The 72,089-nt window shown below is 30.6% G+C and overlaps 1 protein-coding gene and 2 long non-coding RNA genes across 3 annotated transcripts; 1 reads left to right on the forward strand and 2 right to left on the reverse strand.

Moving 5' to 3' along the window:
• Positions 1–18,375: 18,375 nt before the first annotated feature.
• LOC125421840 (uncharacterized) lies at positions 18,376–22,621 on the reverse strand. Its single transcript, XR_009635207.1, has 3 exons — positions 20,817–22,621; positions 19,344–19,509; positions 18,376–18,601 (listed from the first exon to the last, which is right to left on the reverse strand). It is a non-coding gene; the product is annotated as an uncharacterized LOC125421840 (long non-coding RNA).
• Positions 22,622–27,849: 5,228 nt separating this feature from the next.
• Positions 27,850–29,925, forward strand: LOC112491886 (uncharacterized). Its single transcript, XR_003056228.3, has 2 exons — positions 27,850–28,631; positions 29,582–29,925. It is a non-coding gene; the product is annotated as an uncharacterized LOC112491886 (long non-coding RNA).
• Positions 29,926–32,473: 2,548 nt separating this feature from the next.
• LOC107424954 (L-type lectin-domain containing receptor kinase VII.1) lies at positions 32,474–35,084 on the reverse strand. Its single transcript, XM_016034865.4, has one exon. It carries the CDS (start codon positions 34,896–34,898, stop codon positions 32,817–32,819), a length of 2,082 nt encoding a protein of 693 aa, XP_015890351.1. The 5' UTR covers positions 34,899–35,084; the 3' UTR covers positions 32,474–32,816.
• Positions 35,085–72,089: the final 37,005 nt, after the last annotated feature.

Below are 72,089 nucleotides of genomic sequence, written 5' to 3' on the forward strand. Positions count from 1 at the left end.
AAGCGGTCTTAGAAATATCATATTCCTTAATCCTCAACTAGTGATATCCAGACCCAAAGTCAATCTTGAAAAATACCTTGGTGCCTTGTAGCCAATTAAATAAATCATCAATATGTGGTAAGGGATATCGATTCTGCACGGTAATCTTATTTAGCTATTTATAATCAATACACAACCGTATAGTGCCATCCTTATTTTTCATAAACAGAACTAGTGCACCCTAACGAGGCACACTTAGTCTCACAAACCTCTTATCCACTGACTACTGCAACTAAGTCTTCAACTCATTCAACTCCAGTAGGGCAATCTGGTATGGTGGTAGTGAGATAGGATAAGCATTACGAATAAGATCAATAGCAAAGTCTATCTCTCTCTCCAAAGGCACAAATGAGAAGTCCCACACTACTTGAATATCCTCAAGCCTCATCTCATTGGCTCAAGTATCAATGATGTGTGCCTAAAATCTTTTACACCCTTTTCAAAGTATGAGGTGCATCGCCCACAGCCTCCGCTTGAAAAAATGGTGAGGTGGCTGGTCTTAAGGTGGGTTTTCAGGTGGGATGGGTAGTGAGGAAAGATCATAATGGGCTGGGGGTCAATTTGGCTAGGATTGAGAGACAGGGAGAGAGAAATATTGTTTAAGTCAAAACTAATCTTGTTACTATACTTTGGACAATAACATTGACTTGTAATTGTTAATAATAAGTTATGTCAAAATATATTGAGTTACCAAATTTTGTTTTGATAAAGTGTAAATATATTTACTTAACTAGACATTTTGGATATTTTCTTCCAAAAAAAAAACTTGTTATTTTGAATTAAATATATAATGTTTTAGTGTGTACAAATTTCTTTTATACTTTCTAGCAAATCAACTCCTCTAGTACAAACAAGATAAATCAACAGACGACCTTGAAATGGTCAAACCTTATTCCAACTTGGATCGGGTATAATGCTAACCAGATAAAGCCAAAAAAAAAAAAAAAATAGCGCATCTGAAAAAAATTATGAGCATCTAGGTATTCATTATCAAAAGCGTACGTACGTTGAAAAAAATATATACTGTATGGGAAAACTGTTGATCCAAGTTTTCAATTTCAAATGAATTAGCTAATTAATCAATTGGTCACGATTAATAATATATATTCCATTTGGAAGAAGGTGATTGAACTAGAAAGCTTTTTGATCGAGTACGACTTAAAGTAATTAATCATATATGAACTAATGAACATGATCATGACCTAAAGGGTTTAAAAATGTCGACACCACGTACACAAACTCCTTTTATGTAAATCTTTTCTCCTGAAGATACATCACACACGACCTTTTATCCGCATAAATTCACCAAGGTCGACCAAGATCAATGAATGAAGAAATATTGCATCTACACGTTTTGATTTTATCAATCCAACATCTATCTAGATTGGGGATTTTTTTTTTTTTTCCTAAGCACCTAGATTTAGGTTCAAAAATATTAATTTCTTAGTATTGGTCTTTGATGTGTTTTATTTTATTTTTTGGTAACCCCCTATCCTATCTTTTTCTACATGCTTTAAGTTGTAATTTTGCCTATTTTCGTGAATTAAATTTTTACTTGGTTCAATAAAACCATTGCCTCCACAAGAAAACTTTAATTGGGCCATAAACACCCTAATTTTTCTTCTCTACCTCACTTTTTTTCCTTGTCTCTCAAGCCTACAATGGCTGACAATAACATTGCTACAAGTATACAGCATGGCATGTAAAGGGGTCTTCATTATTGATTGGTTACAATCTTATGGGATATGTCATTAGCACCACCGCTTGTCCATTTAAGGATCAAGGTCGCGTTTTTTGGACATGGCAACATCACCTCCTCCTAAGTACCATCATTGGTTCTTTTTCTCCTACCTTGGTTAAAGCCTCTACTAAGTCCTTATGAGAAATATGGACAGAATTAGAAACCATGTATGCTAAACCCTCTTGAGACTGTATCATGGGCATTCATGAAACCTTGAGTAAACTCTCTAAGGACACCAAATATGTATCCGAATACATGTAGACATTTCTAAGACTTGCAGACTCTCTCATGCTTGCTAGCGAACCTCTTGATAAAAATGAATTTACATTCCATTTTTATAGTCTAGGTTCAGAATTTAACGTAATATCGGCTATCATAGTGCTCGGAACACCTCAATCGCCTTCTTGGAACTTCATGACAAGCTAGCCGATTATGAGGCCCTTTTAAAGCATGGTCATTCTTCCACCAATTCCTCCTTTCTAGTTACTACAAATTATGCAGTCAAGGGGGCAAATACTAGTGACAAGGTCTCATGCCATAAATGGTATAATCATCTTAGTCATCCTTCACTTAAAGTTTTAATCATGTTTGTAGTCATTTTAGTTCACTGAATTCATCTAAAGGCTTTATTTCTTGTAATTCATATCAATCTAATAAAATACAAGCTGCCTTTTTCTGTTTCCTCCTTTCTAAGCAATTCCCCTCTTGAACTAAGTTGCTCATGTGTAAAAGATTAATCGCTAATTTCTTTTGCTGATAATTTTAGATATGATGCAATTTTATTGACCACTTTTACCAAATATATCTAGTTTTACCCATTAAAGAAAAATATTGGCCGTTGCTATCATAGTTCTAAAATTTATGACCATTGTAGATAATATTTTCGATAATTTATAAAATCTCTCTATTTTGATAATGATGGAGAGTCTCTTAATTTAAAAGATTTTCTTTCTCAACATGGTACTTCTCATTTTCATATGCCTCCCCACTCACCTCAACATAATGGTACCTTAGAGCATATAAGCCTTCATATTGTCCAAATGAGCCTTACGTTACTGAGTCAAGCTAAACTGTCATTACATTTTGGACCTATGCTTTTGCAACTACCATGTATCTTATAAATAGACTATGCATACTGATACTTAAATTAAAATCCCCTTTTCATGTGTTATTTGGATCTTTCCTAATTATAAAAAATGAAGGGAATTTCTCATCTACACCCCCTGAGGTTTCTACTAATTTCAATTTAATCCTTCAAATTTTGAAAATTATAATTAGATTATTTTTAGGGGTTTGAATGAAATAATAGGGGAGGAAAATAATAACTATTTGAAACCTATGAGAGGTTAATGATATTTTTAAGCCAGAATGATCAAATTATATTAAGTCAAACCTTAGAGGAGATGGATGAAATTAATCCACAAATTAAAAGCACTTGGGTGTTTGTGTTACTCATGGCTTAAGCCATATGTCCAAACTTAATTAGAACCATGGTCTGTCCCTTATGTTTTCTTAGGATATTCAACCTCACAAAGTTTATGATCCATCACAAGTAGATATAGAGAATCTAAGGTTTTAAATGATTTGACAGAGTAAGACTTTTAAGAAGGTTAAAAAGTTGACTTTTTGTTAGATTTTAAATTTAATTTTGACTTTAGTGTCATCACATAAAGTGCAATGATACGAGATCAAAGATGTGTAGAATGCTGAAAGTGGAGCTATGGTTTAAGAATTATGGCTAAAATAGTGTAGTGGCATTTTCATAAATATGAAAACTTGAGACTTCTCTTAGAATTTCAACACAACTTAACAATTTTTGTATTTTTTGAAAAATTTCAAAATTCCTACTGGAACCTTTGAATTTAAGAGAAATTAACTCGAAAATTAGCCACTTTTCATACTTTCTCTACCTTCTTTTTCTCTCACAACCTCACACTTTCTCTTTCTAAGTTATTAATTTCAAACCTTTATAATTTGAGCTATAGACCTCTGCTTGCCTCATCATCGGTATCGTTCAAAGTTTGTGAAGCAAGGAACAAATTGATACCAAGATCTCGATAGTAGCCGAAGTTGGTCAAGATTTGGTCAAAAAGTTACAGTAGGATCCATTTTTCAATTACCAGAATCTGGTAAGTTTTGATGATGAAGGAGAATCCTTTTTACTAGTTTTTGATGTTATTTAAGCCTAAAAACCTCTTTATATTACCAGATGTTAAAATTTAGTTTTGAGGTCAAACTTTCCTTGATTTTACCGGTAACCCATTGATATTTTCGGCACCAGTAGAAGGTATATTTATGTCCTACATCTCTTGAGCTTTAAGGTATCTTTGTTTTGAAGCAATTAATTTGTTGTGGGATATTTTTAATAGCAATTATTGGTCAATATAAACTTCTAATGATGTATGGAAGAAAAATGCTTAAACTACTCCAAATGTGGTTATAGGCATGGTACCTATTCTTAGTGTTGATGCATATGCTCTTATTCATTGTGCTCTTATTAATGCATAATTAGGTCAAGATCCTATGCTTTAAGGGGATAGTTAGAAGTTTTAGCGCCCACACATGATTTTTTAAGGCCAACATGATGAGAATCCACCGGAACCCCGTACAACCGACTACCCGCTGAGGTGCGAATCCAATACATATGAAGACTGGGCCAATCACTAGAGCACAAGCCAAAAGATTTAAAGAAAGCCTAGCTGGATTCATACAGGGATTTATCAATTCTCAAAAGGGTTTATCCATATCCGAAGATACAAGACCCATTTTATGCATCCAAATGGTGGAGGCTGATACGGATCCGGATAGCCGTTTTAATACAATTATGGATGCTGGACAGCACAAAATCGTTTCAATACTTCTTGAATTCAATTGATATTATTAAAAGGTTATGGATCCAAGACAAGGCAAAATCAAAAGCATCCAAAATGGTGATTTGCACATGGCAGGACTTTTGGGCCAAAAATGTTGTATTTGCCGCTAACTTTACTATATTTTATTGATTTGGCATTTTCTCTTTGTTCCAATCAAGGGAAATGTATAGGAATCATAATTAATCTTATATGGTATCATACATGGCATATGGGAGCTGATTTGGAGCCTTTACAAGTTGAAAATTGGTAAAAGATAGCTTAGTGGTCAAACTAGTCAACTAGTTTCCTAATTTGAATTTGACTTTTTGTTTTAGAACATTAGTCTTTTATTTGGTTTTTATTTATTTATTTGCTGGAAAAATTAACTTAGGAAACTTATTATTTTGTTATTTCAGTTGTAAATTAATTAATTTCTAATTCAAAATAAAGGAATTAATTAATCCAAATTAGTTTAGGAAAGCATAAAAAATTAGGCCAAGCTTGTTTCCATACTCCTTTGGGTCGAATTTTACCTAGTTGTTTAGGGTTTATTGTTTTGTGACTTTAACCTATTTAAGAGCTTATTTTTCAATGAGAATACATCTTTAATATTATTCAGAAAATTATTTGTAAGAAAAGAATACTCTTTGTTCTATTTGACACCTAAAACACTATTAGAGAGTGAGTATTTTAGTTTGACTTATCAATAGGATTTCCATCACCTATTGCGGTGTCTTTAATATACCAAGATTTCTAGTCACAGGTTGATTAAAGGTTGAGGTGATCATAACAACTTGAACTTAAGTTTTTGATTCTGGGCTAATATAATATGGGTTTAGGTGCGACTCAACCTAGGTTCGTCTCGTTTGGTATCAAAGCCGAATTTTGTTCAGGTTTGATCCATCTTATTTGCTTTATTTTGTTTTGTGTTAATTTATAATTTTATCGTTAGGTTAAGATTGCATCTATTCTACACATTTAGCATATATGAAAAAAAAAAATCTCATTCTTAGTCAACTTAAGTTTTCCTTGTTTTACCGTATTTTTGTTTCCTAGTTTGTTGGTTGTTTTTCATTATAGTTCTTGTTAATTTGGTTTATTGTTGATTTTTCTTTACTGTTTTAATATTAATTAGTTGCATTCATATATTCAAAAAAAAAAAGGAAAAGAGGATTTGTGGCAACAAATTACAAATTCACAAAAAAAAAAAAAAAATCAAATTTGTATTTTGTGGTCTCGGGTTTGGGTTTTTGTTGTCATTGAAGTTGTGGGTTTTGTTTAGTTTGGTACTGCTGGAATTTTTTTTGGTATTATTCTATTTGTAATTAAAAAAAAAAAAAAAAGAGGCCGAGTTAAAAAATAAAAAAAAAAAAAACTACATAAAAGGCTGGTTTGTTGAATTTAGAGTTTGAAATTTGTTTGAGTTGGAAGATTTGAAATTGTGAAACCTGGAGTATCTGAAATTATCTATTGTTGCTAGTTATTTGAAATTTGAGTGCTAAATTTAATTGGATTAAAATTAGTTAAGGAACCGAGACAAAACTTAAATTACAAGAACAACAATCAACAACTATTCCCTATTTTGTTTGAATTGGTTCTTGCTCATTGTTTGAATCTCTTTTCTATATTTTTTTTCCTTGAATTATTGGTTTATTAATATTTTGGTCAACTTTTTATTCATTCCAAAAATTTGCTTGTGATTTACATTGTTTTTGCTAGAAAAAGCCAAAAAACTAGGTTTTATTAATTCACTCAGTATTGCTTGCTTTTTGCTAATGTTATGTTAATAAGTTTAAATTAAGGTACACTTGTGATCTAGTTGATGTTTAAGTGTGTTTTAATTAGAACTTTGAGATGATTCTTTGAGTGAAAAAAGGCAAGAGAATGTCAACTTAAAAGAGAGTAAAAGCCGAAACTAGTGTGCAAACATGAGTGTCGAGGCTTTGTTTGAGTGAAACACATGAGGGAGTGAATTTGGCAAGGACTTAATTTATTTTTGCAATATTTTTACTAACATGGCAGATTCAAGGATGAGGAGAGAAGATGGATCACTAAGGAATAACAAAGAAGAATTTGTGGGGTTCAAAAATGATTCAAGAGCAACGGGAATTGGAGGCAAACATATGGACATGATGGCGATCTTTGAACAACTCCAACGGATGAATGCTCATTTAGATCATCTAGATCAAAGATTGGACAAAGTAGAAAATTTTCAAGGTGGGCCGAATACAAGGTTTGATGCACATAATAGCCAGGGTCGAGGTCGAGGAGGCCGAGGGCGATGTAGAGAGGAAATCGGGGAAGTTAATTTTAGAGATAATCTTGAAGAAGAAATTGATGATATTTTTTTCACTCCAAGGAAGACCAACTCGTGGGAGACCACCAATGGAAGAGGATGATGATTTTGGAAATATTAAGGTTAACATACCACCTTTTATGGGAAAAAGTGATCCGGAGGCTTACCTAGAGTGGGAGGAGCGAATGGATATGATATTCGATTGTCATAACTATTCAGAAGCTTAGAAGGTAAAATTGGCAGCTTTGAAATTTGGTCATTATGCACTCCAATAGTGGACAAATTAGCAAAGTGCTCAAAGAAGAGTTGGAGATGAACCTATTACCACTTGGCGAAAAATGAAACGAGCCATGAGAAAGAGGTTTCTACCAAGTCATTACCATAGGTTGCTACATCAAAGACTCCAATCATTATCACATGGTAGTAGGACCGTGGAGGATTACTACAAGGAGATGGAGATGTTCATGATGAGATTGAGCATGAATGAAGATAGAGAAGCAACCATGGCACGGTTTCTAGGTGGGTTGAATCGAGAGGTAGCCAACAATTGGAATTACAACAATATATGGAATTGGAAAAGATGTTGCATGTGGCTATGAAACTTGAGAATCAATTCAAGAGGAGGGGTACAAGCTCATGGTTTGGAGTTGATTCAAGCAGCGAGAGGACAAATCCAAGTGCTTAGAAAAGCAACTGATACGAACGTAGGACAACCTGCTCCTAAACCCCGTATTATATTAGCCCGGATCTAATTATGTTCAAGTTCTAATGGTCTCCTTGACCCCTAACCAACCTGTGATTAGAAATCTTGATATATAATGAAGATGCCACAATAAGTGATGGAAGGCCTATTGATAAGTCAAATTAAAACACTCATCCACTAATGGTGGTTTAGGTGTTCAAAAGAACAAAGAGAATTCAATCTCACAAATAATTTTCTGTATAAATAATGTACTGATTATTATTGATAAAACAAGCCTTTTAATAGGCTGGAAAAGTCACACAATAAACCCTAGAAGACATAAGGAAAACCAGCCATACAATAATCTTTCCTAAAGTGGCCAAATTTTCTACTTTCCTAAATCTAAATTCTAATTAATTAATTCCTTTATTTTGGATTAGAAAATAATTCATTTACAATGAAAATAATAAAATAATAACTTTCCTAAACTTATTTTTCCAGCAAATAAATAAATAAAAACCAAAACGTAATGGTAATTTCCTAAAACAAAAAGTAGAATCAAATTAGGAAACTAAAATACTAACTTTTTGACTAAGTTGACTTTGACCATTCTTTGACCAATTTGAGCTCCAAATGAACTTCAATATGTTTTGTAGGATGCCAAATAGGCTTACCATGAAGTTCCACATGTTGCCCATGCTTGGAAGAGAAAGAAAAAGCCAACCAGCAAAATACAGTAAAGCCAGCACAAAATACATTAAAAAACAAGCCAAATTTGAAGCTGTCTGTACAACCCCTTTTTAAATTCCTTTGAAGCTGCCTTGACTTGATTCCATATCCTCTTAGACATATGTATTGAATCCATTAAGAGTTGGAACCATTTCATGCTGCCCGTTGTCCATATTTGCACAAAAACTGCTACCCGGGTCCGTATCGGCTTCCACCACTTGGATGCTTAGAATAGGCTTTGTATCTTCTAGTATGGACAAGCTCTGTTGAGAATTAATTACCCCCTATATAAATGCACCCAGGTTGTCCTTAAATCTCTTAATTTTAGCTCTTGTGATTGGCCTAGTCTTCATCCGTGTCGGGTCATCGATTGAGCGGGCTCGGGCGGAATCACATCAGCAACCCTACATATGACATCAAGCCAAAACTGAAATATGGTGATGAGAGCACTAATCAGTCAAAAAGAGAAGCAAAAGCCAAATCTGTCCAAGCCCTAAAGATTGAAGGTAAAACTGATCCTAAATCTTCTAGAACTCATGACATTGTGTGTTTTAAATGCCAGGGATGAGGACACATTGCTAGTTAATGTTTGAATAGGAGGATCATGGTGCTAAAATGTAATGGAGACTTGGAATCCAAAAGTGAAGAAAGTGAGGCTGATATCAAATTTGAAGAAGAAGAAGATATTGGAGGTAAGGAACATGGGGAATCCAGAACACTCAAGGCTTCAAGGGCTGAATTGAGTTTGGTGGCAAGAAGGGTTCTAACCATGTATAAAGATGAGGACCAAATTCAAAGAGAGAACATCTTCCACACTCGATGTGAAATTCAAGGTAACATATGTAGTATGATAGTTGATAATGGAAGTTGTGCTAATGTAATTAGTAATGTGGTAGTTGATAAATTAGGTTTAACAACTATTGAACATCCCAAACCATATAGATTATAATGGCTTAATGATAATGGTGAAATGAAAGTAAACAAACAAGCCAACGTAAAATTCAGCATTGATAAATATGTGGATGTTGTTTTTGGTGATGTTGTACCTATGCATGCCGGACATATTTTATTAGGTAGACCATGGCAATTTGATAAAGATATTGTACATTATGGTCAAGAGAATGCTATTGTTTTTTAGATTTAAAGGTAAAAAGGTCAAGCTGGAACATACAGGTTTAGGCACGAATCGATTTAGGTTCGTATCATTTGGTATTAGAGCCAAGATTTTGTTTTGACAATAGCTTAAGGTTGCATCTATCCTACATGTGCTACATATTAAATCAAAAAAATTCATTCATAGCAGAAACTAGGTTCTTTGTTTTACCGTAGTTTTTGCTTCCTAGTTTGTTAGTTGTTTTCATCTTTGTTCTTAGTAATTTAGTTTATTGTTGATTTTTCTTTGCTGTTTTGATCTTAATTATTTGCATTCATATATTCATAAAAAACTTTCACAAAAGGCTGGTTTATTGACAAGTTTGAGTTTGAATTTTTTAAGTTGGAAAATTTTGAAATAGAGCTATTCGGATCTGCTAGAAATTCTATATTGTTACTAGGTATTTGAATTTTGAGTGCTTAAATTGATTGGATTAAAATTGGTTAAAGGAATTGAAACAAGACTTAAATTGCAAGAACAACAACCAACAACATATTTGTTCAAATTGTTTCTTATTCATTGTTTGAATCTCTTTTCTAAATTTTATCCTTGAATTATTGGTTTATTAACATTATGGTCAGCTTTTAGTTCATTCCAAAAATTTGCTTTTGTTGATTTACCTTGTTTTTGCTTAGAAAGACCTGGACTAGGTTTTATCAATCAACTCAGTAATTCATTATTTTTGCTTGCTATTTTATTGATAAGTTTAAATTAAGATACACTTGTGATCAAGTTGCTGTTTAAGTGTGTTTTAATTAGAATGTTGAGTTAATTCTTTGAGGGGAAAAAGACAAGAGCATATGAGCTTAAAAGAGGGTTAAAAACTAAAACTAGTGTGCAAACACCAGTGTCGAAACCTTGTTTGAGTGAACCATGTGAGGTTGTGAATTTGGTGAGGATTTTTGTATTATTTTTATTAATATGGAAGATTCAAGGATAAGGAGAGGATATGAATCTTTAAGAATTAATGAAGAGGAATTCATGGCATTCAAAGGTGATTCAAAAGCAACGAGAAATGGAGGCGAACATACCGACATGATGGCAATCATGGAACAACTCCAACAGATGAATGCTCACTTTGATCACCTAGATCAAAGATTGGACAGAGTTGAGAACTTACAACGTGGACCGAATACAAGATTTGATCTACATAGAGGTCGAGGTTGAGGTTGAGGACAACCTAAAGAGGAATTTGAGGAAGTTAATTTTGAAGATAACTTTGAAGAAGAAATTCACGATATTTTTGCACTTCAAGGGAGACCCATCCGTGCGAGATGAGCAAGGAATGAGGATGATGATCTTGGAAATATTAAGGTCAACATACCATCTTTTATGGGAAAAACTGATCTGGAGGGGTACTTAGAGTGGGAGGACCATATGGAGATGATCTTTAATTGTCACAATTATTTGGAGGCTAAGAAGGCAAAATTGGCAGCTTTGGAGTTTGACCATTATGCATTCCAATGGTGGACAAATGAGCAAAGTACCCGAAGAAAAGTAGATGATGAATTGATTACTGCTTGGCGACAAATGAAGGGACCCATGAAGAAGCGATTTGTACCGACTCATTACCCTAGGTTGCTACATCAAACGTTACAATCTTTATCTCAAGGAAATAGGACTGTGAAAGATTACTACAAGGAAATGGAGATGCTCATGATGAGATTGAGCATGAATGAAGATAAAGAAGCAACCATGGCACGGTTTCTAGGTGGGTTGAATTGAGAGATAACCAATCAATTGGAATTACAACAATATATGGAATTGGCATAGATGTTGCATGTGTCTATCAAACTTAAGAATCAAATCAAAAGGAGGGGTACAAATTCAAGGTTTGGAGGTGTACAGTGGGAGGATAAATCCAAGTGATGATAGCACCAATCGGCCAAAAAAGGAAGCCAATGAAGGTAAAACTAATTCTAAACATTCTAGAACTTGTGACAGTGTGTGTTTTTAGTGCCAAAGATGAGGACACATTGCTACTCAATGCCTAAATAGCAGAATCATGATGCTGAAAGATAATAGTGAATTAGAATCCGAAAGTAAAGGAAGTGAGGGTGAAATTGAGCAAGAAAAGAAAGAATTGAAGATGAAGTAGAGACCCTAAATGCTTCCAATGCCAAATTGAGCTTAGTGACTAGGAGAGTCTTAACTGTGTACAAAGATGAGGATCAAATTCAAAGAGAGAACATCTTCCACACTCATTTTGAAATTCAAGGTAAGGTTTGTAGTATGATAATTGATAGTAGGAGTTGTGCAAATATAATTAGTAATGTTGTGGTTGAAAAATTAGGCTTAGTAACAATTAAACATCCCGAACCATATAGATTAAAATAGCTTAATGATAGTGGTGAAATGAAAATAAATAAACAAGTCAAAGTAAAATTTAGCATTAATAAATATATGGATGTTGTTTTGTGTGATGTTGTGCTTATGCATACTAGACATATTTATAAGGTAAACCATGGTAATTTGATAAAGATACTATACATTATGGTCGAGAGAAAGCTATTATTTTTAGATTTAAAGGTAAAAAGGTCAAGATGGAACCATTGACTCTCAATAAGGTATTTATAGGCCAACTTCAAATACAACAAAGAATGGAGGCCGGAAAGCTCAAAGAAAGAACTAATGTGGCACCCACAACTCCAACTCCTATCCAATGGGACAAGAACGAACAAGACCAACCAGGTAAGTGTCCTAAACTCAAACTTGAGGGGAAAGAAAGAGAGAAAGCCGAGAGGGTGAAAAAGGATGAAGAAGCCGAGAATGGAAAAAAATTGAAAAAAGCCAAGAATGAGAGGAAATGTGAGATGGCTGAGAGAGAGAAAGAAAAAGATAGGAAAGAGAAGAAAAAAATTTTCTATCTTAGTTTTGGGGATGTTAATAAGGCAATTTTGAATAAAAAACCATTGCTTGTCATGATTTATAAAGATATATATTTAAATGATCAAGCTAATCCCGAAGAACTTGAATTGCCAAATTCTATCTCTTCTCTTTTACAGGATTTTGATGATGTCTTTCCAGAGGATATTCCTAATGGCTTTACCACCTATCCGATGGATAGAACATCAAATTGATTTTGTACTGGGAGCTGCAATTCCTAATAGGCATGCATATAGGGGTAATCACGAAAAGACAAAGGAGCTACAAAAGCAGGTAAGTGAGCTACTTGACAAAGGTTATATTCATGAGAGCATGAGTCCATCTGTTATTCCTGTTTTGTTAATACCTAAGAAAGATAATATGTTAGATGAATTTCATGGTGCATCCATGTTTACTAAAATTGATCTTAAGAGTAGGTATCATCAAATTAGGATGAAAGAGGGTGATAAATGGAAAACTGCATTTAAAACTAAATATGGTTTGTATGAGTGGTTGGTAATGCATTTTGGTTTAACTAATGCACTTAGTATTTTCATGAGATTAATGAACCATGTTATGCAACCATTTATTGGAAAATTTGTGATTTTTTATTTTGATGATATTCTTGTAAATAATAATCATTTACATGAGCATGTAGAACATTTTAGGTTAGTTTTAAGAGTATCTAGGAAGGAAAGGTAATTTGCTAACATAAAAAAGTGTGATTTTTGTAAAGATGATTGTTTTCTTAGGATTTGTTGTAAGTGTTATAAGAATTAAAGTTGATCAATTTAAGGTGCAAGCAATCCAAGAAGGGCCGAAACCCACTTCCATTACCAAGTGAGGAGCTTTCATGGTTTGGCTAGTTTGTACCGAAGATTTATCCAGGATTTTAGCACCATCTCAGTACCTTTAACCGAAGTTGTCAAGAAAAATGTTGGCTTCAAATGGGGGGAAGCACAAGAAAAATCTTTTAATTTGTTGAAAGAAAAATTAACTAATGCACCTTTACTAGTTTTGCATAATTTTGATAAAAGTTTTGAAATTGAATGTGATGCTTCGGGTGTAGGTATTGAGTTGTTTTGATGCAAGAAGGAAGACCCATAGCATACTTTAGTGAGAAGCTAAATGGAGCGGCATTGAAGTAGGACCTATAACAAAGAGATGTATGCTTTGGTGAGTGCTTTAGAGAAATGGCAACATTACTTAATGCCGAAGGAGTTTGTGATTCATACGGATCATGAATCTTTAAAGCACATTAAAGGTCAAGAGAAACTCAACTGAAAGCATGCTAAGTGGATTGAATTCATTGAAACTTTTCTTTACATCATCCGCTATAAGAAAGGTAAAGAAAATGTGGTCGCCGATGCACTATCCAAAATGTATGTACTATTTTCTACCTCAAATGCTAGATTGCTTGGATTTGAACAATTGAAAGAACTTTATGGATGCTAGATTGCTTGGATTTAAACAATTGAAAGAACTTTATGAGCATGATACTGACTTTGGTAAAATATTTAGGAGTTGTACAAAACATAGATTTAATAAATTTTACATCTTTGAAGGATATTTGTTTTGAGAAAACCAACTTTGTGTGTCTAATTATAGCATTCGAGAATTGTTAGTGAGGGAAAGTAATGGTGGTGGTTTAATGGGTCATTTTGGTGTTTTAAAAACTTTATCCTTGCTGCAAGAATATTCTATTGGCCTAACATGAGGAGAGATGTGGGGAGAATATGTGAAAGATGCTTGAAATGCTAAAAAGCCAAGTCTAAATTGAAATCGCATCGTTTGTATCATCCTTTACCGATTTCAACCTTTCCTTGGATGGATTTGTTTATGGATTTTGTTCTTGATTTACCTAAGTCTAGAATAGGTAAGGATTCTATTTTTGTCCTTGTGAATAGATTTTCTAAAATGGCACATTTTATTGCATGTAATAAAACTGATGATGCATCTAATGTTGCTAACTTATTCTTTAAGGAAATTGTGAGATTGTATGGAATGCCTAGAACTATTGTTTTGAATATGGATACCAAGTTCGTAAGTCATTTTCGGAAAATTTTGTAGGCTAAGTTAGGAAATACACTTTATTTTCAACTACTTGTCATCTACAAACTGATGGACAAACTGAAGTAATAAATAGGACTTTGTCTGCATTGTTAAAGGCTTTAATGAGTAGGAATTTAAGAACATGGGAAGAATGTTTGCACATGTTGAATTTGATTATAATTGATCTTTGCATTCAACTACTAAATATACTCCATTTGAGATTGTTTATAGTTTTAATCCTTTAACTCTATTAGATTTAACAATTTTACCTTTTAGTGAACATCCTAATTTAGATGGAAAGCAAAAAGCTGATTTTGTGAAGCAGATTCTTGAAAAGACAAAGGCAAATATTGAGAGGAGGACCAAGCAATATGCAAGGAATTCTAACCAAGGCCGAATAAAGGTTGTTTTTTACCTGGAGATTAAGTTTGGTTGCATTTAAGAAAGGAGAGGTTTCCCGAGTAAAGAAAGTCCAAGCTTATGCTGCATGGAGATGGACCTTTTTAAGTTTTGGAGCGAATTAATAAGAATGCTTATAAACTTGTTCAAACATTAATGAGAATTCTAAAAAAATTTTCAAACATTAATGGCTTGAAATAATCTCTAATAAAATGGGGTTGTGATGGAGCTTCACTAACAACATTCTTTGCCATAGCTGTTTCCTCTTACAAATTCAGCTCTTGTTCTCAAATTCTTTTCTCTTTTATACATTTATGCAAAGCATGTTCAAGCTCGACATTGAAAGGTTCAGTTTCTAGATTTTGACTCATTCACATTCACCTACAAATGTAAAAAACAAAAACTAAACAAAGAACCAAAAAACAAAAAACCAAAGGCACACAATCCAAATATAAGAGGAACAAAAAGAAAAATGGTCCTAAATTTAAATCAAATGGCTTAAATTTAACATCGGCTAGAATAGACTTTCAAAAACCAAAAGTTAATTGAATCCCCAGTATGGCACTAAAAACTTGAATTGAATTGATTATCACAATCTAAAAGAACTTGTAAAATATCGTTAAACCCTTTGGCAAAACAACTAAAATTTGGTTATGATCGTGATAAATCTCACAATTACATGGATTGTTCAAGTAATTAAGTGTATATAAGTACGAGATCGTTCTCACATAGATTTATTGTTTAAAAAGTAATTTTCTTATATTTAACCAAATACTAAACATTTTCGCGGGTTAACTTTAGCTAAGAAATTGATAACAAAGCAATTAAAATCAACAATGAGCTAAATTAATAACTAGAAAATATGAAAAATATAAAACTAACACCACACAAATTTTAATTGAATTTTATGAATTAAAGTTTTTGGACCATGATGTTACTTGGGCTCAATACATGATTTCTTAATTTGGTAATTAATGACTAATTTTATATCCAACTATTAACAAAGGGTTTCTAAATTGATTCATTCTCTCTCTCAAGTTAAGCAAAATATATGGAAAATTTATTCAAATTAGAATTTATTCCTAATTATACCAATTAACCATGAGATTAATTTCCGTTCCAATTACCCAAGTCAAATTTGTTATAAAAACTCAAATCTAAAGTTGCCCAAGACCTAAGTAGGCTTTGTCAAGCTTATAACAACTCTTAGACTGTAATTTCATCCTCTCACTCTATGAAATTATGCTTACCCAAGCACCAATTCTTCAATTTAGACAACAGCTAATTAATTTCTCAATATAAAAAAGGCATGTTCTTCAATTAGACCAAAGAGAATGCAAAAAATCAAATTGAAATTATATCATTAAATAATCAAATCAATCTATTATATGCATAAACCAAGACCTATCAATGCCCTAGATCAAAGACTTAATCTCTCATAGAAACAAAAGCAATAAAATAAAACAAAAATAAAATTCCATAGATTCAATCATTATCTCAACATACAAAAATTATATCACAAAATATAAAGAAATTAAAAGTAGAGGATAAGAGATTAAGATATTCTCAATAGGTGGTGGCTCCTCCAAGCAAGCCCAAAACCTTAGAATCTTCAAGAACTCTAGATCATAACGCTTCTCTCTCTAAGAAAGCATATTTCTTACTCTAAATTCTACCAATCTCTACACAACTGTAGATGCCTCTCTTTGATCTTGCCTCTTTAGAAAAATATCTAAAAAGCTATTTGTCAAGAGTCTCTCTAATCTTTATCTTATATAGTTAAATCTCCACCTTTAATTTAGATCACAAAACTATCTCTAAATTTAGTCACGTGCAATCACATAACACTTTAATGACCTAACCTTAACTAACCAAAGTCAACATTTAGATTCCAAGAAAGCTCCTCACGTGTAAACTCAAGGATATTTCATTTAGGCATGCATTAGAAAAGGTAAGCATACCATGCACTTTTCTTTCCTCAATCAAAGTTGGCATGTGCAATCTATAAAGAAGGTGTTCATGCTAAACTTGCTGAACTTTCCACTTAATTGCTCCATATTTGGCATATTTACCTCTCCACACTACTGAAAAAATCAATTTCAGTGACCACCCTTTTGGTTGCTAAAAATTGTCTTTTTGGTCCCTAAAGTAAATTAGCAACCAAAAAACAGTGGTCACTGGTTGGTCACCTAAACATTGTAACAAATTATTTTTAGTAACTAAAAGTTTTGGTCATTAAAAACTCTAAATTTTGGCAACCAATTTTTGAATTTTTAGGGACCAAGTTTTAGCCTCTAGAAGTAAGAAAAAATCACCATTTTCATCAAAATTTGGTATCCTAAAGTCATATCAGTGACCAACATTATAGTTATTAGCGATTATTAATGCTGTCACTGACAAGTAACATTTTGGAACCAAATACTTTGGTCACTAAAAACTACTAACAGTGACCAAGATGTTGGTCACTTATAGTCTTTACATATTTTGAAATATTGCTAATCACCAGTGTTCTAAAAGGCAGAAAAAGATGCCACCTAGGTATGCCTAGACATGATACTTTTAAATAACGTCTCGCATAGTAACAAGGCTTAGAAAAAAGTGGTCAACGCTGTGTTGACCACCTAATGCGCGCCTAGATGCTAAAAGGCCCAAGCTTTTTTGTTTAAAGTTTTTTTTTTCCTAAGATTTTTTTTTTTTTAAATGTTAAAAACAATTCATAAGAAATTTAAAAAAATATATATTGTTAAAAAATGGAAACATTTTTAAAATTAAGCTTTTTTTCTTAAACAAAAAAAATGAGAATGATGAATAAGAAAAAAAATAGTAATAAATTAGAAACTCTACTAGTAAGTGATGCACAATCATAGATTGCCAAAGGTTGTAATGATGATGAAAATGATGATGAGATAGAGAATGATATGTTACTACCTAAAAAAATTTCTAGAAATGCTCAAGTTGAAATTAAGGAGCCCGAGAAAATGATTTTGTATCGGATGACATGGAAGATGAGTTGAATGAAGATATAGATATTGAATTGGAATCCGATAAAGAATCAAACAAGAGGTAGATTATGACAATAGCTAAAAATACGTATTAATCCAGGAATGATTAGGTACTTGTAGGTTTATAATATATATATTTTGAAACTTGGAAAACATAAATTTTCATAAATTTATTATAATCAATTATATGCTAATTCATGTTTATTACATATACAAAAGTAATATATACTTATATATATTTTGACATTTAAAATATGGATTATTTTGTTTATTTAATAGCCTTATAATAATTAAAATAATAATATAATTGTGAAACACCTTTTCACGCCTAGACTTATAAGGCTTAAGGCTTGACATTGCCACCTTGCAACGCCTTACGCCTTTTAGAACACTGCTAATCACTGAACACTCCATTATTTACCAACCAATATGCATACACTTTCAGCAACCAAAAGTTGATCACTAAAAGCCAATTAATTTAGTTATTTATATTTTTTAAATTAAATTTATTAATTACTATTGGTGCAAAAATACATAATATATAAAAGCAAATTAAAAATTTTTTACAATACCAAAATTTCAAATATTATTTATAAAATAATAATGTCATTACATACATATAATAGCCATTGCACAATTAAAACAATGACAATATAAGAAAATAAAATATATAAAAAAATGCAGCTAAGAGTAACGACGATGCTGGTGGGCAATGGTGTAAGTGGGAGGTGAATGTTGCATTGAACTTGTCGTTGCATTAAACATGATCTTGGTCTTTTGAAACTTAAAATCTGAAAAATAGAATAACTAATATTAAGTGAAAACCAACCTACTATAACAATTTGCTAAAATAACTTTAAGATAAAATTCCAAGTGCAACTTAACCTATATGGAATTTTAAACCACCAAATGCCAAAAATGAATAGTTACTACCAACCATACACTACATTTGAACAAAAATCTTTAATGTAAGGATGAAATAAAAAAATGTAATTTTGATATGCCTTAGGAACAATGAAAACCAATCCAAAATGGGTCTATTTCTTTCTTACGATGCTTAGTCACGACTCACAAGACTATATGGTCCACTGGGCACATAAATAGCAACATAGCAAACAAGGTGAGCGTTCCACATCCTATTATCCAGTATTCAAAGAGCTCAAGATTAAGTGCACTAGTAATTTATTTTATTCTAAAAAAGTGATGGTAGACACATGGCAATAGGTAGAGAACAATAGTTTTATGAAAAGAAAAAAAAATTGTCATGGTTTAACAATGAGACCTCCTAAAAAGACAATGACCAGTTCCAATGCTAACGAGTTAAAAATGATTTTTATCCCTAGTTCATCCATCCTTTCAATGGTTCTTTATTCTCAATAACAATTCCAGCAATGGTTTTTGTAGGACATTTTTTATTCCTGATCAGATGATAAGGCTATAACAGCAATGAAAGGTATAGGCATAATTAGAAGAAAAGAGAAAGAAAATAAATAAATAAATGAAAGAAGAAAAGAGAATACAGTTAAGATTTACCACCACTCTACTTGTGGACATGAATAGTTCTTAGGTAGCTTCTCTTTTTTGATAAGTATCTCTGATACCTCTATCAAATTTGGATTTCTATCAGGTGCTGCCTTGTCTTTGACAATTGTGCCTGCTTAAACATGTGCTCTTTTGCTTCTGCGTCTCCATAGTTACTCTATTTTGAAGAAAGAAAAGCAAATATAGAAAACAGATATACCTTCAATTTATATGCTCAAAATAAACTTGTTTATGCATAAAGAATCTTACTAAAAAATCAAACAAAAAAAAAATCATGTAAAACACTTAAACATGTTGGAGATTACAAATTCTATAATAATCGCTAGTATACATATCTTTTTGTGGAAGGTTGAAACACACTCACTGGATTGTTCAATGCATAAAGATGCTTCCAAATGATTAATTAATTTCATTTTTCATCTTCATGTTATACAATGTTTCACATAAAGCATTTGAGTTGCATCTAGATTTATGAGTTGACAACTAAGTGTGTGTATCTTCTAATCTAGTTTAAATAAGAATTCACTAAACCTTATTGTGAGTGAAGAAGAAAAGGTCTTCATACGAGTCATAAGAACTTTGATTGCTATACATTTGTCTCATTCATTTATGCATAGAACAACTAAAGGAATAATACATTAGTACTTTCACAAAACAAATCAAAAAGTGGTCAGTACTTTCTCAAAGTATCAATAGGAATTGTACATTCACTTAGAATAAATAAAGAAAAAGGCAGCAATAGAAGCATATGGGCAATCCCCAAATGCATCTTTTTCCCTCCAACCAATGGAGAAAAAAATGCATATTTTTCTCCATAGTTAAATAAAGGACATTGCTTTACTAATTAAACATGGTTAGCTATGCCAAGGTAGAATAAGGTTTCAGCTGGATAATCAAATAAATTGAACCTCATGCACAAATGCACAAATAAAAATACCCACCCACAAAATGTAGCAAATAAAATTAGAGTTTCTAATCTGATATTATAAATTGACCATAAAAAGGGTGAAGTTTCTAGCATTTTCAATTTACCTAGGTGAGTTAAATAGGGAAATTTTCCGTATTTCCCAAACAGAATAGAACATAATCTATAAATAAGTAGTATAGTAATTGGGATTAAGCAAGCAATATAATGTTCCAATGGTCATAATATAGTTAATTCCTAAGTCTCTGGCTGTGTTACCAAAGGCTTCATGGACAATAATTCAAAAGGAATTGCACCTTCACGTGATCCAGGAGTTAGGATAGAAGTTGATAGCTTTACCAATGAAGCATGACCCACCTTTAGCAAATTATCTCTGGCTGGTGACTAATTTGCTTAGTTCTTCTAATTATATACATCCACATAAAACATCCATTAAAATTAAATTATTATGGTTATTAAGGGTGAGCAATGTAAGTGATATTAGCACTTTATAAATAAATGACAAGAATAAGCAGCTGCATGATGCATAATGTGATTACCTCTGCCAAATCTTCAGAATATATAAATACATCTCCACGGCCTCTGCCAAAATCTTCAATAGCATCTGCTCTCTCTGAGTAACTGCATATAACGAGTTCAATTTTATGTCTGTTGTATGTATAATTTATGCACAAAACTATTAGCTTTAATAATTAAGAGAAAGTTATTGTACTATAAAAGAGAAACAAAATTAAAAAGAATGATACCAGACAGCATCCAATTCAAACAAGCAGAATTTAATCAAGTGATAGCAAATCATGTTGTTCCATCTTTCATAAACCAACTTAATATGTGTGGCTAAAGGCTTATCACTGTAAAGTTGAATTTTCTTGGAAAGTGGATGAGCAGCCAGAGATATTAAGAAGAAGAGTAACTGCTAATTATATACATCTACAATTCATATCTATTTACTAACCTGTGCCATATAAAAGATGTTAAATTTGATGAGACAACCATAGATAGCATATAAACCAATAAACCCAACCAGATCCTAATGCATGAAGAACTCAAAGAACAAGATGAAATACGTACCTTAGGAGAAAATCATTATTAAAAAAAAAAAAAAAAAAAAAAGCAAACAAACAAGCTAGATCATTAATATATGGAAAGGTCATTAAAGACTAATATATGGACGTCACCATTTAAAACCAAATCATGCTACAAGTGAAAACAATCTAAGAGATCCAATAAACTGTAGAGCCTTGTTAAAATAAAGAGCAATAGTGAACAATAAGCAACTCTGCATCATAAATTATTTGGATCTAGTGATAAGTTGTCTAGGCATAACCAAACTAAATGAAAGAAAAATAGAAAAATAATAAACAGTAGGAAATGTACAGACATATTTATCACCTCTTTATTTTTAGTAAATCCTTAATATGTGTATGTACCCTTTACTAGTATAGTATATATGCTATGATTAGTGGGAAGAAAAACTCCAAAGATATCTCTGACTGGTAACTAATTTGCTTAGTTTTTCTAATTATATAAATCGATAAAAAACATCCATTAACTGAAATTACTATGGTTACACACAAAACTATTAGCTTCAATAATTAAGCGGAAGTTATTGGAGTCAAATAGGGAAACAAAATTAAGCAGAATGATACCAGACAACATCAAATTCAAACATGCAGGATTTAATCAAGCTGTATTATATAACAATGAATATTACAGCAAATCATGTTTTCCCATACTTTTCATAAATCAACTTTATATGTATGATCAAAGGCCTATCACTATCAAGTCAAATTTTCTTGGAAAATTGAGGAGTAGCCAAGAATATAAAGAAGAATAGTAACTACTAATTAAATACATCTACAAACTCATATCTATTTACTAACTAGTACCATATGAAAGAGGTTAAATTTGATGAGACTCAATCATAGATAGCACATCAACCAATTAACCAAACCAGATCCTAATGAATAAAGAACTCAAAAATCAAGATGAAATATATACTTTAGGAGAAAATCATAAAAAATGAAAACTAAACCCGATCGCTAATATATGGAATATTCATTAAAAACAATTAACCTTGAAAGCTTCCTAAATGACATTTTACAAACAAATCATGCAATAATTGAAAACGATTTAAGAGATCTAATAAACTGTAACACATTGGTAAAATAAAGAGCTATAATGAGGGAAAGGCAACTCTGCATCATAAATGATTCAGACCCAGTGATTAGTTTTCTAAACATAACTAAAATAAATGAGAGAAAACTACAAAAATTACAAACAGTGCATCGAAGAAACAAATTACAAAGGTATGCACAAATGCATGATATAGGCAGAGAAAAGTACGAAATGTACAGAGATATTTATCACCTCTTTAGGTGTTATGGATTTAGCACCTCTTTAGGTGCTATGATATCTACGGATACATATAGGTGTTATGGATTTTATTTCTAAATAAATTTAAAAAGTTACGATTACTATAGAAGTGGATTGGAAAAAAAATACAATTAGCCAATCTAAAATTAATCATTTTTATTAAAAAAAGAGGGTAAAATTAATTAATATATGTAAAATTGCTAGTGTGTCGAGTTATGTTGGCTTAATTAGTCAATATTCACTTAGGAGAGATTATTGTAAATATAAAATTGTCAGTATATATCAACAAATAATTATAAATATAAAATTGTCAGTATATATCAACAAAATAATTAAGGATAAGATTTTATTTGATAATATTAGGAGCATTTTAAATTATTCTATCTATTTCTAAATTGTTTTTAATATATCAAACCAGTCAAGTTGATGTGCCAAGAAAAACTAGATATTGCTAAGTTGATTTCTACTTTTGGAGGCTTTGTCAATCATTGTAAGTTTTTTATTAAAAAAAATTTTAAAAGTCAATATTTTTCAAAAAACAAAAAACTTAATAAAATACAAGTAATTAATTAATAACTATAAATATCATTTTACACATTACTATTGAAGAATAATTTTAAAATTGACTTTACATTTATGCTCACTATCTTTAAAAGATGTCAATTTTTATACCACATAAGTAGCACTTCATATTCCCAATTGTAGATGCTCTAAATATAAAAAAATATATATTAAAAAAAAACACTATATATATATATATTTGAAAAATGTATGCACATATAGTATAATTTTATCAGTATTGCTACATATTTCAAAATGTTAACAAAAAAATATTTATCAAATGATATATTTTAATATAATAATATTATTAGTATATTTATATAACCTAAATATAAGTAATGATCCTTAAATATGTAAGTAAATTTAAAAAATAAACTAATTAAATATTGTCATATGCTAAATCATTTGGTGAACATTTTAATATCTCTAGTATTATTGATAATTTTTTTATAACCAAGTTAGGTATTTTTTTAAAACTCTTAGATTGTTTATTTGAAAAAGAAAATTTATAGATCCTTTTAAATTTTAATTTTTAAAAATAATAAATAGACTAATATAATTTTAATAACATATTAAAACAAAATTCTTTTTTTTTTTTTTTAAAAAAAATCTTGTCAAACTTCAATGAACTATATGCTTTTAAATATCAATAAATAATAGTTGTGGATAAATAAAATTTTGATATAAGTTTGCTTTCATAAAAATATACTAACTGTTATAAATACATATTGCAAAAAAATACATTATAAAACACATATACACACTAATATATATAGTTTTCCCATATATCATTAATTGTATAAAATGAGAATTTGCTGTCTGACATTACTTTGGAAGGGCCAGTTTTGTACCAGAGTAAATACTTTACCATACAACAAGTGTTTATAGTAAATCTATCCACTTTCATACAAAATTGACATTTCTGAAATAATATTTGACGTTAGCTTTTCACCATATGAAGTGAAATTAATCATATCCATAGCAAAATCACACATATATATATATATATATATATATAAATAATGATAAAAAGAAAACTAAATACGAATTAGAAAACTTTTGTCAACAATACGGTCTGTCTACAATAGCACCTTCTAGGAGAAACAAAATCAAAGACAAGTCTCATAAGAAACCTTTTAGAAAACCTTATTACAAAACCCATAAGTCTAATAAACTCAATCCTGATAAATTCTACAAATCAAATAAACGTAAAACAGATTCAAAACCTAATACTAAAATCAAATGCTTTAAATGTAATAAATTTGGTCATTTTGCTAATCAATGCAAAGTTAAGCAAACAATCAAACAATTAGAGATCTCAAAAGATCAAAAACAAAATTTAATCAATGTCTTAGGTATACATAACACAGATAGTGAACATAGTGACAATAATATTTACACTGAATCAAGTTCTGACGAATCAAGTATTCACACTGAATCCACTAGTGACACAAATAACCCTAAAATTACTTTAGGATGTTTAGATGCTTGTTGTCTAGATACCTGTTGTAATCAATCACTTAGTGTCTTAACTAATTCTACAGAAAATGAAGATATAGAATTACTTAGTAAATTAGAAAATCCTGATGAACGAATAGAATACATGAAAAAATATAAAAAGATAATAACTGATAATCACAAAGAAACAAATCAACATAATAAAAGTACTCAAAAAATCTGTTTAACAGAAGCCTTACAAACATTTAATAAATCCAAAAACAAAAATGCAACTGTTCAAGATTTATAAACAGAAATTAAAACAATCAAGTCTGAAATTAAAGAATTAAAAATGGAAAATCATTTAATCAAACATCGATTACAATTTATTCAAGATAACCCTCATAATCTTAGTCCTAATCAACCTGATGAACAGGAAGAAGGATCTTCCCGTGATAATTGTCTAGCTTCAATTCAAAAAATCAAACTTAGAAAATGGCACATCAAAATCACCATAATCATTAAAGATTTTCAATTAACAACAACTGCCCTTTTAGACTCAGGTGCAGATTTAAATTGTATTCATGAAAGTCTTATCCCTAATCAATATTATACCAAAACAAACGAAAAATTAAATTCAGCCAATGGTAGTAAAATGGATTGTATAAAATTTTCGTTTTAGTTTTATATATATATATATATATATTTTAAATATAATTTTAGTTTTTACTTTTTAACTAGGGGAACCATTCAAATTATTTATTCCAATTTTTTTGTTAAAAAATAAAATATATTATCAATAAATGAAGATTTTTTATATGTATAATTTTTTATTAAGTTTTTTTAAAATTAAGTTAAGCTTTTCCATTCCTTTAGTTTATATAATACTATTATAATTCTAACAAAAAAATTAAAAAAATCAATAGCAGACCCACTTAAGGCAACTTTTTTGACCATTCAAATTTTTTAACTTATTTATTATTTTATTCATGAAAGATTAATTGTGCTCCTCAATTTCTCTCTCTCTCTCATTAGCTTTTTCAATTGTTTTTTTTTTTTTTGGGCTACTTTTAAATACTTTTCATTTATCTACTTTATTTCATTTATAACTTTTCTTCAATTATAATGATTTAAAAGAACCACAACTATTTATTTATAAATATTTACTATTATAATACCTTATTTGATTATAATTTATATTTAATTACAATTATAATTTTGAACACAACTAATTAAAAACTAAAATTGATTGAATATTATAATATCTATTTATATTTTTTTTTCTAATTTTTCTACACTTTAATTTTTTTTTTACCTATTTATTATTTTAGCAGTTGTAAGGTTCAACCACCAATGTTTGGTCATTGTTAATATTTTTAGTGATCAAATTTAAATAGTCATTAGAGGGTTTTACCCTATGTTTTCTTTTTCAAATTTTCTATTATTTAAAATATTAGCAATCATCAAATTGGTCACTGATATGTAGTTTCAATGACCAACAACTACTAGTTGTTATAAATCAAATATTTATATTATTTAAGACTATCACTGGCCAAACTATTGGTCATTGATAACAACTATTAGCGACCAAATATTTTGATCAATGAAAGATCTTCTTCCTGCAAAAAAAAAAAGCGAAAATAGATCCCCGCCCTCGCCTTTAGTGACCAAATATTTATTGGTCATAAAAGATGATCATAAGTGACTAATTATTTAATGGCTAAAAGTGGTTGACCAAAGTTTTCCCTACATCAGCTACCAAATATTTAGCAACCAAAATTTGGCTGCTCATGGATTCTGTTAGTGACTAAAAAATTTTGATCACTAAAAATTTAATCGCTAATTCCCATTTTTCTTGTAGTCCCGTTTTAAGTGGGCACACCACCCCCTAGGTTCATTAAGATTTTATGGTCATGTCTCTAGCGTGCCTATCAAGAAATTACTCCAAATAAGCTCAAAACTTTCATATTTTGCAAATATTATTTAAAAAGCAAAATTGAAGCATTCCTACAAAAAAGAGAGCAAAATTCAACAAAAATATTAAAAGCTTAAGATATCAAACAAATAATTAAACTTAAATAACTAGATTTGTGAGTAAAAATGCTAACTAATCAATGGGCTTTTATATATGACATAAAAGCAAAAAGAAAAAAATACAAAACATACGTAAACTTTCTGTCTTGTCATGTGTTGAGAACAAGGTAGAAACAAAAATACATCTTAATCCACATATTCCATTGACGTCCACTGGTCCAATGAATTCATTGGTAGGAAGCTTGACAAAAAAAATCTTTGATAAAAAGAAATTTTGCATCTTCCTTCTAATTGCTTCAGAGGTATTTTTCGTTTTATTATTATTGGTATTGATACCATATCCATCTATAATATATCAAAACTATAAAAGCATTTTATAAATTTTTAAAATTTACCTGCTTGACCTTTGTTCCACTATTTTTTTTATTTATTTTTTTCATCTCCAGATCCTTCATTTATAAACCCCAAGCATTAAAACCAAACACCAGTTTCCTAGAAGATATATGTGGTAAAGTATGTTTTTTGCTATCGCATATTTATATATATTAGCCCTTTTGCTAATACATTTTATACACTTTCTTGTAGAATTCTTCTTTCATTTTTGGGTTTAGCTTTCCTACTCTCTATCTACAGTCTACTACTGTTTTACATTATGGAATCATGTTGTGAAAGTATTAAGCTACGTTCTCTGTTTTTCAGTATGCATGTGTGCAGGGTCAGCCATGGAATTCTGGAGCAATGAACAAAAACGATAATTTTTATTAAATGGAAAGGATTCAAATTACATGCTATAATACTTAAAACTTCTAAAAGTTCATTTAAAAATTACTTTCCTAATTAAACAAATACAATCAAGTTGTTCTGGTATTTTTTATTTTTTCATTTTAATATACACCATTGCCAATCTATTTATAGTTTTATTAAAGGCTAAAAAAAAAAAAAGATAATGATTATAATTTTTTTGTTGAAAAATTACAATATTATTTAAAGATATTAACTGTTAGTCAATTAAACAAACCTAGCTCCATCTTATTGTTATTTTTACTATGTAATTTAATATTTCAAAATTCTAAACTATTTTAAATATTTAAAAAAATAAAAAACACTTAAAATATTCAGAGCACCCTAACCAAAGGGGGCTTTGTGACATTGTATACCAAATCCATGATCAGGGCGGGTTATGCTTGTGTGCCATTGTCCTTATGACCCACAAGGAAAACTTTTACTAGATCCTCTTTCTTCAAGTGTTTTATGTGACATGGTTCAACCTCACTTCTGCAGAAAAATCTCATCCAAAAGAACGGCCTGTTACTTATTGTCAAAGGGTTTTTTTGAAAAATAAACACCGTACATATCAAAACTTGAAAAATGGCAAAATTTTTATGTTTTTTAAAAACTAGCCAACTTTTAACATATTCAGACCAAAATACCTTTCTTTTCTTTTTTTTCTTTTTTTTTCTCTACCAAAACTCTTTTTTTTCTTTCTTTCTGTTCTTTTATCGTTTGTTTTTTTTCCCTCTACTTTCCCTTTCAAAACACAGCTAGGGCTTTGCTTTTTACTTTCCCCATGGCTTTGCTTTCTATCTCGCTCTCAAAAATAAGAAACAAAAGATAAAAAGCCCTAGATCTATCAAGTAAGAAATAGAAAAACCTTCTCAAAAAGTTACAAACTGCATCGATGGCGAGGATAAATCAATTGCCTTGTGGCTTGGCTTCCATGGCTGAATTCTTCTCTCAGTCTGTCTTGCCTCCTCAGTGCTCTGTCTCTGTATCCAATCGTTTATTTGGTTTGAAAAGCCTTTATAAATAGGCGAAAGAGAGAAAAAGGCAGAACAAAATATTGGCAACGGTAATATTTGTTGAAACACCATCGGTGGCCCCATTTTGAAGGAGGTTGCGTCCGTGCCAGTGCTGCCGCAACCACCAAATCATTCTGCGATGGTTGTGTAAGTCTCTTTAGTTAACGAAATTATGAATTTTGTTTCTTTCAAATTGTTCAATTTCTGCAGTATCATGGGTTCTATGGGTTTTATGGGTTTTCTACAGAGGTTTGGAAGTGGGAATAGAAGGTTTGTCATTGTGTGTGTACTGGTTGATGTTGAATGCAAGTGATTCACATGATAGCTTAATTTTTAGACTGGATTGCTCTAGGAAGCTATCGCGTTGGTGTAGATTTACTAGGAAAGGTCCAAAAAGTCTTCCACACTCACCTATATATTACAACTAAAGTAGAGTTTCAACTTTCTACTTCCTACCTGGAGCTGCCCAGATATAGGTCAATGGATATTTGTTTATTATATATCCAGTAAAATTTCTTTATTATTTTATATGTTATCCAGTAAAATTTGTTTATTTTTTATTCATGGTTTCATGAATGTTAATGTCGGATAATGCATGATCTGTCTTAGGATTTAGCATAGAGAAAAGAGGAATAGTGAAAAGAAGAGGTGATCCTAGATGTCTACTGTTTAATGATTAACTATTCATAATCTACTAAAAGCTATGTATTTAATGGCTGATTATTTCTCTCTTTTGCCCTGGTTATTTGTTTAGTAGTATAAACATTGCGTATCTATTTTAATCTGCTAGTAATTTTGTGTCTTGAAATTTTGAAGGTCTTTATCGTTTGACTGTATTCATAATCTGCTTAAAGTTATGCATTTAACTTCTAATTATTTCTCTCTTTCTCCCTGGTCATGTGTTTACTAGCATAAACATTGCTCTGTTTTAATTGGCTAGCAATTTTGGTCTGGTATTTATGTATGTATGATAGTTCTGTATACATTATTAGACGTAGTTTGACCTTTAAAAGGTTTAAGCCTTTGATCTCTCTTTCTTTCCCTCTCCTACCTGCATACTGAAACTAAAACAAATGCATTTTTGTGGCATTTTGTAGTGGTGACTGTGGTATTTTTGTGCTCAAATGCATGGAGTTTTTACATACGGGATTACCCCATGAACTTTACACAAGACGACATAGTATTTTTTAGAAGGAAATATGCTCATGAGGCATATGATAAGGAACTAAGTATATAAGTTAGGTGGTGGATTGATGAACAATATAACATCTTCTTAACTGTTATGTTTTTGTAACTTAATTATTGTTTTCTTACTTCATCATATTCATAGCCTTTTGAATGTAAAGATAATGTGGGTTTTCATGTTCATTTTACAAAGAGGATGATGGATTTTGATGTAGATAACTAATTTACTTTCTTGAGAAGGAGACATTTTTTATTAGATTTCAATTTTGCACAATACCCTTAGGTGCACTTCGTTTATAGCAGCTGGAAATTTTTTCACTTGTCAGAAAAAATTTCCTCCAGCAGGAAAAATTTCCTCCTAAAGCAAATTGATTTTTCTGCTAGTCGGAAAGCCTGTTTCAATAGAAAAGTAAATTAATATTGAGGTAAAAAAATTGAAAATGAGAGTGGAAACAAAATATATTATAGACTCAATGATTAAAAACCGGATAGATTTAAAATCATTGACATTTAAAATTCTGTAAAATAATGTATTGACTTTTAAAGTCATTAACCAATTAAAAAAAAAGAAAGTATGATACATTTTGTTTTCTTTTTCAAAACAATTGAGACATTCCAAGCAATCTTTTGTAATTGGTTTCTTTTATGACCCAAATTTCTCCTTTTCATAGATTTCCCATAATGCCTCTTTTAATTTAGGATTACATTATTAAACTAAATTTTCTAAGTATGTACTACATCATTATCACAACTTAAAAAAGCATTACTATCGAGTAGAACACATATCCATAAGTATATGATAATTGTTGAAAGATATAAATTTAAAATGCATAACTATGATACACTAAATTAAAAATTCCTAATTCAAAGTATAAAACAATAGATTTGTACATCTCTGTCTATAATGTCCAACATTACCACATCGGCTACATTTACGTTCAATAACATCTTCATTTTGAGATGGTATGCATTGCATCCTTGGCCTACCGGCTCATCTACTCGTCCATCTCGGTGGAAGAACAATATATCAATTTTAGCTTTAGCAAATATTCAGTTCGGTCTATCTCAACAAAATTGAAAATTTCATCCTCTAACTATGATTTTGTGCATCATTTGTCGACGGAAACTATTATATTTTTACCATTTTGATACTCCCAATGACCATCATCATTTCGCATCAATGTTCCATCGTATAAAATCGCAATGATAATATTATTATATTTCATTTTACTACAAAATTTAATGAATAACATTAAATTAAATTAATAAATATATAAAAATATGAATAATATTAAACAAACATATTAACTAACTATATAAAAATATGAATAATACTAAACAAATATATTAACTATGTCAAAAAAATTGATTCTGTTTTTTTGTTCTGCCAAATAGAACATTTTCCTACTAGCGGAAAACTAATGGAAACTGATAAATTGGCAAAAAATAGCGGAAGTTTATTTTTTTCGTCAATTTTCCTCTACTCTGACTAGTTTTCACGATTTTTCAGTTCTACACAATTTTTTTTCCCATTTTTACAACATATGTCACATAATCATCTTTAAACTCAAATATAATAGCTTATAAACTAATTTATTATATATCCATATAAAAAAAAATCTTAAGAAATACAAAAGTAAGAAAATAAAAGAATGGGTGTTTATTTGTACAATTTCACATCATTTCGCACCAATGTTTCATCTAATAAGAAAAAAAAGAAAATTTTTACTTGAGTTTAGCTTCGAAAGTGAAAAAAATATTAAAAAAAAAAAAGTAAGAGCAGAAGAACGGGAGAATGTTTTTCTCAAAAGGAAAATAGATGTTTATTTGAGAAAGGAGAAAAAAGAAAGAGGAAGAAAAAAATTATTTTGTAATTTTCAATTTAATTAAGGGTATTTTTGTTCGTTAGATTTAAAAATAAAAAAATAAAAAATAAAAATTTTACTACTTTTCAAGTTTTGATTTGTACATGGATATTTGTTTGAAAAAAACTATTGTCAAATCCCCATTTAGGGAAACCAAACAGAATTATTGAACATACCAACTTGTATGGCCCAACTATGAATCAGAGTCTTACCTTAACTGCTGAATCATTGCATAAGACCTTGCAATTAAATATCTTTATTAATTTTCACTCTTTAATAATTATATGCTGCAGCTTTTCCTTTGCTTATTAATAATTACGGAAACACTTTGGCTTTCCTAATTTGCTTTTTCTTACCTATACTAAAAAGTTAAATAGACAAAAAGTGATTTTTTATTTCCTACCATGTTAGATTGATTTTGCTTCCATTGCTCTTACCAAAACCATGGATCAGAGTCTTTCCTTAACTGCTGAATCATTGCATAAGACCTTGCAATTAAAGATTTTTATTCATTTGTACTCTTTAATAATTATATGCTGCTGCTTTTCCTTTGATTATCAATAATTACGGAAACACTTTGCCTTTCCAAATTTGGTTTTTCTTACCTATACTAAAAGCTTAAATAAACAAAAAGTGATTTTTTATTTCCTACCATGCCAGATTGATTTTGCTTCCATTGCTCTTACCAAACCCTTGACCTAACTGCAATCATTTTAGAGCATCATTACCTTTCAAAGGCAATTGCAATATGGTTTTCTACACGATTTGGACAAGGACAGAATAATTTATCCGATGATAAAGTTGTAACAGGAAGAAATCAGCTTCACTCAGTACAACTTATGAGGCAAAAGGAAAAGACTTGGGATTGAATAGATAGATATCACAGCAAAAACAATACAATAATATATATATATATATATATATACAAGTGCCATGATATGAATCATAACCTAGAATTTATACTTTAATATTAGCATAAAGTTAGTATATGATACATATATACAAAATTTCTAATCTTCCATGTAACCAAACAATAAAAAATCGCTTCGAAGAACCCACAAAGTGAATGAATAATCTAACAAAGTATGTAAAATAGACAAAAACTCATAAAGCCAGTTCTTCCCATTTCCTAACATGTGCGCCTTTGGATTTCACTTGCCATAAAATATCTCCCTCTCCATCCACAAGCATTAATCCTGGCAGTGCAAGACAGACATCGAAAATTGGCTTTTAGAGCCAAAAATATAGCCCTCAATCATCACGCTCTAATCATCTTTCCAACTCACCTACCCTCCACGGTAGTATTGGACCAAGAGAGAGACATTGAAGAAGACAGAGACTGCTTAATATCTTCAAAAGTAGGGTGTGATCCGCGTCCAAAATTCTGTGAGAAGTCAGACCACCTATCCTTGGCTTGTATCTTTTGGAGCAAATACGCATTACCTTCACATTCAGATTCATAGAGCTCGCTTTTACCCTCCAAGACTTTCACAACCTGTCTAATGGTTGGTCTAGCATTTGGGTCAGGATATGCACATAATAGCCCCAAGTGCAATACTCTCTCAGCCTCTTCCACATTAACTTCACCTTTAGCCCTTAGTTTCTCATCAATGGCATTTACCAATCGCCCTTCAACCATTAGTTGCCAAACCCATTCAACCAAAGGTGGTTTGCCTTCCTCTATAGGTCGCCTCCCACACATGACTTCTAGTATCAATACCCCAAACCCAAACACATCGGTTTGAGCCGAGGCTCGGCCACTTCGAACCACTTCCGGGGCCAAATACCCCACGGTTCCAACCACTCTAGTGGTGCTAAGCAATTGGCCATGGCCATGCATCCGAGCTAATCCAAAATCCCCAAGCCTTCCATTCATTTCCTTGTCTAGTAATACATTGCTTGCCTTAATGTCCCTGTGTAGGACTTTGGCTTCCCATCCTTCATGTAAGTATAGGACTCCAGAAGAAACATCCTTAAGAATTCTAATTCTTTCTTCAAAGCCCAACATCTTGCTTTCATCACAATCAAAAACCCTCTTATCCAAACTCCCATTTTCCATATAATCATAGACCAACATGAAGCTTCCCTTCTCTCTTTTACACCAACCCCTGAACCCCACCAAGTTTCTGTGCTTCAATCTTCCTAGGCTTGAAATCTCAGCCAGAAATTCTCTCATTCCATCGTTTTCATGAGAAATGCGCTTCACCGCAATCTCTGCTCCTAAAGGTAAAACACCCTTGTAGACATTTCCATTTCCTCCAACACCAATCACATTTTCCTCTGAAAATCCTTTGGTTGCCCCCTCGATTTCTTGGTATGTGATTCTGTGTGGCCAATACTCGAGTTCCCATTCTTCCATTTCTGCTCTTTCCCTCGCTCTACGTCTTTGTCTTTTCATCAAACAGAAACAAAGCACAGCACAGAGAGCAATAGCTACAAAACCTCCCACTGTAATCCCTGCAATGAATCCCGTCGACCTGAGAAAAGAACCCTTTGGAAGAACAAAGGAAGACAAACCAGTAGTGATCAAACTTTCGCTTAAAGAAATGTTTGAATCGCTGAAGCTCCAAGCTAAAATCATGTGCCTTTCTACTAACGCCCCAGTTGAGCTTGTAAACCCAATATACATTTCATCTTCAAAAATATCGGACAGATTTAATGGAACACTCAACAAAGGATTACTTGGTCTTTTCATTCCCACACGCGCCATTGTAACGTTCATAAAAGAATCTGAATAGTCAATCCAAACTTGATAATTTTCTCCATTGTTAAGCTTCAATTTCTTGAGTGATTTATCATCAGCAGCACCACTTCTGTCGTCTTGCCAATACCCAGCGGAGTGGGCTACCGTAGACTTGAGGGAATTGAGATTGATCCCAACATGGTTGTCATCGATATCGTCAAATTCCTGATTCTTAAACACATCGAATTCGACACCGAAGACATGGTTATTTGGGTTCCCATCATTGGTTCGGTTCAAGAAACCCAGATTCTGAGACGAACTGACTCCGTCGATGCCGGTTTTGGATACAACAATGAAAACCAAGCCATGCCCAGGAAGAATGTTCCTATAAGGAGCCATGGAGAAGATGAAAGAGGTATAGAACGGGTAGACATAGGACGAATTCTGTTTCTTCGTGCGGATTTTGGACCTGTAAAGAGCACGACCAATGGAGAAAGTTGTGTCGTTTGTGAGTGTCAGAATGCGGGATTGAATTGTGGCGTTGCCGTAGAGAAGCAACGAGTCAGAGGAGTTGAAGCCATTGTAGACGAAATCCACTGCCAGAGCTGATGGGAAAGGTATGGTTGTGGAAAGCAGGATTAGCAGGATAAGGAAGACAGGCTTTGGGTGGGTTTTTTCCATTGTTGAGAAACCAGAGGAAAAGGAAGGAGAATCAGACCAAGAAGAAGATGATGATGAGGATGGTTTCCATGGAAAACAGGGTAAAGAAAGCAATTAATGAATGAAACAGGGGAAGCAGGACAAGTACGAAAGGAAAAAGAGGTGGGGTAGGGTGGCTGGCACTGGTGAGATGAAGGTGGTATCCAATTTTTTTTTTTTATTTTTTTTTTATTTTTATTTTTTTTTTAACGTTTTGTTATTTGGTCAAACTCAAAATGGGACCGTCAAGTGAATTGCTCTTTTACCATTTTAGCCCTCGTTTGTAAGGTTAACTACGAATATACTGTTTTACCTTGGAGTTTTTTGCGTGATTCTGTTTTTCTTTTTTTGATAAAATACGTCATTCTCTACTTGGGTAGTCAATAGGGAGTTTTATGTGATGTGTCAACACCGCTACCGGCATCATTATGCTTCTTCCAGGAAATATCAAATTATTAACTACTTGTAGTTTCACATCTTTTTCGTTTGTTTCTTTCCCCCTTAGTTTGTCAACTAAAAGGTATATTTAATCATGCATGCAATAGAAAAAGTGAAAATGAAACACCCCCCCCCCCCAAAAAAAAAAAAAAAAAAAAAAGGAGTAGGCAAGTTTAATTTCCTTTTAATTTGTTAAAGATTATGTTATGAATGTCACATTATATATTGTTGTATGCTTGATGGAAATTTTGAATTCATAATTTTTCATTAAAAGATTATATTTTCTATAAAAAAAAAAAAAAAAAACAATACTTTTGTCAATTAGAGTATATTAGGGCTGGTACACAATTAATTATTTCCAGAGACAGAAAATTAAAAGTAGAGACCAAAAAATGTTCTATGTATTATGTCTTGGTCGGACGAATTATGTCACCGATTGTAAGGGTGGGGCAGATGAACAAATTATTTGATACATTGTGCAACTTGCAAGCTTGGCAGTAATGGCATATTGGTTATTTTGGAAGAAACCAGACCTAAATTGAACATTGTGCATAGTTTATAAGGGTCAAGAAGTGGGAGGAGACTCTTTGACCTCGTTCTCTAACCTTCCAAAGTTTTTTTTTTTTTTTAATGATTTTTATGTAATTTTATTTTAGGGACTAAGCCGACATATAAAAGTAAACCATTGAACAATTTTAAGATAGAAGTTCGTGCTCTCGACTTATAATTTTATAAATCTTGATTGTATTTTGCTTTTATCATGTTAAAATAATTTTTACTCTAAAAGGAATAAAAGATATTTTTTAAATACGTAATTTTATGATGTCAATATGAAAAATATACAATTTTCACTCGGACAAATATTCTTCATGTACTTTTTGATTAAAAACTATGTACTCCAACAATATTGAAAATTTGCTTGTGCAATTAAGAAGTGAAACAATCACTGATCCATGGAGAGAGTCTAGTTATAATGTTTGCCTTTCTAGGCGTTGGATTTGAGTAATTCAACCAAAAAAAAAAAAAAAAAAAGACCAAACTAAAAACAAAACACAAAAAAGGAAAAACAAACCCGTAATTGAGTTTGACTCATCCATTCAAAGGTTAGAAAAGTCAAAATGGACATTTATGAGATTTCAGCTATGCATTTCAATAAAAGGACCCGTCCTTGCATTCGAATTAGCATAACGATCTAATACTAATGTTCACATAATCATTTACTATTGCATGGAGACGCTAATCTTTATTTCTTAATTTCTTTTATTTTTAAAAAAAGGGTTGGAAGAGTCAAAAACAGATATTTATGACATTTTCACTATCTTGGGGGGGGGGGTGTTTTGGGGACCTGTCCTTGCTTTTGAATTAGCTGTACGAAATTTGAATTATTCAACATCAATTTGTTTGCTCCGGTTACGGGCAGCTTCATTCTCTTCCCTAAACGATCAGACAAAATTGCAAAAACCAAAATTACTCGGAAAGCACTGTAATTATTAGCTAATAGACATAAAGAAACAATTTTTTGGGTAAATCATAAACAAATAAATTTAACCAAATGGAGTTGCTAAATGATGTATTTTTTTGCTATGATTCCAAATTGGAATTATCAAAAAATAAAATAAAAAGTGGTGGACTTTCCAATAACATGTGATATAGAATTCTAAATATATATATATATATATATATACGTGTATGGACGATTGGTTACTTTTAGAATCGTATTAGAGATGTTTGGTACAAAGTGCTCAGCTAGACGTCATTTAGTTCCTATTTTCTCTGTATAACTTTTACTTTTAAATTTCCTAACATAGTGAATGTCATTTCGTCCTTATAATTTAGTGCCAATGGTCATAATTGTTTATATATAAGGTTTTAGGCTTGAGTGACCATGATAGCTAAAAAAAATTAATAGGTTTCATTTGTTTTTAACACATATTATACATTAATTATAGGGTCAATGAATTATTTTAAACGGCTTTTTAGGAAACAATTATATAAGTGTCTAAAATTCAGTATTTGAATTGACAATATTGAAATGAAATTTTTATGTAATATTGTACATGGCAAAAATAAAGATATATGACCAAAGCAAATTTGTAAAAGACCACTTAAGGAAATTGTTATTAAAATATTATTATTATTGATTAAAGGGGAATATTACATGACATAAGAAAGATAAATTCCAAAATTTTCTTTTTGAAATGATATTTTTAATGAAGGCCAGCAATTCATATTGGTACGTAGCCTATCATAATCAGGGATAAATGTAATTTTTGATGTCATTTGAACTATTTACACATTAAGAATTGTCATTATTACTCAACGTTTTAGAAAAACACATCCATAATTGGTTCAGATAGGACATTCAGATATCACATGCCAACTATATTAACTTTTTTTTTAAGAAAAAAAAACAAAGGAAAGACTTTTTTTTTTTTATATTAAATATTTGACAACTATAATTGAGTACAGCTGGCAACTTTTAATTTTATATTTGAAACTGTATACTATTTATTTGATTAAACAAATATCTAGTAGGCGCTAAAGTTTTTATACAGAATATTATTATTTATCATAATTAATGATAACTATTATTATATATGTAGTAAATTTTAATTAGAGTATTAAATTTTATTATTTTTTATATTAAAATTTTAAAAATAAATTATTTAATAGTATTAATGTAAATTGTTCTATTTATATTTATTAGTAGTGACAAATAGTGTATATATATATATATAAAATTATTTATTTTCATTTTAATTTAATTTTTTTACAATGTATTTTGATTTTATGAAATTATAATATCCTTATTAGGTAATTATTTACACTCCGCGCCTGTTAGTTCCTTTTTATTTTTTTAAGGGTTAAGTAAATTGTTTGTGTCACCAACAACTTTATATATATATATATAATAATAAAAAAATAAACAAACATACCTCTTCTTTGAAAAAACTAGATCCAGTGACTTTAAAAAGTGAAAAATAAAATAGATAAAATTACCTCTTTCTTGAAAAAACTAGATAGATCAGTGTCCTAAAAAATGTCTAAACAAAAATTCGTGCTTAATGGTGTGAAAGATCTAGAACCATTTTAAATGACCGAAAATCAAACCCGCATGCAAAGCTAGACAAAACTCCACTCTGGTGTACGTTTTCAAAATCAGAATCTAGTCAACGACTTACTTTTCTTATAATGACAATTAAGGTAGACCAAAGTTGACATTGCCTATGCACTTGAGACACATATGTATGTTTTATCTTCAGAAAATCTGAAAAGGCAAATGTTGAGGAAGTTCCGTTCTTTGGATGAACATCTACGTGGACATTCAATGTATTAAATTTTTTTAATTTCATGGTATGACCATAAAAACAGCTTAAGAATATCACAACTACGATGATGACATACTTTTTCATGCATTCACACTTTAGATTGTCTTCTATCCTCCAGAAGCGTGATGCCGGCAAACATATCTTGCAGGAAAGTCTCACCCGTGTGTATTTTTTAGTGAAAAGTAAACACCTAAGCTAATCCTTTTATAAGGAGGAAAAAGTAAGGTCTATATTCTCATGATGCATGCAATAGTTGACCCACTTGTTTCCGTACGCAGATATGTAACGAATTTATAGAGAGAGAAGTGTTGATATAAGTCACATTTTAATTTATAAGTTTAAAATGAAAAATCTACTTGGAGCCTAGATATTGTCCACAGCCATATCTAGATGCCTTTCGTTATAAATTAAAAGTCACAGCCATATCTAGATACCTTTCACTATAAATTAAAAGTTAGTTTCATGAGATCAAATTTATATATATATATATATATAGTTAGTTTGAAGTAAATTTTACTTTACTTTATTTAATTAAATCAATAATTCATAACTATTAGATCACATAAAAAAATTAAAATTTAAAATTTAAAAAAAGTCAAATATGAATTTAGTAACATACTAAATGTTGAAAATGTAGTAATCTTGTCACCTTGTGCAAGCTAAAGTCTACTAAGGTTTGCACCATCTTTTTTTTTTTTCAAGAAATATTTTGTTGAATGTCTTAAAGCAATATTTATATATATGTTTTATGTTACTTTTAATGTTTTTTAATGCCTAAGTTTTGTTATATTTAGTTTAGAAATTGTCTTTCTGTTGGGTATTGTTTTTGTTTTGTAAAATGGCTATGTACTGGAAATTGTGTTTCCAACAATATAGGTCCATTGTGGAAGCTATCATATTTTGGGTTGTTTGAACTAGGTTACGATTTTTTGATATATTGTAATAGACATGTGAAAGAAAATATAGCAAAAAGAATGACGAAAAGGACTGGGAATCCCAAAATATGCATGTTGTAAGTTGGCATAACTGTTGAGATTTCCAACAGTTATGGACCATGGGTTTGAGATGAATTAGAGGCCTTACTTAATTCTTTTGGACTTAGTCTTCTCTAAATTTCATCCTTAATATTTCAACTTATCATATGTCAAAATTCAAGCAATTTGGATGAAGATATCTCAGCCTTCCATTAAGTCAAATTAGCATTACTCGATTTGGTGGAGACAATTTTTGAAGTTCAAAATCTCACCAACCTTTGCCACATTTGTGCACTCACATGTGAGCTGGTAGTTGAACGGTTATGTATCAGAATTTTGAATGAGAAATGTGTAATTTTTGAATTTTAAAGATTTTTATTTGGTTTCACACACATGACATGTGTGAGATGAGTTTTGTATCTATATATGCAACAAATAAATGAAAAGAAAAATCAATTATTGTGCTGTTTAGTTTGTGTGGCCTAATTTAGCATTGTCTCTTCTTCTTCATCTTATTCTTCTTCCTTTCTAACAAAAGTAGTAACAAACCTCAATATCACCATATCAAAAACAAAAACAAAAATTACGGAAACACCAAATCAAAAATTGAATTAAAGATTGTGTACAAGATTAACACTTTGTGTATAACACTTTTGACCAAGTGAATTCAAAACCACACCAAACTTCAACACTAAAATCCTATTTAGAAAAAATAAACTTTGTTAGGACTTAATGATTAATAAACTTAATTTTAAATCTTATTAGATCCAATAGTTGAAAAAGAAAAATCTTATTTAGTTCTCAAATTTTTTCGAGCTTAGAATATATATAAGCCCTGTTTGGTATATTTTTCACTTCTACTTTTACTTCAATAAAAATACTTCTTAAAAAATTTATTTTTTATTGGTTGTGATTAGACATGTTTCTAAAGGCCTATAGCACTTTATAAAAATTATCTAAACATTCGAGAAATAGCTTTTTGAATGTTAAACATTGTTTTTGGCTCATAAACATAGTAATTATCACATTAGGAAATCTTAATTTAATCAAAATTATATACATATCACATATTAGCCATCTCGATGTAAGGATATACTAATTTAATTAATATTATATATCTATATATATTTATATATAAGATTTTGATCTACTGAGAACCTAGTTCCTATATCTTACATGTGCTAAGGATTATCACTTACTCAATTACAATTTTAAATTTAATTTAATAGTTAAGGTGTCACATTTTTTTTACTTGTCACATCAACACATTCCTTCTCTATTTATGAACTAGATTCCGAACCTAACTTATATATATTATAGAATTGGAATCCGTCTCTTATCGGGAAATTCCTAAATTAGTTAAAAGCAGGATATTTTTATCCCAAATGCTTATCAATTTGTTGTATTATCAATTGTTATTTAAATTTAAAAATTTAAAATAAAAATGAAATGTAGCAACATTTGACATTTACGAAGTAAGAGCCATTAATTTAATAAAGTTAGGATTCCCCACTAGAAAATTCTTGTATAGAATTAATGTCTTGCGAAATAGTTTCCAACTTATCCTCCCAAACATGCTAATGTGGATACTAAAAAAAGAATCCACATGTTTTGGCCCACTTGCTTTTATGTAATAATCTTTTTTCTTAATATTGAAAGTCTATGGAAGCGTTCCCAATATATAGTTTTTTAACAAATGATCCTAACTATTAAATCTATCTAATTTAATATTATAAAATTTTCTCTTTAAAGTGCTTAAAATTCTTATACTTGTATCCAAACACTTATTTTAAGCAGAATATAAATTACATTTATTTGATATGCACAATTTAATTCTTCCAATCATGTTTCTCTCAACTCATTTATTTATTTTCCTATTTGCAAAACAAATCTGTGGATATTATCTTACTTTTAAACCTTTTTTTTTTTTTGTTTGTTTTTGTTTTTGTGATTCTCGAACCTTAAACGATATCAAGTTTAAACAGCTGATATGATATATATAATACTGTAATTATATATATATATATATATATATACATATATGTAACCAGACACTTTTAATTATCAACTTGATGAATGTAGAGTTAATTTTTTTTTTAAATAAAAATTAGTTGATACTTAATACTACATATTATGCTATCACCTGAACTAAGAAAAATTGGTTCTATGTATCTTTTTTTATTTTTTTTATTTTAGGTCTGGTTCCATCTATTTATACATAGTCTTTTTTTTTTTTAAACTATATATTTAGCCTCTGAAAGCGTAAATTTATGGCAATTTACTTGCAAAATTGGAGAGATTAGTTTCGTCAATATAGCTTCTAAAAATTAGAAAGAACAAACCTCACCTAATGATCATGTGGGAGTATGTTATTCTAACATAGAAAAATAAATAAATTAGGAAAGAGAAATGTGATTAAAAAAATAATTAACTTATGCATATCAAATAAATGTCATTTATGTTTTACTTAAAATAAAAGGTGTTTGGATATGATTATAAAAAATTTAAAGGCTTTAAAGAAAACAAATCTATATCATTAGATTAGACAAGTTTAAAAGTTAAAATGGTTTGTCATAAGTATTTGTTAAAAACCTTTATATAGAAAACCTCCCTAAAAGTCTATTATGGAAAATGAGCTTATTATGATAACCTATTAAATTTGATAAAATTATGTAGGTTTCATTTCTAGTAACCATATCACTATGACTTTCTACGTCCTGACCAATTTTACATATGTGCACACATATGATTCCTGCGTTATCTACCATTCTAACATTCTGAGGGTGCTTTAATTAAAAAGACGGTGAGGCACACAACCATATTAATAAGACTTTCAATCCAACCAAAAAAAAAAAAAAAAAGCCTCTATCATTGAGGGTTTGCCTGCCATCATTGTAGGAGGCTTTGATGCAAATATTTTTCAACATCTAGAAAAGTGCAAGTCAATTTTAATAGTCTTACACATTAAATATTTATGGGTACCAATTCCTTCCCGCAATGAAGAAGGAAGCAAAAAATTTAGAAAAAAGAAAAAATGGATTCAAGCACTTATTCGAAGGGCAGCAGAGTCAGCACAAAGATAGTTCATTACTTATAATTATTGGAACAGCAAAAAGCAGCAAGCGCTGCCTTAGGAGATAGGATCACTTAAATTACCTCACGGAAAATTAATAAGCAATGCAATAACAATGGAAATGGAAATAGAAGAGCACCATATATAGTATAATTTCAGTTCGATAATAGTTCATAATCTTCGCTAATAAGTAATTGTTTGCGATTGGCAGAAAAAAAACTAATACTCTTTTTCTATATGGGAACAAATAACACAATATGCTTGAGATAACAAAATATTTCCATTGCTAAGCAATAACATTACATATTATGACATGTCATACAAACACACAGCACTTGTCATACAAATACATAAGGCCGGTTCTGACGGCCCATCTTTAAGGTGTACAAGATGTTATGACCGCACAAGTTCCCACAATCATGAGACACCATAGCCATATAATATAATAAGTTATATATATGTGTGTTTTTTTTTTTTTTTTTTTTTTTTTTTTAAAGAGTTTTTTTAGAAGGAACCTATTTTTTACCAAAAGTAGAAGACACAAAATTTAGAGATAAAATGATTCAAAAAATATATAAATATTAAATTAATATATCTGTTTTTGGAAAAAAAAAATATAGCATACTAATTAAGAAGATTTTATTTATTTATTCTTAAATCCAAATCACAATGAATTAAGCATGGTTGAATATAATTAAAAGACAATATAATAATGCATAGTAAATATCACTATATACAAAACTAAAACTATATTTTTATCTTATTTTATGGAAAGTTATTGGCTAAAAAAAAAAAAGATATTAAATTCATATTTAACTAGCTTAAGATCAAAATTAATAACTTTTTGGGAAATTTTCTTTTACTAAAAGATATATAAAAAGAAAAAACTATTCATCTTCTTTGTAGCTATGTGACTTACGATTTTATTTATTTGCTTCTACTCTTCTCCATAAACAACACAATTATAAAAGCTTTTGCAAATGTGATTTTCTATCTTCATTTGACTATAAATTTGTTTTATTTTTAAGGTATTATCTTTGTATTTGTTTCCTTTTCCACTTATTTATTTTTTCTCCTTTCTTCTCAAAAAATAAAATGCGTCACAAAAAACAACTATCTAGATATAAAAAAGGAAAAACAAAAGAGTTTATGGTGAAGGAATATCTATCCAATCCGTCAGATCGCATATATCATGTAGATCTGATGATTATGAATTGTTGTCACCCATCATGTGCTGGGCGACTTCACCCACATTAATGGCCTATATATATATATATATAAACTTCTTGGAAGAAAGTTTAAACCTGTAATAATTTAGAGATCCTAGCGACAAAGAGTTCTTTTCACAATTCTAAAAAACCTCTGTACAATATCATTCTTTATATAATATCATTTAAATATATAAAAAATATAAAACAATTTTATATAATATTTTTAATATTTAAAATACAATTTATAGAGTCTTAATTAAGCCAAAAAATATTTTTTTTTTCACAAATCGCTTACCAATTAAACCATTCTACGAAAACTCTTCACAATGTTTTTAGATGAAACTGATAGTTATTGAAATTGACAAAATTTTCTTTTTAATTAGAACATTTTTGGCCAATGAAAATATGTATACGTTGGAGTGTTCAGTCTCAAAATTATGTATATTTTTAAAGTTACTGAAGACATTTAGTCGTATACTTTTGAATGCATTTGAGATGTTCAATCATATACTTTTAAATACATTTGTTATATTCATATCTAAAAATGTAGATACCATACTTCTAAATAAATTTAAAATTTTTAATCACATATTTCTGAGCACATTTGAAATGTCCAATATTATACTTCTGAATGTTACAAATATATTTAATTAGTAAATATCCTTAACGGTAATTTAAAATGGGATGTAAAAATATAATTTACAATGAAATTATATAAAATTTGTGTAGTAATGCAACTAGAACTTATCAAAGACAAAACAAAATGGGAAATATTCAGTTACATTCATGGACTTTCTTTGATCAGCAGTGACTTTTACACTAATATGAGATCTTATTTTTTGTCATTATCTCAATGCAACTTTCCCATAATATGTTTAGCTGGAAATGAAATAAAATAAATAAAAAGCCTTCATCAGTCAACACTTCAAGCATTTATGAAAAGCATCCATTTTGAGGGCCATTTTTTGTTGTCTGGTGACCCGAATTATGTACTCTATGAATATTATATGCTGCACTTGATATGTGACACACATAATATATATTTATATATTATATTATATAAAGGAAGTGTATCCCGTGCTAACATCCATTTGTTTTAGAATGTGGATGTTATTTTAGATAATCATATTAGAAGAACCTTTTATTACAGTGGTTTTATTGACAATGATTTAAAAAAAAAAGGGCTATAAAAAACCATGTTCACATTTAAAAAAATGCAGGTGTCTACAGAGACATACTGATTATATGAATATAATAACATATTTATATGATATAAAATAATATAATTAAATAAAATAAACATGCATAATCATAAAATACTTGAACTAAGAAATTTAGTGAACTTATATGCAAATCAATGTAGGAAAAAAATAAAAAAGCATAATACAAAACGTCAGAGGACACAATCATGAAAGTGAATGCTTTTTCTTGTCGGTAAAAAGAAGAATATAAGAAATAATATTAAAGGGTTTGTGGTGCATAACCCTCGGTTTGAAAATTGATCAAATACCTGTTGAAATTAAATAAATAGATTTAATCGTCAAACAACCATAATAAATTTCATTATGATATTAACAACCAATTTATAAAAGGTATTAACTTCTAAATACAGCTATTAATGAACTTCTTATTTGTAATCTTACAAATAAGAAAAAAATATAATAGTAGAGCCTATGGACGCACTGCTCTCAAACAATTTTCACTTTAATCTCTGGAAACCATATCACAAATACGGCGTGTATTTGCTCACTTGCCCTAACAATGAAACTCAAGCCTTTTATAGACTAAAGTCACGTGCAAGTCACAGATTTACCATTAATTTTAACACACACAAAAATAATAATTTAATAATAAATATAATAATAATAAAAATATGGATAAGTCAACTGGGCCTTTAAAGAAAGTTGGTCTTCCAGTTCAATGGGCTAACTGGAATATTATAGAGAGTATGTGCTCAAGGACCTTACGATATTAATAGGTAATCAAGCCAGTCCCTTTAATGGCATGAATTGGGGTCTGTAAGTGAGCAATTGATTATGTCAAGTCCACAAAATATTTATATATCTAATATTCTTCCACTTGAACTGGATAATCATCATCACATATATAATATCCAAAACTCACTTACTATAAAATGCCCCAAAACAAAATACCATGTCATCTAAATATATAGCATACCGATAGGACACAACAATATACCAGATTAGGTAGTAGAGATTCTCTCAGTAAATCTCTCAAAACATGATACCATTTCAATTAAGCACTTTGCATACCATAAACTCAATCTAGGTAGTAGAGATTTACCTTACCATGTGCAATCCCTAACACACAATACTATTTCATCCTAATACATTGTATATTGACAGGATGCAACAAAATATATCCAAACTAGGTTGTAAGGACTTACCATGGCTCCTACAGATCAACATACACATATATACATAGACTATAAGTCTTAAACAGGTTTGCGAATATAAGGAGCAATAATATAGTAATATATGTCTCATAAATAAATATTGATCCACATACATCAATCAATATACTCAAAGAAATAAATATACTAAACATGGAAATTATTGTAGAATACATAATAAGCTCCCACTACCTATAGCAGTCTCAACGGCCTAGAGTCCCATACGGGATACATGCTACTCAAATATGCCTGACGGTAAAGCCTTGGTCAATGGATCTGCCACCATATTGTAAGTTGGCATGTGAACAGCAATAATGATCCCCTTTTCAATTTTCTCTTTCACTACAAAATACTTTACATCAATATATCTCACACCAGAAGTACCTTTTAAATTATTGGAAAAAGAAATCACTATAGTATTATCACAATACATCATAATAGGCCTCATAATGGAGTCAACTACTCCTAAATGACCAATAAATTTTGAAGTCAAACTGCATGACTGGTTGTCTCATAACACGCCACATTCTACCTCCATAATCGAGGAAGTTGTCATAGATTGCTTAGCACTCCAACAAGACACAACACTTTTGACCATGATAAATATATATCCAGTTAGAGATTTTTTATCGTCCATATAGCCTTTATAATCTTCGTCACTATAACCAACTACACCAAGAGAATTGATGGGTCCATATGTCAACATATAATCTTTAGTACCCTAAAGATACATAAAAACCTTCTTATTACTTGGTAATGAATAGGACCAGAATTATTCATAAATATACCAAGCACGCCCACAAGAAAAGCCATATCAGGTCGTGTATAAACTTGAGCATAATCAAACTACCCACTGCTAAAAAATAGTGAATATTTTTCATTGCTATCCTTTCTCTATCATTCTTAGAAAGCCTTTCACATTTTGTGGCTGGTATACTTCCAGGAGAACAATTGTGCATATTAAACATTTTAATGATCCTATCAATATAGGCTCTTTGAGACAACTGCAACACATAATTAGTCTTATCTTGAACAATCTTGATGCCTAAAACAAAAGAAAACTCACTAAGATATTTCATGTCAAAGTAGTTGCATAACATTTGCTTTGTCTTAGCCAACAGGTTAGTGTCATTGGTAGCCAAGAGTATGTCATCAACATACAACACCAGGAATATGAAACTCCTCCCACTAACCTTCATATATATGCACCTATCAACAACATTCTTCTTCAAGTAATTTTTGATGACAAGTTCATCAAACTTGAGATACTACTGCCTCGAAGTGTGCTTAAGACTATAAATAGACTTCTTAATCTTTTAAACTAAATTACCATTCCCCGTTTGCTAAAAGCCAACTAGTTGAACCATATACATATCCTCATGCAAATCACCATTCAGAAAAGCAGTTCTAACATCCATCTGGTGCAACTTCAGATCATAATGTGCCATAATTGTCATAATAATTTTAAAAGAATCCTTTGTGGATACATGAGAGAATATCTCAGTGTAATCAATTCCTTCCTTCTGACTAAACTCTTTAGCAACAAGTATAAGGCACTTTCCACTTGACCATTAAAGTCTCTTTTAGTCTTAAAAACCCATTTGCACACAAGGATTGCTACCTTCTGGTAACTTAACCAAGTTCCATGCACCATTTGACGCTATGGATTTCATTTCATCTTCCATTGCATCCAACTAAAAATTTGAGTGCGAACTGATTATGGACTCATCATAAGTGATTGGATTTGAATCATCACTTATGTTAAACTTATGCTCCTATAGGTAAACCTCATAATCATCAGCAATAGCTGATCTCCTAGTCCTTTATGACCTTTTCAAAGGTACATCAACATCTACAATAGCTGAAACATCCTGCTCTTCAATAATGGGTTCATCCTGATCGACTGCTAGTTCATCAATGACTGGATCAACAATATCTTTGTCAAGAACAACAACATTGGGAATGAAAACACTTTCTTCTCTAAATTGGGGCTCACTTAGACCATTACTATATTAAATCAAACATCATATTCAAAATAAATAGCCTTATCTGACTCCATGATCCTGGTGGTGTAAGATGGACAAAAAAATCTTAAACCCTTTGATCCTATACGATAACCAACAAAATAACCACTGATGGTTTTTGGATCCAATTTCTTAATTTAAGATTATAAACTCAAACCTTATCTTTGCAACCACATACATGAAACTGGTGCAGATTGGGCTTTTTTCCTGGCTACAACTCAAAGGGGGTCTTAGGAATGGATTTACTCTGCACTTGGTTTAGAATATAAGCCACTTTCCTTAAACTTTCTCCACACAAGTAATCTAGCAAACTAGAATTTTTCCAACATAAATCGCACCATATGCAACAAAGTGTGATTTCTTCGCTTAACTATATCATTTTGCTGAGAAGTACCATGCATTATATACTACGCATTAATGTTGCACTCATGCAAATAAATTGCAAATGGCTTTGAATTTCATCCAGTCTTATCATATCTACTATAAAATTCACCACCTCTGTCAGACTTCACAACCTTTAACTTCTTATTCTTTTGAAGTTCCGCCTTTACCTTAAACTCCTTAAAAGCAACCAAAGAATCTGACTTTCCATGGATAAGCTCAATGTATCTATAATAAAGGAAGTCATCAATGAAGGTAATAAAATACCTATAACCATCTAAGATAGTTAGTGTGAAAGGTCCACATGTATCAGTGTGGATTAACTCCAAAACATCTCTACACCTAGTTAATTTACCTTTTCTAACCTTAGAAGTTAACTTCCTTTCCAGACATTGTACATAAGTTGACAGATTGAAAAAGTTCCATCTTTCACCAACCTTTCCATTCTATGCCTATAAATACATCCCAAACGCTTATGCCATAACATCGAAGAATTATCATTAACTTTTGGACGTTTGGAAGCAATAATAGGAGCAATAACTGAACTAACAAAATAATTGAGACCATTAATAAATAATTCAAGTTGATATAAATTGCTACGTAAAGATCCAAAACCAACAATTTTAATATTCTGTTATAGCTCAACTCTGTTATTACCAAACCAAAAACTATAAGCTTGATTATTCAAAAAAGAAATAGATTACAAGTTCTTTCTTATCAAGGGTACATAGGAAAGTTCTTGTAACTCTAAAACATATCTAGTGGTAAGCTTCAACTTGATTGTTCACATGATATCCAACTTCACTCTTAAACTATGTCCCCTGTAAGCATGCTGCTCAAGACTGGTTAACCCCCTTTGACTTATCATCTATTTTCTTTTCTTACTTTCCCTTTAATTTCCAACAATCTACCTTCTTGTGTCCAACCTCATTGCAGTAGCTACACTTTCCATTGAAGTATTCATTCTTCTCTCCTATATGATAAGCACCATCCTTAGGCCCTTTAGAATTCACACCAAAAACCTTCTTTTTATTAGGCTTAAACCCTTGTCCCTTCTTCAAGAAAAACTTCTTAGACTTTTTACCTGATGTGATACCATAGCAACAGACCTCGATTTGTTTTACTTAATATCATCTTCCTTCTTGACAAGAATGGTAGTAAACTCCTCCAAGTTACAAGCTTCCTTCTTGATATTCAGAATTGACCTTATACTATCAAACTGAGATGGGAGGCTTCTCATTATAGAATAGGTTAAGAACTCCTCTCCAATGTCCATTTGAATGTCCTTGAGCTTGTTCTAGTATGAGGCAAGTAACATAATATGATCCTTCACTCTTTTAACGCCATCATACTTGGTGTTGTTCAAAAGGTCCAAATAATGATACTTATCATTCATATCAAATGTGATAAAGTTGTTTCCTATCTCCGCAAGAAGTTCCTTTGCAATATCCACCTTTGGAATACTTGCATATATAGATTCATCCATATAGTTCTCTATCATCATCATATAGCACTTGTTAGAGTGCTTCAAATCCTTATAGAGTTTCTTAGCTATAGCATTACTCTCATCTATTGGTATCTTCGATGGATCCATCTTCAAAGCCCAATCTAATTTCATAAAGGTCATATTCATAATCAAAGTCTTCTTCCACTTCTAGTAATTTGTCACATCCAACTTCATCATGGCAGTTAGTAGAACATTCAAAGTGCTACTAGTTATGAAAATAGCAAACTCAACAAAGCATTCAAAACAAAAACTAACACAATTACTATTTTCTAGCCCCTTAACATAAAACACAAAATATAAACATCACTAGGGTCTTTGTAGCACTACAGATACCCGTTACATGGGCCATAAATAGTCAACCAAATAACCAAAACCTAATGCGTTGAATTGAATCACCGATAGGGTAACTCAGAACCTGCAATTCATGGAATTCAATTAACTTCTATTGCCATTCTAAGCATCATACTAACCAACTAAAACCACCAATAGGGTAGCCTAGTTACCTGTATAGACCCTGGTTAACTAGTGGGAGATAATTAACATATTGTCAATTTCATGAAATAAGTAAATACAAGAACATACTATCCATTATGCCAATATTGTATTAACACCCATAAGTTGGATAAAATTAAGTCTTATGATAGTTAAGAATCTAAAATTCCATTTACTATGTCAACACATATTACATTGACATGCATAACATAGACAAAATAAGTCTCATGACAGGTGAGCACCTAAAATCGTATACTACTATACCAACTAGACACAAAGTTTCTTTACGGAAAGCTAATACAGTTCAATTTTGATCATAGGTATTTTATTTGAAAAATTAGGGATGTAATTTTTTTATTTTATTTTATCTTATAAAACAACAAACAAACAAGCAAATAAATAAATAAATAAGAAAGAATTATTTTTATTATTTAAAAAAATTTAATGGGTTGTTGACGTCAACATGATGGTGTCAACACGATGACAGCATCATGCTGATGCCATCACAATGGCCACATGCTATGCTGATGTCATCATGCTGATGTCATTGCATAACCATGTTGATGTCATCATCTGATGTCAGCAGCTTGCTCGCAGCATGTCTGACATCATAATGACATAAGCAGTACATGTCAGCGCCAGCTCAACTTGTCGTCTGACATCATGCTAATATGAGCATGATTATGTTAACAAACCAGAATGACATGTTGTTGAACCTTTCTTCTGAACCTAGTCACACCAAAATGGGATACGTGACCTGGTTTCGACTCGTCTAGAAAACAACTTTTTGGATGTTGTTTCCAACTGGTACAGCAATGGTCCAATTGTCCGGTGATGGGCAAGCATAATCTAGGCCTAATTTCAGTTAATTTCAACTTAAAACCATGATTTATCAATTTAAATATACATGGGTTTTTAATGGGTTTATGAGTTTAAGATAAAAAATTAAGGCTTAAAAAATATTCCATTCCACACAGAAAACATGATTCCACAATACTCAGGTCATGAATTTATTAGAAATATTTTTTTTTAATGGAAAAACACTATTGGATTAATTCAAAGAAAAATAGACATGTATGTAAATGTTTCACAAAACTCATAAAATATGTAATCTCATAGATCCATCATGAAAGGGAAAAAATAAAATGAAGAAACATATATTTGGATCACAAATCAATGGCCGATGTTTATATACTTGTTCCAAATCATGTTTGAACACAATAACAATCCGATGCACGTACATAGTCAATATAATAACAAATCACTATGGAATTTACTATGCATCTAGGCTCTAATAGCAATTGTTAAAATTAAATAAATAGATTCGGATCATCAAAAATACATAATAAATTTCATTATGATATTAACTACTAATTCATAAAATGTACTGATCTCCAAATGTGGCCATTGATAAATTTCCTATTTGTAATTCTGCAAAACACAAAACAATGTAATAGTAGTACATATAGACACACTGCTCTCAAATTGCTCTCATTCTAATCTTTGAAAACCCTAACACAAATATGGCATGTATTTGCTTATTTGCCCTAACAATAAAACTTAAGCCTTTTATAGATTAAAGTCACGTGCAAGTCACAGATTTACCCATTAAGTTTAACACAAACCAAAATAATAATTTAATAATAATAATAAAAATATGAGTAAGTCAAATGGGCCTCTAAAGAGTGTTAATACTTTAGTCCAATGGGCCAACTAAAGTATTATAAGAGTGTGTGCCCAAGAGCTCTACTACATTAAACAGTAATCAAGTCAGTCCCATTAATGGCATAAATTTGGCCCTGTAAGTGCATAATTGATAAATGCGTAACTGATTATGCTAAGTCTACAAAATATTTATATATCTATCAATATATTATGTGCACACTTACCAATAGATATTAGGCACAAAAAAGAAATCCCACACAAGTCTTAAGCAAACAATATATTCATAAAATAAAGGCAACACAAGCAGCAATAACCAAGAAAAACAAACCAATCGTAAAATAAAAAATGAACAAGAATAAAGAAAGAGCAAGGCACAAGCACATTTATATGGTTCAATCATCTATGCTACGAGATTTGTCATAGGGCAACCAAAGAAGATCTCTTGTCTTAATCTAGAAGAATTACAAGCTTTACATCAATAATGTGAAAACTCTATGAGAAGATATACTTAAGAGATGGAGATAAAATTTATCTAAGTAAGGATAAATGGTAAATTTTTATTATTAGATTGAGGTAAATTTTATTTGTGAAAAAGATAAAATTTGATTGAGGTAAGGCATATCACATATTTTATCATTATCAGCAAGTTTTGAGTAAAGGCTATATGATGAGAATTTGCCCGTACTCGTACAATTGACTACTCGCCGAGGTGCTGATCCTGTACAAATGAAGACGGGACCAATCACTAGGGCATAAGTTAGGAAATTCAAAGAAAATTTGGTTAGCTTCATCCAAGGAGTGAATCAATATCAAAAGGGCATGACATTATCTGAAGATCCAAAGCCCATCTTACGTATCCAAGTTACAAAGGTGGAAATGGACCTAGCAAGCTGTTTATTACATTTTTGGACTCCCGACAGCAAGAAATGGATTCAACACTTTATGAACTCAATTGATATAAAAAAGAGGCCATGGAATCATGCTAAGGTATAAGCAAAAGCATTTAACTTCCACTTGTATACATGACTCCTCTTGTTGGCCGAAATTGCTCATTTTGGTACTAGCTTTGACTTCTTTTGTTATTCAAGCAAGTTTGACTTATTCCAATCAAGGGGTAATGTATGGGAATCATTATTAATACTATTTGGCATCCTACATGGCATATGAAAGCTGATTTGGAGCTAAAATAGCTGGAGATTGGATAAAGACAACTTAGTTATCAACTAGTAAACTAGTTTCCTAATTTGAGTTTGACTATTTCTTTTAGGAAACTATATTTTATTTTGGTTTTCATTTGTTTATTTGTTGGAAAAATTAACTTAGGAAAGTTAATATTTCATTATTTCAATTGTAAATTAATTAATTTCTAATTCAAAATAAAGGAATTAATTAATCCAAAATAGGACTAGGAAACTAAGTGAAATTCGGCCACTATTGTTTTTCTTTGTCATTGGCTGAATTTTACCCTCATAATTTAAGGTTTTTGCTTTGTACTTTTAGCCTATTTAAAGGCTTATTTTTCAATGAGAAGGCGGCTTAGAATTTTTATAGAAAATAATTTGTGAGAAAAAATTCTCTTTGTTCTCTTTGAACATTTAAAACACCATTAGAGAGTGAGTGTTTTAGTTTGACTTATCAATAGGATCTCCATTACCTATTGTGGCATCTTCGATATACCAAGGTTTCTAGTCACAGGTTGATTAGGGGTTGAGGTGACCATAAAAACTTGAACTTAAGTTTACGCCCTCATAACTTTTAGACACGACACTTGCATCTCCATCATCCAATTCCTTTCCTTTTTACTTTGCAAGTCTCTTAGGAAACTCCCTCTTGATACAACCTTTCTTTTGACAATGAAAGCATGTAACCTTATTCTTTGATCTCAATTTGTTTATATCATGGTCATAATCCCTTTCACATCTCCATCGGAGTCTACCTCTAACTATTAGACCTTCATGTTCATCAGGGTTGCCTCTCATTCTTTCCTATCAACCTTTGTATTAATAGCATCTAACATTTCTTTTAATTCTATACTTCAAAGTATCTATCAAATACTCATAACCATTTTAAAGGGAATTTAATAAGACTAGTGCCTAATTTTCATCTAAAATGGTAACCTAAATACTTCTTATACATCGAATAAACTTTTTAAACTAATCTAGATTTTCCCTTAAAGGCTTTCTTTTGATCATCTTGAACCCAATGAAGCGTTGCTTCAAATAGATAAGATTTGGTGAGCAGGTCATGATTCCTCCTATTAAAAATAGAAAGCAAAATTCCTTGTCAAGTAAGTTATGACTCACACGAAAGGCATAACTATCTAGGTGAAGTCTTCCAAACTTCAATCGTTGTAGTTTCCTTCACTACTTCCTCTAGGACTTTATCTTCATGTACAAAAATTAAGGAACCATAAGCCTTTTCTAACAAATATATCTTTTCCTCATCTTTCGTACCTTGTGGAAATTTGTCCTCACCTAAAGTTGATGCTAAACCTTATTTAACAAAGACTACCTTTATCTTCATCTTCTAAGGCCCAAAGTCATTTGCTTTAGAGAATTTCTCCATGTCAAACTTTGGACACATACCTATTTGCTTACAACTTTAAGATTTCAAACAAGTTTAAAGAAAGGAACACAATTGCACTACCAGAAACTTCAACACCCTACACATACCAAAACCCCCAAATTCAAAACCTAACGCCCTAATATTAATTTGTTCTGCGCAATCCTACATTTGGAAATTTATCAAACACCTTGTAAGCACACCGACTAATAGATATTAGGAAAATAAGAAATTACACACAAGTCACAAATCTTGAGTAAATATATATTCATAAGAACAAGGCAATATAAGCAGCAACAAATAAGAAAAACAAATCTAGCATAAAATAAAAGCTAAAAAAGAACAAAGAAAGAGTAAGGCATAAGGAAATTTATATGATTGTATCGTCTATGCTATGATTTACATCCACGTGGCAACCAAAGAAAAATATTTTGTGTTAATCCAAAAAAGTTACAAGCTTTACCTAATTCTTTAAAAAATGCAAGATCTCTAACTTTCTACTTCCTTATAAACCCACTCAATTTCATGGAACCTAGAAAGATATATCATTTAAGGAGGGCAAAAAAGATATTTTTGTAAAACTTTTCCAGAAACACATGGTAACACTTTAGCTGTATGCAACCAGAGACTTGACACTTATCTCAGTGTTGCAACATTTAAGCTTCTGTCTGTAAGCTCTGATAACCTTTGCATAGTGCCTAAGTACCTAAGAGACAGAGCTTAGGCACTTGAGTTGTTGTCCCATGTCTTTGCTACATTGCTTCATTTCAACTTCCTTTTTCTCCTTTTTTTCTCTGTTTGCTTCATAGCTTCACTTAAGCTATACTAAAGCTTCGTGCTCTAAATTTAGAGTCACACAACCTCTACAGGGATAAATTTTAACACTAACCCAAACTTCATGAACTTATATTAGCAAAAAGCATATTCTTTTGTTAAAAGATATATCACAAATTTAATGTTACTTGTCCCCTCTTCCATCTCAAAATATATGAGTAGTTGCTAAATTAAACAATTATATATGACCCTCTCCAGCATAGTAGGATTTTCTTACACTAGAAGTAAAAAATCAAATATTTAGGCTTGTTTTGGGTTTGAAGATAGCCCAAACTTTAGCCCGAGGAAAATTCACTTTTCTTTTCCATTCCTTTTCCTTATTCTCCAAAATAGAAACACCTATACTAGCTTAAGTTGTTCATTTTCATCATAAACAAAGTTTTATGGACCTTGTTGGGAAATGAAAGTGAAACCTATAACGATTTCTACTAGAATCAAGAACAAATATATATATATATATATATATATATATATAAAAGAAAACAAAAATATGAAACGTTAAGAAATGAAAACAAAGTCAACAAAAATATGAAATGTTAGGAAATGAAAACAAAGTCCGACATAGGTAGGGAACTCAAAGAAAATATACCATATAACCCACGTAGACAACACCATCCAATGCCAATGAGTTTTGGTTTGGAACCTCATTTGGACTTGGACAAAATGGGCTTAACACTTTCTACATGGTAGTATCTGAAAATGCAAAATGGAGCTAGAAAGAGGGGTTAAATACGTCTTTGGCTAATTTAAAAATTTCTAGTGCTGATTATCAAAAAATAACCTATAAAAGTCTAGGCCTACTTCATATCATCGCTATGCCCTAAACTACAATTTTTTATCAAGCAAAAGAATATAATATCAGCATACATCAAGGACTCAGTTCTCCCCACAAATAGAAATATAAAAATATTCATTCAATATATAGAAACAACTTGCAGCGAGGACTCAGTCCTCCTACCAACAAAAGTATTAAATACAAGTAAAATGCAGAAAAATAAAAATCAACACAAGGACTTTTACAAAGAAACCATATATAGGAAAAATCAAAGTGCCAATCACCACCTCTAGTCTAAATTCATTAAGTAAGAAAATCAAGATCATACACACTCATACTTAAGGTGTAAGATATAACAACATCTCCAGCTACTGATGTGGTGGATGATCTAACTTTCTAATCTTAGAGTTTATAGACTTTAGATAGCTCCACCATCTCAATGGTCTTCCTCGTAAAGGAACTCCATCATCACTATGGCAATGATCCTCCTCAAAAAGGTAAACTACCATAGCAATAATCTTCCTTGCAAAGGAATAACTCCACTATAGTCCAATATGATCAATCAATGTATTTATAGATCAATCAATCTCCAATTTTTCCAAAGCAAAAGGACCAAATTTTAGCACTTTAAAAAGCATAAAACCACATGCAAATAAATGTGAAAAACTTCCTCAAAATAATTTGAAAAATCATTGAAAAGAGGTGTTAGTGCTTAACCACCTAAAACAAGTGAGGCCTTTAAGTCACTTACCATTCCTTGGTTGAGATTTATTCTTCATGCTCCTACAATGATGGAGACTGACTCACAACTCAATATTTTAAATTATGAAAGTTGTCAACACATAAAAAACTAACTTAATAATCTCCACTTTTAGCATTTTTAATGACAAAACATTGTTTTTACACAGATATACCATCCCACTCAACTATACAAATGTACCCTAACATTCAAAATCTACACTCAACTCTCCCTATTTCTAGGACTTTAAAAACCCAAAAGTTGTGTAAGTAATGAGACTTACACACACTCTAAACAGAAAAAGCTGAAATTCATGTGTGGTAGAAATATATAAAAAGGCATATAGTCACATAAGAAATAAATGGAATGTACATGAAACAAAATATGTTGTCCCTAAGATAATCCTAACAAAAAAACTTACTCAAACAAAACCAGTAAGTAAGTAAGGTATACGTTCCCTTCAACCTAAATATGATATGAAAATGTAAGGCACAACCTAATAATGTATAAAACCAATGAATTCTCTCTCTTTTTGTCAAAGAGATAACAAAGGGAGGAGCAAAACAAAAATCAACAAATAAACAAACAAAGTCACATAGAGAACAAACATAAAAACTAAGGAAAAGAACAACATTCTAATACCGAAATCAATAAACTAGCAATAAGAAGTGTATATATAATAAAATAGAAATGTGTTCAAGGCAACGAAAATGATGTACAATCTGAGACATCTAAAGCATATAAATATAAAGGAAATAGCTCAAGTCTCAAGTACATCTAACATCACATAAGCTGAATAAGAACTAAGTAAAAATCCCAAATCATCTTATTGTGGATCTTGAATCAAAATAAATAGATAATTTATAAATGTTGAAAGGGGCTCAATGTTCACCAAAAGAAGGAGGCTCAATAGTCTGAGTATGAGAAAGATGTTAAAAACCCATGGCATTGAAAGATGTCAACATGTCAAGATGCATAGCATGGAAACAACCAGTTATTTGGTGCTCCTGGCCTGCCAAAATCAAAAGCTAATAATGAGTCCAATTAGATGTGACAATAGCATCCTGATATCAAGGACTATTTGATGTGGATACATGAGTGTCAACCTTAGATAAATGGGCTTCCTTAGCTATTACCTAAGAATTAAAAGATGTAAGTCGTGCATCTATGTGAGAATGCAACTGTTGGAATTGAACATCAAAATAGGTACACTTCTCCTAAAACAATGTCATCATATGATCAAAAGTGATACCCAAGAAAGAAGGGGGACATAAGAAGGAATATAAGCGGATGCATGAGGATGAACATGACAAAGAGTATAAAGATCAAGATTTGAAGCTATCCTTGTCATTCTGAGAAGCATGCTAGTGAGAAGAACTACCACGAAGTTGAGGACCTCTAGTCTGAGAATATAACAAGGCCCTAAAGGATCGATGAAGCTGACCTCTACAATGAGTAATGGAAGAACCATAAATATGGTCAGTAATAGTTACAAGACACAAATCTAATGGACAATGTATTAGAGAAGTACAAACACCCAAAGAAAAAACAAGTATAATGGACTAAAGATGCATATGGTATGCCCTCCTTAGATGTAGAGGAAACAAAAGTATGCGGACATGAAAAATATAAGCAAAAGTGTCTAAAGAGCCCAAAGGATATTGAAACATATAAACTTTGATATTAGCCCTAGATGAGATAATAGTGCTAGTGTGACAAGAAGGATGAAAATTATGAACCATAAAGTGGTGCATAACAACATGGTATATCAAGAAGACTGAATGAAATAGAGTTATCTCCAATAAGAATTCGAGCACGCACTACTAGATTATATTTTAGAATGGAGATACGACCTCTCTCGGTATCAAAAATAGGAATAAGGACTTTCATAATGGACTTAATATTGACAATAACAAATGTCCCAACAATCTTAACCATGAACTCATTTGAGTGAGGATCAAACTGATAATAAAACTGGGTAAGGAGCTCATGATTGATAAAAGATATTGGAGGTCCACAAAGGTGAGTCCAATGATGATCAGAAATAATAGAAGAATAAATAGGGTCTAAAGTGGCCAAATCGAAAGCATGCTCTACAAGGACATTGTGCATCCACAATACCTGAAGCCGAAAAAGAAGCTTGCTCAGAACATGCCTAAAGAGCAAAGCGACCTGAACAAGTCCAATGGTTAGAACTACCATGTTAAGGTCAAGTCATAACTAAACTACAACACAAACAAAAATTAAAAACCTGATAAAATGGATTAAAAAGAAAAGACGAATAAACACAAGGCTATAGAAAGGGTCACCTGTAGGAAAAAAAGACAATAAAGCATAAATGTAACTAACAACAATAAGCCACAAGACCAAGAGTGCGTCCATTTCCACTCATGGTCAACCAGATAAAACAAAGGCAAAGTAAGGAAAAGAGAATTATCTACAATGTAACAATAGATCGACCACACCATAAATAGTAATTACATGACAAAAATCAATCTCCACAACACATACAAATCAGCAAACTACCCACAACAGCCAAATCTCTTTAAATGTACGATCCAAGTCAAATAAAAAGCTGAGGCACATGTTAGTAATACTCCCACAAAACACCAACAAACTAGCAAGAAAAATACCCAAGATCAATATAAGGCCAACCCCATAACATCCAAGACATATAAAAAGCAATAAAAACACAAAAATAGCCAACCAACTTCAAATTTATAGTACCTCACACCAAGGCTGCAACAACATCTACCAACAATCCATAATGAAACATCAAATTGATACATAATAGCATTGATACCAAAGATAAGATAAAAAATAAAGCTTCAAAGAATGGAAGAAAATGATCCAACATAGAGCAAAATAAAGCGTCTCAAAGAAAATTCCAAAGTTGACCAAAAATTGATTTAAAAACACATCATAATCGATCCATTGGAAAGATAAAAAAACTAACTTGCAACACCACAAGCACGGGAAGAGGGAAAAAATGATGAAATTCAAAGTTGCCAATAAGCTTTAATTTAGGGAGAAATTAATCCGTAATAATCAAAAACCTTAAGCCTAAACTTATTTTGAGACTGACTTAAGAGATTAAGAAAGTGATGCCCAAACCTTTGCAATTCATCACTAGAATCAAGTAGAGAGGATCAGTGAGGAAAGCTTCACAACCAACTACAAAGGAAACCCATAACATCTCCTCAATCAACATCCATGAAAAAGAAAAACAATACCCAATAGTTTAAGCATGTCACTGAAGAAAAGAAAGTCATGGTTGGACTGTAATGCCAGTTACAAAGCTTCGAAAATAGGTAAAGATCAATGCAAATCCATGCAAAACATGCCAAAAATGAGCTCTAAAAATAAGTAAAAACTAAATTCAAAAAATAAGCTCATGCAATTGATGAAGAGGAGAAAAGATTTCATGTTCAGATGGAGGGTTTCTGATGTAATAATGAAAGAAAAACAGTGAGATATGAATGGTGGAGAGATGGTTTGGTGGGTGAACAATTGATCAGAATAAGGCTTGAAATTGGGTTTTAAAACATTACCGATCAATCAATAATAGGGTATCGATTGATTGATAAATGAAATATGGGCTTTTAAAACATAACTGATAAACCAATAGAAAGGTATTGATCGATTGATAAATACATTTTTGATCTTTGAGAAAATTTTAAAACGTCAGCGATCAATCAATAATAAAAGATTAATCGATTGCTAATCCTTGCTGATCTATTGATAGAAAACAAAGAGTGAAAATTCAAGGAAAAAAGCCAAACAAAGATAAGTATTGTGTAAAAGAACTCAAAACTAAAGACAAACATGAAATTTTGAACATGTAAAAAGTAATAAAAACAACCAAAACATATGAAACAAAAGGGAAATAAAGTAAACTAAACAAGATAAATTAGGTAAAGAATACTAAAACTAACAAGCATCAAATAACCTAAACATTGAGATATGAGTCATAAGATTCAAGGTAAGAAAACATAACAAAGTACCAACTACAAGCAACACAAATAACGAGAACCTAATAAAATACAGAGCAATCAAATAATATGCCAGGACATTGAATAGGCAAAAATTTTAGGGAAAGAAACTAAAATTTTCAATAAAAAACACTTAGGATTAAAATGTTAAAAATACCCTAAAATTCATGTTTATCAAAAATGGTATTTTAAAGAAATTTGAAAATGTCAAAATTTATCTAACTAAATCATGTGAAGATAACAAGAATATACAAGAAATGTACGGTCAATGCATGAATAAGTAAAGCCATTTTCTTAGGATTTAATTTTTAAAAATTAAGCCAATGAGCTATTTTCACTTAAGTAGACTCCCGCTCTCTTAAGTATTTTTTGAATTTTGATTTTTTTTTTGTGGGAACTATGAAAATAAAGTTCTTTATTCTTCTTTGTCTTCTTTTTGAACAATATTTTCATAGACCTCAAAAATACATTTAAATATTGGAAATGTATTGACTAGCTCGTATTCGAGATGCCTTATTCATTATGAGGAGCTATTTTACAAATCATAGTCTCAGTAATCCAAGTCGCAAAAGATTAGACATAATGCAATTGTTGCAATTAAATCACCAATCATAATGAATTTTTCAATCTAAAGTGATGCATGCAAAATTCAAAAGCGATTCATTTCATTTTCAAATGATTTCAGGAAAAAATAAATATGACTTGGTTTCATTTCTTGCACTAACAAAAACTTGACACACAAAAACAAAGATATAATGACTTCTAGCCTCAATTCACAAATGAAAGCACCTAAATAAACAAATTCACAATAGACAACACTTTGCAATCACAATATCAAGCACATATGCAAACCAAGATTCTAAGAAGAAATTGAGTAATGTAAAGAGAAGTTAGAAATACCCTTCACTTCCTTTCTTCTTCATTGAATTCTTATGTTTCCTACCTCCCCCATCTTGTAGCCAACATTTTTTTTCTTCTTACCTCTTCTCTTTTTGTTCCTCCTATTCTTCTTGAACTTGTACACTTTGAATATCTATTGAATCAACTCATGAATCTTCTTTAAAAACTCATCTATTCTAATACCACCATGATATTCAACATTTGAAAATGGCCTTAAAATACTTAACTTACTCAAATCAAAACATCTAGGCCTAATATGACCTCTCCTCCCACAATTATGACAAATGGGGACAAATATGGATCTAGGAGGATGATGCTCTATTGCATTATAACAATATATTGGAGGGTCTGTATGGAATTCTCCTTTTTGACTTATTTTCTTCTCTTAAAACTTATGAAGAATCTTCTTTTTCTTTTCTGCATCAATGTGTGAATCACTTTCCAAAAGAACCTTAACTTATTATTTTCCTTCTCTGCTTTTCATTTGAAACTTCCTCGTTCTTACATGTATTGGAAGTAGTTGAAAGATTCGCTTTAATGAAGATGGTCTTGAAATTAGAGAGAGTAGAGACTTCATCAACAAGACCCAAACCTCTTCCATTATTGGATACATATCCAATACTTAGCAAGTTGTTCAACCTTGTCATACCAATAACAACCTTGTGAATAGTATTTTTGATTTGTCGAGCTCCTTAGTTTGAAAATTTCCATTCTTTCTTAACTACTCTATCACACAATTTGCTTCAATTAAAGAATTCTTCAAAGTCTTCTAGTTAGCTTCAAGATCAGCTCCAGAGACTTCAAAGGTTCTCAACTTATCTACATAAGACTTGCACTCAACTACCATATTCGTCAAAGACAAGTGTTCCTTGATGAGCTCATCATATCTCTTGTCTTTCTCTTCCTAATTACTCTTTAAAATGTCATTCTTTTTTAGTGCTCCTTAATTTTCAATTTGTCTTTCATGAGTTTCTTCTTCATCTTCAAACTTTCTTCAAACAATTCTTCATGAGCTCTTTGAAGTTTTTCCCTCTCAAATCATCATCTTTTTTGGAAGTGGAGTTTTAAGAACAAGATTTATCACACTTGGACTTATGGGACTACTCGCATTCATTGCTCTTTCTTTACCTCTTTTTATCATCCTTTTCTTTTTTGAGCTTTCATTTGCTATATGTGAAAACTTTTTATGTTTATAACATTGGATTTTTCCTTCATCTCTTCTTTGTGAACTTTTTCTCTCACTTTTATATTTACTCTCTTTAGAAGAGTATCTTTACTATTTTTCATGAATTTCTTGAATTTTTTTGCAAACATAGCAATTTTTTCTTCATTGACCATCTCTTCATCATCCTCAACATCTTCAGCAACAACTTTAGATGATTTGAAAGCCAAAATTTTCTCTTTCTATGATGGTAAAAATTCATCTTAAAAGTGTTAATGGATCCAACAAGTTCATTAACATTCATCTTGCCAATGTCTTTACTCTTTTCAATAGATGTCACATTGGCTTGGAATCTATTAGGTGAAGATCTCAAAATATGCTTACTAACTGTGACTCTGGAATGTGCTCACTAAGACTATGGTATGAGTTTACAATTTCACTAAACTTGCCGTAAAATTCAAAGAAGGTTTAATCTCTTTCCATATTTATGTTTTAAGCTTCATTCTCAGAATTAGAAGTTTGGATCTTTTTACTATTGCATTTTCCTCATGGGTAAGCTCTAGAATATCCCATGCCTTCTTAGCAATCTCATAAGTCTGAACTATCTTAAACTCATTAGCAATCAATGCATGAAAAATGGCATTCAATCGCTTGGAGTACCATCCATTTGCAGTTATCTCTTTATTCATCCACTAATCCATAGGCTTTGGTATTTCAATCCCAACTAAATAAATATTGGGAGTTTTCCATCCATTGACCACTGATCACCCAACTTTCTCACCCAGTAATTTCACAAATACCCTCATTCTTGCTTTCTTAAAGTTGTAGTTTGATCCATCTAGTAAAGGAGTACGCATAAGTAAAACACCTTCTCTCAAAATGTTCATTTCCAAAACTCTGAAGATCATACCAAGGCTGTGAAACCCAACTCCAATAAACCTATTCTGATACCATTTGAAAATGCGAAATGGACCTAGAGAGGGGGGTAAAATAGATCCATGGCTAATTAAAAAATTTGTAAAGCTAATTATCAAATAGGAACTTGCAAGAGTCTAGGCCTACTTTATATAATCTCCATGCTCCCAAACTACAATTTTTGCATCACACAAAAGAATATAATAGTCAGCACATACTGAAGACCCAATCCTCCCCACAGATAAGAATATAAAGAAATCACATAATATATATATACATATATAATTAGTACACACCGAAGATTCAGTCCTCCTTCCTTTGATATTTTTCGAGAAAGAGAATTAGTATATGATTTATTCGAAGCTACCATCGATATGTGAATGATGAATAATTATTTTTGTATCAGAGGAGTAGCTACAGTAAAATGCTAAAGAATAAAAATCAACACAAGGATTTTTACGTGGAAACCTTAGATGGGAAAAACCACGAGTGCTAGTCACCGCCTCTAGTTTTAATCTACTAAGTAAGAAAATTAAAACCATACATAACCACACTCAGGTTTAAGAGATATACTGACATCTCTTGCCACTAATATCATGACCCAACTTTGTAACCTTAGACTTTTAGACAACTCCACCATCTTAATGATCTTCTTGGCTGCGAACTCCATCACCATCATCGTAACAAGTTATCTCACAAAGGTATGCCTCCACTACCGCCACAAAGATTTTCCTTGCAAAGGAATTACTCCACTATGAACGTGTCTCAACGAATCTTATAATTACTCCACTATGAACTTGTCTCAATGAATCTTATAGTAAAGTGATGAGATTTAAGTTTTTAATACTGTCCTTAATGATTTCAAGATGAAACCAAATCAAAAACCCTTTATATCTAAATGGTTGAGAGTGGATTTTAACATGCACTACAAGAAATAAAGTCTTTGGACGAATCTAGTAAACTAAAATGACTACGAACATGATTAAAACTTTAAGTGAAGGATGACTAAGATGAATATACCATTTATGGCAAGAGACTTTTTCACTAATAAGACTAACTAGAGAAGATACAATAAAAGATGCATGGGTTGGCCATTTATAGATGCCTCCATTATTCTTGCCTTCCATTAGTTGTGCCCTTGTATGAAGATTCTTAAAAACAAAAAAGTGAGATAAAATTCAAGAGAAACATTATTAGTGGCACATAATATGGAGATAGGTAGTAAATAATTTCTCATGTGAGGAACATAGAGGACATCAAATAAAAGAATTATGAGATGATGTAGAGAGAGAAGTGTTGCTATTATGGGTTATTGAATGAGTTTTACCATCAAAAAACATTATTTCATCCGGTCCCTCATGGTCAAAATGAAGATATAAATTGTTGAGATCTGTGGTAACATGATGTGAGGCAACAGAATCAACTAACCAACTTAAAGGAGGCACCAATGGAGAGGCAAAATGAGCCCATTAGCCATTGTAACTATAAGAAGGCTAAGGTGGAGTTCCAAGGACGGACTGAGATGAAGCAGAAGTATAACCTGGTCTCCAAGATGGATTTGATGAGGATTGTAACCATGTGGCAGTACCATGAATTTCAAAAAATTGATATTATTCTTAGACTAGACCAAGACGCACTCTTGTTGGTATTGAAGTCATAGGATGTATACTACTTGGAAGCAAATGATTGTGATCGTCGATCTTTAGTATTTGCCCCCTCGATTGCATAATTTGCAGTAACTAGAAAGGAGGAATTGGTGGAAGAACGACCAAGCTTTAAAAGGGCCTCATAATTGGCTAGCTTGTCATGAAGTTCAACAAAGGCGATATTGAGCTATTCGAGCAGGTATGACAGCTGATATTACCTTAAATTCTGAACCTAGACCATAAAGAAAATGGAAAGTAAATTCATTATTAACAAGAGGTTCACCAGCAAGAATGAGAGAGTCTACAAGTCCTAGAAATGTCTACATGTATTTGGATATAGATTTGGTGTCCTTAGAGAGTTTACCCAAGGTTTCATGAATGCTCATGATACGGCCTCAAGAGGGTATAGCATACATGGTTTCAAGTTCTATCTATGTTTCTCATCAGGACTTAGTAGAGGCTTTAACCAAGGAAGGAGAAAGAGAAGCAATGATAGCACTTCGGAGGAGGTGATCTTGCTATGTCCAAAACACACAACTTTGATCCTTAAACAAACAAGTGGTGGTGCTGATGACATATCCTATAACATCATAACCAATCAATGATAAAGACCCCTATACATGCCATGCTGTATACTTGTAGCAATGTTTTTGTCAGCCATTGTAGGTTTGAGAGACAAGGAAAAAACGTGAGGTAGAGAAGAAAAATTAGGGCTTGTTAAAGCACAATGGCTCTACTACCATATAGAGATACGTTGCAATATGAAAACAAAGCTGTGTGTTACACTGATGCATTCCTAAGTTTATATTTTTGTATTGAGGATCCTCAAAATAGGTAGATATAGGCAATTCATCTATTTCTGCGATATTATATACATGTGCATATCTTCTTTTGGGTTTGGCCACCCAGGCATTTTTGTTAATACAAGGGCAAGGTGGTTCGAAAAAAAAAAAAAAAAACTAATAAAGGGTGAGAAATTAATACAAATCAAAGCGGAGAGCTACTATTGCTGCAAGAGAAATCAGCCTTTCAAATCGTATTCAATTATCAAAGCATAGAACGAAATTGATAGCAGGTGATATTAAATTAATAATCAAACCATCAAGAACACCACTCACGACCTTGTTATAAAAGGCTTTCCTACAAACTACACAATCTTCTGGGGTAGGAATGGTTAAATTTGACAGATACAAATAGGTAATGTTTTCTTTATATTTTCATAAATCCGTGTACATTTAGAGATACCAATGAATTATTTCTTCATGCCGTTTAACTTGAATTTATCCATGAAACGACTTGCCAAATTAGTGTATAACCATCTTTCTAATCTCGTAGCCGACTAGTAATATCAAATTGATAAAACAGGATAATATTAGTTACTTTCAGACGTAAGAGTAATTGCATTTTTTATTTGAACTTTTCCTCTATCGCTTACTTCTGAAGAGATTATTATACCATTTTTAGGATCTAACGCATACATAATTATAGAATATTATGCGTACACTGCTTATTAAAAAAGTAGATGTTTCGTTGTCAAATTAAATCATGATTGGAATGGATGGTATTGCTTAATCTTGTCAACCATCCGTGGGGAACCACCCGAATTTATATATCCCATTACCATCTTTCCTTTCTTTCTTTCTCTTTTGTTTTTGGTGTTTGTGGCCCAATTAAATTTTTCTTGTATAGGCAGTGGTTTTACTGAACCAAGTAAAACTTTATTCATGAAAATAGGCAAAATTACAACTTAAAGCATGTAGAAAAAGATAGGATAAGGGGTTACCAAAAAATAAAATAAAACACAGCATAGACCAATACCAAGAAATTAATATTTTTGAACCCAGATCTAGGTGATAGATGTTGGATCGATAAAATCAAAACGTGTAGATGCAATATTTCTTTATTCATGGATCCTGGTCGACCTTGGTGGATTTATGTGGATAAAAGGTCGTGTGTGATAAATCTTCATGAGAGAGGATTTACGTACAAGAAGTTTGCGTAGGTGGTGTCGATATTGTTAAACCCTGGAGGTCATGATCATGTTCATCAGTTCATATATGATTAATTACATTAAGTTGTAGTTGATCAAAAAGCTTTCTAGTTCAATCACCTTCTGCCAAATGGAATATATTTTAATATATATTTTTAAGGGCGACCAATTGGCTAACTAGGTAATTCATTTGAAATTGAAAACTATATTTTTAAGGGTGACCAATTAATTAACTAGGTAATTCATTTGAAAATGAAATCTTGGATCAACAGTTTTCCCATACTGTGTATATATTTTTTTCAACGTACGTACGCTTTTGATAATGAATACGTGGATGCTCACTATATTTTTTGGATGCGCTTTTTTTTTGTTTTTTGCCTTTATCAGGGGGGGTGATTTTAGCATTATACCTGATCCAACCAGGACTAGGGTTATCACCATGTCCAGGTCGTCTGTTGATTTATCTTGTATGTACTTGAGGAGTTAATTTGGTAGAAATCATAAAAGAAATTTGTACGAGGTTTTTTTTTCCGTGTGATTTACGGTGCATATAATCATAATAAATGATTTTAAAAATAATCTATAATAATTAATTATATTCAAATATAATGACAACATATGAAAAGATTTTTTACCATCTTACTTTTATATATAATAAAAATAGTATATATATATAATATCGTAAATAATAATATCTAAACTTTGATATTATGATATATAATATGCACGTTTACATATAAAACTTTAAATTATATTATATGTATTATTTGTTCTAAAAAATGATTTAAGATAATCAAAAACAACAAATTAAGAGTGAATAGAAATTATATGTGCTGAAACAAATTATAATAATAATAATAATAATAATAATAATAATAATAATAATAATAATAATAAAACTGTTCATCCATTAAAACTATTTCAACATTATTAATTTTTTATTTATTATTAAAACTTCGGATCTCTGAAAAACTTGATACTTAAATTTTGAACATTTACTGCATCTGTATTGATTTGGTTGATAAAATTAACGTGCCCGACCATATTTAAAAACTTATTTAAAAGTTTTATTGTTACTAAGTATATTTTGTCAAATTTTTCAATCTATATCATAAAGTTTGTCAAGAGCTAAAAGTTTAACTTTTATATATAATATTATTCAATTATAGAATTCAAATTCAAAAGTGTTTATCTATCTAATTTTTTTCATATATATATACAATTTTTATACCTATTTAATTTTTTTTATATATATAGAATTCGAATTCAAATTTAAATGTATTTATATAATATTTTTCATCTATAAAATTCAAATGTATTATTTAATTTCTTGCAAATAATTAATTTTTTTATATTAAATTTTTATAATATAATTTATTAATAATAATGATAATAATAATAATAATAATAATAATAATTATTATTATTATTACTATTATTTATCCTTAAAATGCATTTTTACCTTATAAGGTAATTTATTTATGGAATTCAAATTAAAAAATGTTAACCTATTTTTTTTTTTCATATATGAAATTCAAATTCAAATTCAAATATATTTATATAATATTTTTCATCTATAGAATTCAAATTCAAATAATTAATTTTTCTATATTAAATCCTTATAATATAAATTTATTATTATTATTATTAATATTATTTATCCTTTAAACACCTTTTTATCTTATAAGGAAATTTATTTATGGATTTCAAATTAAAAAATGCTAACCTATTTATTTCTTTTTCATCCATGAAATTTAAATTCAAATTCAAATATATTTATATCATTTAATTCAAATTCAAATGTTTTTATATAATATTTTCTATCTATGAATTCAATTCCAAATTCAAATGTATTATTTGATTCCATGCAAACAATTAATTTTCCTATATTAAATACTTTTATTATAATTTAATTATATTTACTATTATTATTATTATTATTATTATTATTATTATTATTATTATTATTATTATTATTATTATTATAACTTAATTAACAATAATTTGGATTTAGAAAGAGGTATGTATATATATATAGAGTTTAATTACTATAATATGCCAACTTGTACATTATGATACAGATCAGTATCAGACTATATATAATTTATGGAGTGTTATATATATATATATACACTATTTTAATATTACATATAATTTGATTATGACCTACGTTTAATGTGCATGTCAATATTCATTTTAGCAGAATTTTTAATATATACTATATATTATTACCAACAATTATATAGTATATAAAAGTAGAATATATATATATATATATATATATAATATAATATATAAAAGTAGAATATGTATAATATATAATCTTATAATCGCATTTGTATATGTAAAAATATTTAAAATATGTTTGATTAAGGAACCATATATATGCAAATACAATTTAAGTCATATATAATATTATAATAATAAAAATATATATTTTATTCTTTCACTTCATGTCTGAAATATATAATATTCAACTGATCAATTTGCTGCTCACTTTACGTCCATGATAATTATATTTATAATAGTATAATAATAAATATGCAGTTATTTATTATAAATAAATAATAATATATATTTATTATTATTTTATAATAATAGATTTTATATATTTTTGGATACATCCATAAAAGATAAAAAATTTCATAATCTTTTAATCAATTATATAATATTATAATAATAAAAAGATATATTTTTTAATATAACCAATAAAAAGTAAAAAAATCTCATACTTTTAAATAGCTATTCGATTTGATATTAATTAATATTTTGATAAGATCATAAATAATAAAAGAAAGGAAAGATGATTTTTTAATTAATGGTTTTTTAGGGAAATTGGAAGAATATGAGGATGACAGGTGACGCATACTTTTCTTCTTTTATATATTATATAGATGTAGATATCCAAAATGTCTAGTTAAGTAAATATATTTACACTTGATCAAAACAAAATTTGGTAACTCAATATATTTTTCCATAACCTATTATTAACAATTTACAAATTATTGTTATTGTCCAAAGTATAGTAACAAAATTAGTTTTAACTTAAACGATGCTTTTGGTTATAAATTAAGTTATTTAGTTATTTATGATTAAATCTTTTGATCATGTGGTTTCCAGTGGCAACATATTCATAGTATTTGTATAATCATAATTTATATATTTAGTTACAACATTTTATAGTGAGTAACAAAATTCTTCATATGATTAAAAAAAAAAAAAATCAAAATTTGTCATTAACAAATACCATTTATTATTGTCCAAAAGAAATCATTTATTATTATTATTTTTTGTATGATTAATTATTAGTGCATTACACATTTTAATTGTAACAACTCAATCTGAGAAAACACTTATAATTTAAATTTTTAACTAAGTTTGACCAGAGTTGACCGAGGTTGACAAAGTCAAACACATTATACAGTTGACTTTTTTATACAACTAGAGTTTTGTTTTGACTAGGGCATTATTGAAAAGAACACATCACCATGAGTTTGTAGCCTAATGGCAATGTCTAATTTTGAGCTAAGTTGAGGAGTTATACTTAGAACAATGTTTGATTTGAATTGATTAGGTGGGGCCTAAGATTGACTTTTTTATTTGGTTAAAGTTTGGTTTTGACCAACATACCATGGCGTAGTGCTCGTGAATATGAGTTTGAAGCCTGATAGCATGCTCAATTTGGAACTACAGTTAAAAAAATTATGGCTCTGTAAAGTCTTACAATTATTTTATTGATATTAGTTCCTTAGGTAGTTTTTATCGAACAGTATGTAAAAGGTTATTTGAAAATTTTCATGATAGGTGACACATGTCACCAATCTACAAATGCCATGTGTCCAACTTCTTTTTTCTTTTTATTTCTTTTACCTTTTTTTTTTCCATCTTCTCCTTCGATGCCCTCACTCTCTCTCTCTCTCTCTCTCGATTTTAGCCAAATTGACCCCCAACCCATTATGATCTTTCCTCACCGCCCATCACACCTGAAAACCCACCTTAAGACCGACCACCTCATCATTTTTTTAGGCGGAGGTTGCAGGAGACATGCATTATACTTCAAAATGGGTTTAAGAGATTATGGGCACACATCATTGATACTTGAGCCAGTGAGGTGATGCTTATGGGTATTCAGGTAGTATGGGACTTGTCAT

The sequence above is a fragment of the Ziziphus jujuba genome, chromosome 1 (assembly GCF_031755915.1).
Source record: "Ziziphus jujuba cultivar Dongzao chromosome 1, ASM3175591v1".
NCBI classification, from domain to species: domain Eukaryota; kingdom Viridiplantae; phylum Streptophyta; class Magnoliopsida; order Rosales; family Rhamnaceae; genus Ziziphus; species Ziziphus jujuba.

Coding starts and splice junctions, on each gene's coding strand:
- LOC107424954 (XM_016034865.4), bottom strand. CDS start 34,898: ATGGAAAAAACCCACCCAAAGCCTGTCTTCCTTATCCTGCTAATCCTG.